This window comes from Fragaria vesca, linkage group LG2 (assembly GCF_000184155.1).
Source record: "Fragaria vesca subsp. vesca linkage group LG2, FraVesHawaii_1.0, whole genome shotgun sequence".
Taxonomy (NCBI): domain Eukaryota; kingdom Viridiplantae; phylum Streptophyta; class Magnoliopsida; order Rosales; family Rosaceae; genus Fragaria; species Fragaria vesca.
In genome coordinates this window covers 7,144,495-7,214,194 of record NC_020492.1, presented here as the reverse complement: position 1 = coordinate 7,214,194, position 69,700 = coordinate 7,144,495, and the positions used below count along the sequence as shown (strand labels likewise).

The following is a 69,700-nucleotide window of genomic DNA, read 5'->3' as shown; positions in this document are numbered from 1 at the left end:
CTATTTTCAGACGACACTCTTTTAAATGTCTGTCGTTACAATATTCGGGACGACAGACTAAACATCTTCTGTCGTCTGAACCCAGTCGTCTGAAGCCAAAAAGGACGTAGTGTGCGGACATCCCTCCGTTCTCCACCATCTAGAACCGACAACGACGCTCCTCCACCCGAGCGGACACCAGGTGGATCCTCGATGAAGATGAAGGCCATGGAGATCGATTTGAAAGTCTGGGCAGCAACCTCCACCCAAAACTTTAGACAAGATCGATCTCGGCTGCAAACTTGTATTCGGTGGACTCGTCGGCAAGAGAAAGTTATCGGGGATGCCTCTGGTGTCCGCTCGGGTGGAGGAGCGCTGTCGTCGGCGTCGGACGGTGGAGAACGGAGGGATGTCCGTACTTTAAAGGCTATGTGGACATCCCCTCCTGATCAGTCATATATCCATATTTATAGAATGACTGCTTCAAGCTCTGCTTTCAATGTATTTAATGTATTGTGCTTACGTGATTGTCTTAATGTATAACAAATGAAGTCTTGAATTTTGAATAAAGATTTTGAAACCGAAAGATTACGGCAGATAAAATTTGTACGACTTGTCAGATGAACTCAAAGGGATAACTTTAATGGCCTTCTTTCATGAAGAGACCATCAAGGTTATTGTTGACTCTAGAAAGTCGAATTAGGGAGCAATCGTAAGAGACCCTCAGTCAAAAACTAAAGATTACAACACAATACAACACAAAAGTGGAATGAAATATCTAAAAAACCACTTGCCATTATGGTGGTCTAAAAAAACCTAGGTATGACTTGAGAACGAGAGTAAAGAAACGGGAACAAAACATTGAGAAGAAAGGAAAATAAGTTGAAGTATCAAAGGCAACACTTTTCATAGTGAAGTAGCTCAAAGAACTCACCAAGCAAAATGAGGTCTACAAGTTTGGAACTATTATTGTCGGACATGATACGATTAAAGGTTTAAAGTTTGGTCATTATAGTGTGTTCAATGTCTCAGTTTATGACAAATTATTTTGAGGTGACGAAAGATGGATAAGAATCTAAAGAAAGTGTGCAAACTTTGCAGGCGTATTCAAAATTTTACAACCAATATGATGAAGGTTGTACCCTTTTTTGGTATATGATGCTAAAAGTGAAGTTATTTCTACCGATGATTTTGTAAACATCTTCAAGAAACAAGGGGACATTATTGTGGCACAAAATGTAGATCACTATCTTACACTCTTACCAACAAACATAGAGTTTTGCTTTCACCGTCTTGTGTTCGTATCCAAAAAGGAAGCTGAAAAAGGTATTAACCTTTCTTGATAATCCTACTTTTCTTAATAATACCAATTATGTTTTATTTTATATCAAAAAAAAACTCTTTTTTATTTTCAACCAATTATATATCCTTACGTCGTTTCCCACAAAACCAAACTAAGTGGCTTTGTTATTCAATGTGTATTTGATTAGCAAAAGTGGAAATAATAAGTAACGTCTTGGAGAGTTGTAAATGAAGAAGCTAAAATATTAAGTCCATATGCTGATGAATGATGTTCAAAATAAACATAAATAATAGATTGAATAAAATATTTACAATCGGGACTTAGGGTGTTTTGTGGTTGCCACTTTTTTGTTTGTCTTGTAGTGGACACGTTTAATTTTTTCTTTTCTATCTCTCAGTCCGTTTTTTCTTTTCTTTTTACCAGAAAACCAAAGAAAAAGAAAGAAGCGAAAGAAAATAGTCTGACTTTCCCTCTTAGTCGTCTCCTTCTCTCCCTCTTCTCTCTATCTCTCCACTCTCTCTCCCTCTCTCTCTTAAAATAAGGCCTCTCTCTCTCCCACTCCCTCCCTCTCTCTCTCTAGAAACTTTCCTTTCCGGAAAGAAAGAAAAGGGGGCATTACCTTACCTGTGTTGTGTGTCGTACTAGTGTGTCAGACGACGTCCTGAAAATTGCGGACGTCACTGGAAATTTAATTTTTCAGGGTTTCTGGGATTAGAGTAGGTTGGGAATGCAACAAGTTGGGTTTTTTTCTTAGGTTAGATTAGTTGGAGGATTATTGTCATGCTATCTAAAAAAACTTACTGAACAAATCATAACAAACAATATGGTAAGCTACTGTACATTAACTCATTAAGGCACTGTGCAAATATAGTAATTTATAAGCTTTGAGTAAAACGACCATCTGGACCAAGTGACAGCCCTGCCTTAATCTAGACTCAATAAATATACAGAGTGAGGGTAACACCCAATGTATTATCTCTAAAGTACTATTAGGTGCTTACGAGGCATTAGTTGCTTACAAGACATGTGGTCTCACATTTACAACTAAATATCTATGTAAGTACATAGTACTAGAGCTGATATGTAAATTTCTTAAGATTATGTTTGCAGTTCAATGCATTGAAATTGCTTCTTACTAACTGAGTTCATGAGCTTATGAAGCGGATTGGTGCATGATGCTAAGTGCCAAACCCCCTAGAGAGTAAACAACTCAGAAGATTGATGTTTATTACAAATAGGATGACATTATGCAGGTACACAACCACGCATTGGGGATCAAATCACATTTCGCTTCAAAACATTTGATTTATACCACAATTGCAAGTTTGTTTGAGACTATAAAACAGCAGGCAATAAGTAACAAATCTTATAACCAGCAAATTTCAACAAATTTCTATGATCCATAGTAAAAATTCTAATTAAAATATGAAACATTAATATTATAGGATGCAGCTTAGATTCAATAAGGGTAAAGATCTCTTACCGTAGCTAATGATGAAATCTAAATTTTTTTTCTCTAGAAGAACTTAGAACCTGTAGATGAGAGTGTTGTTTTAGAGAGAAAAAAAGGTGTGTAGACATTTATATAGTGAATTAGAGCATCTCCAAGCCTTGGTCTAAAACCTATAATAGGTTTAAGATTTGTAAAATCTCATCTCCAACCTACTACCCAAGTTGAGCTAAAATAAGATTTACCTAACATGTGTCCTCCTCTTTTGATTCAACCAAATAGGACCAAACCTATAATTTATGAGGGTGAGTGGGTGTGGGCCACTGTCAGATTTTATTATTAAACAATTAAGTTTCACTTTATGTATGATTAAATGATGATATAAAATGATTAAATATGTTTGGGTTTTGTCTCCATGGGTTGGAGATGCAAAAACCTACATGAATATTATAGGTTTAGGTGACCTAAAATTTGAATATAGGTTTAGGATTTAGACCAATTGTTGGAGATGCCCTTAGAAACTAGTCGTTATGGAAAAATAAAACTAGTTGTTGTGATATCAACCCAATACCACTATTCATGAACAAACTTAGTTCATGATTAAGTAACAACCTCTACATAAAATAGTGAGTGAATGATCTTTTTACATACACGAAACATGTTTCTTATGTTATTTATGTCCCATGTAACATTCCAATTTTATGAAAGACCTAACAAAAAATGAACATGAACAAAAATGTTGGGGCATAATGATTCTCATGAGGTTGTTCGCATAGTACTAACATTTTAGGTTGTTTCAAGTTTCAACGAATGGTGTCATCGAAAAAAAAAAAGTGTTAACGAATGGAAGTGCATTTGCATTTTAGATCTAAACTTCGGCAAATTCTGGACCAAAGACCTAGTCCCATAAATCACTCGGCGTATTTATTTTAGCTAACGAGTAGGTTTGATATACTGCTGAAGCTTAAGATTAGTAGCTAGAAGTACAAACCTCATTATTGTATATATATTATCCCAACTTAACCACCCATGTGATGTTGGATTTTAATCACAAAAAACATCGATATAGTTGTGTATGATCTTACCTACTTGTAAGTAAAATTTTATTTCACTTTTATTATGTATGATTTTTTCTTTCCCTAAGAATATCCATTTCTTGTAATCAAATACTTTATTATAAAGTTTGTGAGTAGTGTCATGTCATAATATCAACTTTTTGTTTTTATGACAAACAGTACCAACCAGAGATAAAGACAGAGACGAGATGAACGAAAATCATGGGGTACTGCTGCGGTTTTTCTAACTTAATCAAAAGCCGTGAAATAAACTAGTGGAGAGCCGTAATCAATGGAGTATTGAGAGCAATTGACCGTTAAGAACAACAAAGAAAAAAAATATCTAAAAAGGATTTGATGGAAAAAATAGTGGAATCTCTACGTGCGGTCCAACTGAGGAGGCAACAGCACTAGAGTGGGCTGGTCTTTTGATAGAGCAAGAGAAGAAAGAAAAAGTGAACAAACTTGTTTGCTTGTTTTGTTAGAGGCTGCTGAAGAGGAGAAATTCCTCCTGAAAAAAGGGAATTTCCAAATGACCTCAGGACATAGATTACAAGCTTGAGCTTTGCAACACATAAATGCTCAGATATAGCAACGCTGGAGACGCTAAGGACACTGTTCGAGGAAAAAATTGGTACAGATTTTGTGGATGTTGCTATAGCTCTTAGACCTAGGTGTCAAGAGCATAAAGAAATGATATCATGGCTATCTACTGAACCAACCCTTACAGAAAAACTGGAAAGAGCAAAGAAAATAGAAAAAAATGAAAATATTAATTGGAGATATTCAGGTGACACTTTTGTATCTGTGTATCCGGATACACAGTCATTTGAAGATGGCAATGACTTCAATTTTCTAGACCCAACCCCCTATGCTCCTCATATACATCCCAACACTCCAGACGATGAGAATGCATGTTAGGCACGCTTTTAACGAGTACAAAGGACTACAACGGAAGACCACTATGAAGGTCTGAGAAGCAACTATTAGACAAGTTATTTATGATTCTAAGACATATATCTAAGACAAGTTATTTTCAAAGTTGATACATACTGTTATTGAGAGTCATGACTGCTATTTGAGAGAAAATTAAGGAAAAAAAAAGATATCACCTTTGTCTCACTTGATGATAGTTTGTTAATCTTCATTTTTTAACAATTAATTCGAATTGATTTTAGTTGGAGAATTGGTAGGATTGATCGTAGAGGTGAGAAATACAAAAATGGATAGAGGAGCAACAACTTGCTTCGGAATCGTTCTGGCAAAATGAAGAAGATAATGGCTTAAAAAAATGTGTATTAAGTAAAATAAAGAGGGCGTAAGAGGAACTTTGGGGAAAAAATTAGACAAAAAAAAAGGATTAAATTCAATTTGCCTCCTCGTACTTTAGGTCAATAATCAGTTTGGTCCCATATTTTTTTTAATAACGTTGGTCTTTGAAGTTCTATTTCACATCAGTTTAGTCCAATTTTTGAATTGCCCTCCTTACCATGACATCATACGTTGAGTTGTCCGCGACACAAGGGCCCAATTTCTAACTTAAAAGGGCAAAATAGTCATTTTATCATATACCAAAATGAAAAGAACAACATACAGTTCATCATCAATCCTTCAACTCCCTCCGTTTCTAGAATTTAAGCAACATAATAACTTAACTCTGTTCCAATGCTACTGTCAAGCTCAACCAAACCCAGAAAATCCCAACTCCTCAATTCTTAATTAAACCACCCTACACAATAATAATTGAACACTACCAAAATCCCAAAACTCCAACTTCTTCAATCTCATCCCAAAATCAAAACTGACTATCTCATACAAATTCAGTATACTAACAAAGCCGGAAACCAATTCCTTCAACCCCCACCGCCGCTATGAACAGCGTCACTCACGGCGGTCTTCCTCTGCCTAAAACCCAAATTCTCCCAAACATCACCAAACTCAATTCCAATTATATATAGAGGTAGAGCTCGAAGAGAAGATCAAGGTTCATACCTCAATTGCCTTCGATGGTGGCCGGAAAACACATAAACTCATCGGAAAACTGCTTGAGCTTCAATTAATCGATTCTCAGTCATGGAGGCTCCTCTGAAGAAATCGAGACCACATACAGAACGGGGATGGCGAGACTAAGCTATCCACACCAGTCACGCTCGCCGCCATGACCGGAATCGGAAACCCGATCGGAGAGGTAGTCACCTTCTCTCCTCCGATTCTCTTTCAGCAGCGCTCCTCCATGAAATCTGACACAAGATAGAAGTCAAGGACAACGAGAAGAAGCCTTGGCCACCGATGGGACGCCGAGAGACGGTCAGACAACAGAAGGGAACGCTGAGCTCCGTCGCATCTCGAGACGGGGTCTGGGACTCAGACCTCTATATACTCCTCGTTATATTGATGAGGGCAATATATGATAAAATGACTATTTTGCCCTTTTAAGTCAGAAATTTGGCCCTTGTGTCACGGACAACTCAGCGCATGACGTCATGGTAAGGAGGACAATTCAAAAATTAGACTAAACTGATGTGAAATAGAACTTCAAGGACCAACGTTATTAAAAAAAAAAGATATGGGACCAAACTGATTATTGACCTAAAGTACGAAGGGGCAAACTGAATTTAATCCAAAAAAATATATGAGGTGTGTATTAAGTATATGAGTGTGTGTGAATAAAATTTCTCATTTCTCCCCCTTTAAAAAAAAAAAATTTGTTTTTATTTCTCCCCCTTAAAAAAAAAATTTGTTTTTATTTTTAGAATGTCATAATACCAACTCTTTTTTTATTTTCAACCGGCTATGATATCCTTACATGGTTTGCGACCAAACCAAACTCAGTGGCTTTGTTATTTAGTGTGCAGTGCAAATTTACAAATGATAAGTCACCTCTTATATATCTAGCTTCTAGTTGTAAAAAGGAATAGCTTAAGGGATATAGTATTGGAGAGTTGTAAATGAAGAAGTTAAAATACTAAGTCGGTAAGTCTATATGCTGATGAGTCATGTTCAAATAGACTGAATAAAATACCTAAAATCGGTTGTAAGAAAATAGTCGTGATATCAACTCAATAACAACTATTCATGATCGAAAATTTATGAAGAACAACTGATTTAGTAACAAGCTCTGCATACTGAGTAACGATCTTCTTACATACATGAAACATGTTTCGTATGTTACCTATGTCCCTATGTAACATTCCAATCTTATGAGAGACCCAGCAAAAAAGAAACATGAACAAAAATGTTGGGGTATAATGATTTTCATGAGGGTATTCACATATAAATAGCATTTAGGTTGTTTCCAGTTTCAACAAATGAAAGTGCATTTTTATTCCATATCTACACTACGGAAAACTCTCGACCAAAGAACCAAAGTCCCATAAATCACTTGGCATATTTGTTTTGGTTAACAAGTAGGTTCGATCAACTGCTGAAGCTAAAGGTTGGTATAGCTAGGAATGATCAAAACGGGAGATGCTCACACGCACATAGTGCACATCCTTTTCCTTTACCATCTATCACTTCCGCATCATCACTAAACTTTCTGTTCCCGCGAGGCATAAACACGAAATATGATTAAAGTTCGACTAACATTACCGATTATCGCTTGTATTAACATGGGCAAAACTAGGGTTGCATTCGGGTCGGTCCGGGCCGAAAAAAATCATAACCGAGCCCGAACCCGAAAGTTTCGGGTTGGGTCGGGCCGGTTTTTTTATCTCTAGAAACCGACCAATTTGGGCCTTTTCGGGCCGGGCCGGGTTGTAAAAAAATGGTATATGCACTCATGTTCAAAAATCAAAACTGAACAGCAGTGCCCAGTTTCTTTCTGTCTGCAAATTCACTTTCATAAACATTGCTAAAACATATCATAAACTCATAAAGACATGCTGCAGACTTGCAAAGTCACAAACTCACAAAGTCTTAAAATACAAAGTCATTACAAAGTTTTAAAAGTTAAAACACAAAGTCATGAAGTTTGAAACACAATTACACAAAGTCTAAAACAATGCAACTGTCAAACTGCAAATCACATACACAAACCGCGAATTACCGTAAACCAAAGTTCATAACAACATCAAGTCATCAATTATTAAAATTTAAAGCTGAATTGCAAGTGAAACTTTCAGTCTTTCACACTTCACATCATGAACTCGAAGTCCATGAAATCCTTTCTCCATGATAATGACACACTGATACACATCACTCCACCCTGCAAATCAAAAGGGAACTCCCTTAATCAATTTAAGCAAACCAAGTGAACTGTAAATGAATAAAATGCAACAATTAAGGTTTCAAGTAAATGAAGCTGTTTAAAAAAAATAGTAAAACAAATAACATACACCAGCATTTACAAAGTAAGAAACTGACCCTGAAATCTCTATTCCTTTTCTTGTCTTCTTTGAAGATCCAACACTCCTAGCAGTAGTCTTCATTTTCTTTTTTGAAGATGTGGCAGATGATCCAATTTTCAGACCAGTCTTGACATTGGTTGTCATTGCTTCAATAATTCCCTTTTGCTTTGTTGCCTGATCTGCTCCTTTGAGTTTCTTCCCTTTCTTGACTTGTTTTTATTCGGCTTTCCAGTGTTGACTATCAGCTGTGTCCTTTAGAGCATCTACGAATGATAAAAAAACACAAAGTAAATTAGTCTATTAAAAAAATTAAAGATAGAAAGGCATTGAACTCATAAATCTATATACCTCTTTCAACTTTTTCATAGAACAAGATGTCTTCAATGGTTGGAAGATATTCTAAGTTCTGAATACTTTCAGACCTCAACCAATTTTGGAAGCAGATTAATGCTTCAACTGTCCTTGGAGACAATGAGCTCCTGAATTGATCAATTACCCTCTTCGATGTGCTGAAGCAACTTTCACTAGCCACTGTACTCACTTGAATGGCTAGCACATCCTTGGCAACCAGTTGAAGATTTGGGTACTTCGAACCATTCAGCTTCCACCAATCGAGAAGCTTCCAATCTTCACCTTCTGGAGGGTCTTCAATAGGATCCAACAAGTATCGGTCCACCTCATGTGAAACAACTGTTTGAGAGGAATCTTCTAGTGCTTGTCTCCAATTAGCCTGCATTGCTGCCCTCTTCCCAGTGAGGCTTGAAGAAGTTTTTGATCCACAGCTACTGCTCTTGGAAGTAGTTGAAGATTTCTCTGCATCCTTGTTACTTGGCTTTGCCTTTTTGGTGGCCATTGAGGTTGCATACAAGTCTGTGAGCTTGAAGACCAAGTCCCTCAACTTATCAGACTTCTGCTTGACTCTAAAACTGTCATAGTGCAGCTCAGTTTCACATATATGCTGAAAGTAGCGCAGCTTATAGCGAGGGTCAAGAACCAGAGCCACCAAAAGCAGTTGATTAATGTCATCGATGCTTCCAAAATATTTCTCAAACTTAGTCTTCATCTTACTTGCCATCTCTAACAAGATCTTCTGTGTTTGGCTGCCAGCTTCAAGGTGTCTCTGATTGAACAGGTCCTCAATCTCTTGCTGAATAATTACAAAATCATGGAATGCTTTCTGAGCTATGGGAGTATTAGTTGCAGAAGCTCGAAGGGTCACATCATGAAATTGCTGCATCAAGTAAAAATATTAGGCAGCAAGTAAACAGTTAGAAAATAATATTAGGCAGCAAATAAATTAATATCAGATTGAGTTAAAAAATACCTGAAGGAAGTTGACAAACACAGTAGATCTCTCCCAATCACTTAGATTTGGTGGCCCTACTCGTTTTTCTCTAACTGTTGGCTTGTTTTGAGCATCTGCTATGTCTGCCTCATCATCAGTAAATTCATCTTCCTCATCAAAATAGCTTCTATACTTTGAATCCTCTTCTTCAGCCATACGATCAAAAGCTTTTCGAAGCTGAAGAGCTGTATCCAACATGAGGAATGTGGAATTCCAACGTGTTGGCACATCCAATATGCAGACCTTCTTGCTGTCCAATTTAAGGATCTCTACACACTGCCTAAACACATCAAGCCTAGCTGGAGAACTCCTAACATAACGGACTGCATTTCTAATCGAAGCCACAGATTTATCCATCATCCTTAAGCCACTTTTCACAATAATGTTAATAATGTGAGCTAAACACCTCACATGTAGCCACTTACCACCTAAAACAGGTGGTTTATCCCAAGTCATCATTTTTTCACGAATGAACTTGATGGCTACCTTGTTAGCTGATGCATTGTCCACTGAAATAGTTAAAATCCTCTCTATTTCCCAATCAAGCAAGCATGTTTCCAAAAGCTTCCCTACGGTGTTCCCTTGATGATTAGGAATTACACAAGTTAATGATCCTTTTGTGTAAATTCCAACCACAATCTATGAAATGTGCCGTAACCACCATATAGTTAATATTTTGAACTGATGTCCATGTATCAGTGGTTATATTCACACAGTGACTAGCAAGCTCTTGCCTAAGTTTTCTTTTTTGATCAGCATACATCTCCCAAAATGTTTTGACAACCAAGCCTCTACCAGGAATCTTGAACCTAGGACATGCAGCTCTACAAAATCTCTTGAACCCTGGTTTCTCTGCTGAGTTAAATGGCATCTCATCTATTACTATCATCTCAACACATGCTTTTAGGATGCTATCCTCATCAAATGTTGTCATTCCTAAGGGTTCACTCAATTTTCCACCAGCAACAAACACTTTCTGGTGTTGTTCTAAATCTGCCCTACCCGGATATCTCTTACACACATTCTCAATATGTCTTTTCAGACTACTTGTACCATTATCATAAGTATTGCAAGCAAGGTCTTTTGAGCAGTACTTACATTTGGCGCGCGGCTCATTACGAACCAAGACCTTCTTCCCATCTTTGTACTCATACACCGGCCGCTCAAACTTCTTGTAATGCTCCCATACCATTGAACGCTCTCTTGACCCTGATGAAGACGCAGCAGACGAACTCTTCCTCGATCTCTTTTGGGGTTTCGGTGGCAAGGATGTCATGGTAGATGGAGATGGAGTTGCTGCAGCTGGTTCTTTTGTTGCAGGGATGAGGGAATTTTCAGCTGGAGCAAATTCAGAATCAACCTCCACATCTTGCTCCTCCGAATCCGAATTCGAATTGGATTCGAGTTCGAAGCTTTCTAATTCTATTTCGATTGTGTTTCCCAAAGCCCAATCCATGGGAAAGACTGAGAGTGATTGACTGATGGATTCATCTGGGTTTGATTCAAAGACTGAGAGAGAGAGGGCTGAGAGGCGAGTGAATGAGAGATTGAGAGTGAGAGAGGCGACGGATTAGGCCATTAGGGTTTTTTTAGGCTTTATACGCTCATTATGCTGCATCAGATTTGCGACACGTAGCCTCAAAAATTTTAAGTTCGGGTTTTCGGTACGGGTCGGGTCGTCGCAAACGAAACCCGGCCCGATCCAAAACTTTCAAAATCGGTCCGGGTTTAGCCCGACCCGCTGTTTTCTGTGTCAAAACCCGACCCGATAGGGTCGGTTTCGGGCCAAACCGGTCCGGGTTTTCGGGTTTCGGTTTTAAAAAAACAGCCCTAGGCAAAACTAGTTTTTTCCAGTGACAAGAACTCAGAATGGGGACTCTATAGTTTGGCTGCTCGAAGTCTCTCCCTTTGATGATTACGAGAGTTCGTCCAGCCAAAACTGATGATAAGTTTAACCAGAAACTAGTGACAAAACAAGTTTGTTCACGGGTCATTCAAAGGCATCATCATCATTCATTATCAACAAATGAAAGATTAGGGAAGGGATAATTTTATAAAAGGGAAGGTGATTGAAAGAGACCCAAATAAGAAAAAAGCCTAACTTCATGACTAAGCCTAGCCAACAACCCCCCTAGAAAAGAGAGGTCCACTTTAACCACGTTACGCACACATAGTAATAGTCTAATACTAAACAGCTCAATCAAAGTGGGGTGGTGCAATATCCTATGTGTAGTATGACCTTTACAGGTTGGCTGATAGGGTATGTTGGGTAAGCTTTGGGCAACAGTGAGCTCAAATACCTGAACAGGCGCACATGATTATGTTCTTTCTGCATATGCAACAATGTAGAGAAAGAGAGCTATTATAACAATCCCTCAGACCTCTGCTTCTTTTTTCGCGACTGGTTCGAGGGATCGACTAGTAAGGGATAAAGCGTTTGAACTTTGAAGAGCAAGTAATGAGAACTGAGAAGTCAATTACAAGCGAGAATCAAGAAAAGAGGCAAATCCTAATCAGCTTGGTTCCATTTTTGTAGAGATCTCAGTGTACTAAACTGCTAAAGTGTTTTTTTCATTAATCATCTCAGACACTGATTTCAATCTCAGGCTCTTGACTCGGCTACACGACTTAAATAAACGAACGATTTTCTTTTAGCCAGAACAGATACAAATCAATAGCCACATAGGTGATGAAGTAAATACGGATACCCAGTAAGGCCAATGACTACAAGGCCATGATTTTGCATCCACAGCCACAGGTGTCTCTTTGAAGTTATGGTAACAAACACCAGGACAGGGATCAGAAAGAGTAGACCTCTCTGCATAAAATGGGAGCAAAGCATATTAGTCAAGTTGAGGTGCAGTATTTGAAATTGTGCAAATGCAATCAGGGAGGCATGTTTAATCAAAGGTATATGACTTTTTCTTTATATAAGAGCGAATGCAACATTAGGAAACATAAAACACATTAGGCCAGTAAATAACATTGACCGAAAACTGAAGCTACAATTACTTGCTAGCTATCATTTGGAAGGCTGCGCATGCAATACAAACAACAAAGCATTCAATAAGTAGACTGATACCTGCATACTTTGTTCCACAGCAGGGAAGGTGGCCACCCACGGGTCAGTTTGCATAACAAATGGTTTTGAAGAAATTGCATCATGAGCCAACCCTCTATGGGTCAGCATCATAGGGTGCATCTGGAGTAAGTGATGGAAGAATCAAAATGAGCCTTTCATTACATTGGATGTCGGCAAGCATAGAATCATAGACCGGCTGATAGTCCCAAGTATTTCCGCTCAAGTCCATACGCTGCAGAGTACCTAATATTTAAGGTTATTTGATTTTTTTGTTCAAACGTAGAAGCAGGCATGCTAGAGTACAGAAAATCTGTTCACTTCCTATTCACTAGCGATCCTTAAGTGGATTATTTTGAATTGAAACAAGACTTTAAAGGCAGCTAATGCAAATACCTTTTGCATTTTTTATGGCAGAGCATATGGCGGTCAACGATTCTACAGGCATAAGATTATATGCAGCATTGACTATAGCAAGTTTGGGAGCCTCTGACATGAGCTTTGACAAAAAATTCGCAGTTTCAATTCCTCCACGGTTTTTGCTACACATAATTTATTGATATCATAAACTTTCTGGAACCAGGTATAGCAAAAATCAGAAGAAAAGTATTAACAATAATATCGAACCTTATGTCGATCTCCACTAGCTTCAACTCTTTTGTAAGTTTTTCTTGTAGTACCTGAAAACCAGATGAACGTAATCCAATACCTCCAGCATTGAGTACTTGAATGGGCGTACACAAAAATTCTCCCAAAACTCCTGCTACTTGACTGCATAATTGTGATTATGGACCCAGTAAATCTCGAGAAAGAAACAAAATTACAGAAGTGCAGCGTCTAAGCCAGTGCTGTGTGTTGATAAGACAAACCTGCCGAGGTCATTATCTGCAATAGACAGAGACTTCAATGGTCTGCTTAGGCTAGAAAGGGTTTTTATAAGTTCAGTCACTCCATGACAGGAAAGCTCACAGTTCTCCAACATTAAATCAACAAAGCGAGTGCATTTTTCGGAAGCTTCCATAAGAAAGGGAATTAAACTCCTGAGACATCAATGATATATAATGTTAGACCAAATATCTTATAGGTTCAATACTTATGTAGAAATTGAAAGTTCCACTGACCTGATTCCATCATCCCCAATAGGATTATCACTCATGTCCAGGACCTCCAAGTTAGGCAAATGAACAAGAGCATATCTAAGGTCATCTGCATCATCTTTGTTGAGATTGTTCCCCCTACAATGGTACATGTAATTAATAGTTTAAAATATGCATTTGTTTTTTTTTTTTATTTAATTTTTTTTTCAACATAAGCTTTGTGTAGCATAATACTATTACAACTAGTGGGAGTAGTGGCATTGTGCTTGTCCCAGGGTAACTACTGTAAAGCACTTGCTGTGCACCATTACGAGTTCAGTGATCCATATATTTTATAAATTCTTATTTCTAGGAATAAATGTTTGCATAGAAATCAGTAGTAACAGTGTAGATTGAAACCTTAAATTGAGCTCCCGTAATGATTGCAAGGACTTCCCAACTCGTAAAGGTGTTCGGGTGTTACTTTTTGATAGCGCAGAGAGTTCAGAAAGCCAGCCTGATATCTGCATGGTTTTGCGTAACACTCATGTTAGTTTGTACAAATGATATAACAGAATAAGAAAACTTATCTCAATGGAAATGCAACATTTACATTGTTTTCTGAAAGGTCAAGGATGGATAGACTGGACGAAGCATTGAGAAGCGTACTAAATAACACTTTTGCAAATTTCTGGCCAAGGTGGTTGTCGGAGAGTTTCAAAGAATACAAGGACCTGGAGCAAAATATGATAAACTGAAGGAGCAAAAAGGAATGCTGTTGGGGAAGCTAAACCATTAATCAAGATGCAAATGAATGACTACAAATGAATATGATTCAAAAGAGAAGATAAAACGTTGTAGTCTTGTAGACCTATAGTAATACACAAGAATCGAGATTTTAACCCTTTGGAAACGGTCGTAGGACAACATTATCAGCAACTTTAATCACCTATGTGTATCTTTCCAACAAGTTTTTAAGTGCCACTAAAAACTCCTGGTCGACAAAATTGAAATGCTAATAACTCCATGACTAAAATCCGGAAAGAAAATATTATGCGTTAAAGTTTATCTTTAAATTGAACAAGCCTCCAAAGATCAGCTATGCAACAGGAAATTCATAGTGAACTCACACAAACAAAACAGAAACAGAAATATATTCATTTATGAGCTTCTGAGCATGCCACTTGAATTAATCAAGAACACACACCAAAAATTTGGATATACTTGATTGGCCGGAGATTGGAAAAATAGACGCACCTTCCTGAAGACAAAAATGACACAAGTTCGACAGGTACAGAAGATGGGTTAGTTTCAAGAAACTTTGTCGTGTTGATTGAGAAGTGCTTTATTCCATGTGCTTGCAAGCTCTTTGGGGATAGAGAACTACAAATTTCGGTGATAGAAGCTGAAGAAAGTGTACAGTGAATGAATTCAAGCGTTTTTAAACTTTCACTGTTCTGGTTGAGAAGCTTACATACTCCAGTAATCTGTAGAAATGTAAATGGCATCAGGCATTTGACCGAACCCGCTCATAGCTAAAACATATTATCTGACCTCTGTAATATTTCTTGAATGTCAGTTGGCTACATGAGTATCACATCTGGAAATATACATGAGGATTGTATGGAATAAACATTTCTATTTTACTTTGTGATTTATTGGGGCATTTAAAAGTAAACATATATTTCCCAATTCCCAGCATGAGAGAGGTATCTTCATCTGCATTTTATATTGTACTTTTTCAAATAGGAATCCTACCAGAATCATCATCTCACCTACTCATGAGAGCAAACAACTTAAGGCTACAGAAATATTCAGAAAACTTGCTTTCTTTCTTGGGGAAGTGTTCTGTCCTTGAGAGAGAAGCTTGCCAACCATAGTCTATTTAATGAACATATAAAGAGAAAGAAAAGAGCTTACATGCTCCTTGGATCTTATCCACCTTAGTTCCAAGCTCTGCAATTTGCTGTTCCTCAATAAGTGCTGCAACAGATGATATTACAGTTGTGAACAAACCAATTCCAGCTTTAGGGGAAGGATACTTCCGGCCAATGAATATCTCCGCCTTTGTTTGTCATTATATTCCTCATAACTTTAATGACGTCTTTTTTTTTCTTTTTTTTGTTTTGACCCACAGAGGGGATGGGGAGGCTAAGGGACATAAATCAGAATTCAAGCATACAAAAATGACATTCAGCACAATATGGTTTGGACAGACAGATTCATAGCATGCCTCACAAAGCTTTCAGAATGGAGGCTTAAGACTTCTATAAAGTAACACAATTTTTTTCAGATGCAGATAAGGTGTTGTCCAGCTCTAATTAGGAAATCTCTGCTGGCATCTATAAATGAAGAGAGTAACTTACACAAATTTCTTCATTGCAGAAAATATTTTGAAGTCTCAGGCATCTGCATAAAGATAAGAACACAATCTAAGAACATAAATTTTGCATAAAAACAAGTAAATTGAAGTCTAGACAATGCATAACGAATTACAATTTCAATATACAGTACAACCATTCCTCCACTCTCTGAAGGTCATAGGATTTTGCTCTCATCAATTTGCAAACTTACCGGGCTAAGTAACCAAAGTGTACACAATGGTGACGTAGTTTAGAATAACCAGAAGTTGAAGTAGCCATGTCACCCTCACAACCTATCAATTCCAATAAAGAGTCTGCATAGAAGAAACACAAATGATCAGATAAAACGCATACAAGATTAGCAAGTATGCTGAATAGACAAAACATAAGTCTTTTAACTTCATAGGAATATAATATTATAAGAGACATATTTCCATTCAGTTCAAAACAACTAGGTGAACATGCCAATCAAGCTCATATATAAGCTTCAACTGATATCATTCACCCGGCTTTCAGCAGAACTTCATATAGGAAGGATTATACTAAAGCAACCATGCTAGCAGTTAGTACCTGAAATCTTGACTTCACCAAGGCACCCATCAAACGAGGGCAGCGAAGCTACCTCTGCTACTTCATCTAGACAACTGTTCTTTAAAATTTCAGAAAACAAAAAGAAACATATCGACCAACCCATTTTCTGTCACTGATAAGGAAAAAAAATCAGAAAAAGAAATGCATACTTTTGCAGATGTGTTTCCCAGTAAATCTGCTGCCACTCAGGCGGTTCAATGACTTCAATCCTACGGCCAATCTCCGGCCACCGCAATATAAACAAATTTCTCCACGCCTTGTCGAAATCCCCTGCCCTGCAACATGACTAAGCATTTCCACAACTGTACTAAACTCAACCAAATCACAAAAACAAACCAAATATGATCACGAAAACACCCAACCTCGAAGACCTCCCGCGCTTTCTACCATTTCCGATGCATTCATCAGAAAACTCATCTTCTCGGTCATCAAATGGCCTGCTTAACAAAGAAATGCAATTACAAAACCACGATAACATTTCAAAATTCCGAACTAAACTTCTGAGCAATCGCAATGTTAGTAGAGCTTTGATTAGGATGAAACCTACATTGCTCGGTGCAGCTTCTGCAAGGCGAACGGCGGCAACCGCGAAACCAGAAGATCAAGCAAGTTCGGAGGAAGCTCATGGAGAATCGGAAGAAGATCATCATCACCTGCAAAAATAGCAATCCAAATTCAAATTCTGAAACGCAGCTGCTAATTTGAATCAGCAGAATCGTAAATTTGAGGAAAACTTACCGCGAAGCAGGTCGGATTTAACTGCGTCTACGCACAGGGAGACCAGAGATGGAATTTCACTCTCGGTCATGGTTGAGATGAAATCAATCTGTGCGTTTTCGAAACGAAGAAGAATTTATAAGAGATTGCCGGAATTGCTATTATGCAGTAACGGAAGAACGGACTTACCGGAAAATTTTTGAGAGCTTATTCTGGCGGAAGAAGAAGGAGCCTCGGACAGAGAGACAGAGGAGTTGACGAGCAAACGTTCCGCAGAATATTCGTCTTTAGTTGGGAACCGGCTTTATAGTCTTCTGCAGCGACGTCGTTTTGGGTTTTAGGGAAAACTAAGATAATTCCAAATGGCTAAATATGGAAAATTGAAATCCCGGGCATCAAAGTGAAAGATGTGTGATTAGTTTAGCTCGATGCGGTGATTAAGTGAACTGCTCTCAACTCTCTCAAGGCTCGAGTTAGAAGAGTTTCTCGTTGAAAGCATATAGTAAACAAACAATAAAGTACTTTTTATGTATAATCAGGTTCGAGTTAAAAGACTTACACCGTATATATCTACATGTATAATTTTACTTTGAGAAATATAATAATTCGATCCAGTGCAACAATAGTACATTACATGAAGTTTGTTTCTTCCCTCCATTTTTATGAAGTTAGACCGAATAAATCTTCCACAAGTGTTTTTGCGTTGTTTCATCAGCACATTTCAACTACGTTTTAGTGAGATCAAGCTAGCATAAGCTGCATCTTACCCATACATCACACCGAAATAAAACATCACACTAAAATAGAATTGCTTATTATCAAGTTTGGAGTCCTAGCTAGATCATGCCATGCCATATTGCCATTGAATCGACAATTTATGGCCAAGGGCCAAAGCATTACGGAAACATCGCAAAGAGAAATACCGACTTCATATATTGTAAAATCTATTAGCTTATGAAATTATGAAACCACAGGAGTCAAATAGAAGAAGCAGGCAGCTGAGCACTACTCTATATATGTGCCTATATATCTAGCTACCAGCCTAGTTCCTGGAGTCCATGGCCATGATGGTGCTCAGGTTCATAGGGTTCATGTACTTGCTAGATCCGGTCATCATTGTCTGCACAATCAGCCGGTTCGCCCTTTCGGATGGATGGAAAGGATCCCAAAATGCATAGACATCACGGTTAGAGCACAGATTCGACAACGGGGTACACAGTCCCACCCCATTGTACGGTCCTTGCCCGCAACATACCACCCTTGATGTAACAAAGCCTACAAAAACGACGTCATTTTGGATACAAACACAATGATCAACGAGAAATGTATTGTTTGCAAGACGTGGTGAATATTTAGTTTACCATATTTCCGGGGGTTGCTGAGGAAGTCCATACTTGCATGAGCATTTGCAGCAACAAAAGCTTCAGTACCAAGCTGTGCGTTGAGTCCCTGAACCATCTGTACAAGCAAGGGATTGAAGATGGCTGCTGCCCTTTGCAGCTCTGGTGCACATTCACCATTCCTACTCCTCTGCGCCATCGCGGCCGGAACACAGCCCAATGGACCTGTACCAGTCACCAACACCCTTCTCCCTCCTAATTCATATAGCCTCTGCATATTACAGATTAAACTACTTAATTTACTTTGATTAGGTTTCCATTTTAGGCAAGTTTTCTACTTGTCCCAAAAGAGTAAAAGGTAAGAATGAAGATAATAAAATGCATGCATTCAATCCTTTCTCATCAAACAAGCTCTTTGTCATAATTTTATGGGGAAAATTCAGAAAGAACAGGAAGCTAGAAATAAGAAAACTTATTAACATGTAAAATTGTTTATTTTTGAGGTAATTATTGGATAATTACCAGAAGAATTTTGCGGTACTCGGAGATGAGGTACTGGGAGTACTGAGAAATAGAGTACTGGCGGGATCTTGCAGAGAAGGGTACCAAAAAATAGTTGTTAACGAAGTCATTGCCGCCAAGAGTTACAAGGACAAGAGCATCGTTTACTAGCCTCTTGGCTTGAGCTCCTCCGATTAGGGCACTCACTCGTTGTTGGTATTGCTGGAACAGCTCAAACTGCTTGAAGATCCTTATTATGTTGACCTAAAACGAATTAGTGAAATTCATTTGATTAGGTCTTATATCTAGGTAGATATGGCTCCTACTTAAACTTACAAATGTGTATTTTTTTTTTTTTCTAATCGAAAAAAAAACACTTACAAATTGAACCCCAGTATCATTGAGGATTCCAATTCCAGCAGAAGCAAAGTTGGCACCAGTAAGCAGCTTTTGTCCGGTAAGCTCACTGCTTAAGTATGGCAAGAGTAGCTCTGATCCCATTTGTTCACCTAAAACATATTAACATGGAAATGATGAACTTAATTAGTATGTGAAACTGAAACTATACAATAACTAAAACTAGCTAGGAACGATCATGATTGATGAGTACTTACTGACCAGGTCAGGGAGGTTCAAACCGTTGGAGAAGTGGCCGGTGGGGCGGTGGGTCGGGAAATCAATTCCGTAGGGAGGAGAATCGGCACGTGCAGTGGTGGCCAAGTAGTTGTTGTTGCCATTGTCCACAAGTGAGTCTCCAAACACAAAGAAAGCGCGAGCTGCCTCGGCTTGAGGAGGTCCAGGCAGTATCACCATTAATACTAGGGCAACAGCCATGGTGACACTGGAACAAACCCTAGGAGGTGTTGACATGAGAGCGTTAGCTGGAGGATTTTGGAGATTAAAGTATATAAAGCTGTTAGCATTGGTAGAGCCTCTGAGAATGTAGAGGGTTTTGTTTAGAGTTCAAGTGAAAGTGACGGGCATGGGAAATACGAAGTGCTTCTTTAAACAGAATAGAGCAAAAGCTAGCAAAGCTTTGGAGAGTAGTCGAAGTCATGTATATAAATGTGTGGTTTAAACTGGGGCGTTTTGAAATCGAAGGTACTCTTGAACCAAGGGACAGATCGTTGGAATGAATCTAGCAGTAAGTATGGTAGGAAGAAGTCATTATCATCGATCAATAAACAATGCAGTTTTAGGATCACTGCAAAAAAACCAGCAGAGAGCGTGGGTGCCCTAGCTTGGAAAGTGAAATAGTTTTTGCTGTGCTACTGCAGTTAAGCCATGTGAGTAAAATCAATGAGCATGGCTTTGAGTTGCTCAGATTATACCTATGACTCTGTTACTGTATTCAATATCTGCACCATATGTGGAAAACTTGATCGATCAGTTCAGTAAGGAAATGAGCAAAATTTTCTCGATTAATCCAATCTCTTTCTGTCGCATATATTTACACCTAATTTTGGACTTGAAAACCAGCTGATCACACTGAACCAAAATATATGTGGGAAACTTTTTAATTCGATCTGAAACATAATTTTCTCCCATTCGGCAAATAATTTGAATTACACTATGAACGTTATTACAAAAGACTTGTTTGGTGAGGAAGGTAGCAAAGCTCTCTTCATCCTCGTCTTCACAGTTCACACAGTACACATTGAATATTATGTTTGAAATTTGAAGATATAGCTATCAAATATGGAACCATATATACGAGAAGGGGCATCTTTTGAAACCGAGAAGGGGCATCTATTATACGGAAAATTCTGTTGTGCAGATAGGCATAGCATGCATGCTTGTTTCGTAGACAAATTTTCTTCAAAATTCCCACCCCTACCACTGTTGTTATGGACGTGCAGCCTCATCTAAGTTATATATATGTGATGTTTGCACCACTGACAACCCGTATTATACATGTATATAAATTCATAGGGTACTTGATCCAATAGCCGATCATTACATGCAATTATGAATCATGCCATGCATACAATATATCACTCCTTCAGGCTAATTTTGTTCACACGAGGGACGATTAATATAAGATTGTGCATTGGTTTTCAGCAGTCAGATTCATTTGTTTCTCATAATAACTGTCCTTTAGGCTTTAGCTGAGCACACATTTTTGGAATAGTAAATCAGAAAGTTAATGAATTGAGCCTAACTTACTGGGTGGTAAACCTGCATAGATTATTGGGCTTTAAGTCATGATACTTCTTCTAATAAGCCCAACCCAAACACAATAGTTTTTAACAGTTGGCGCCATCGCCTTCGACAGTTGTCAAATTCCGTTCCAATTTACCGCTATAAACAAACAAAAAAGAAGAAGTTTCCGACAGTTGGTCTCTGATTTCTTACCGTCGGTGAAATTCGCTCTCCTCAATTTGGGGCCTCCCAGGGCCCCCCCCCCCAACTCATATTTCACACAAATCCTTTTCCAAATTTCAATTCCTAAAACCTAATCACAGCTCTCGATTAGGGTTAGGGTTAGGGTTTTTCCCAAAATGCGGCGGAATTGCTGCCATGTGTCCCTAGCCTTCGTGCTCAAATTCCTCAACTTCCTTCAAGCCTTCGTTGGCGTCTCGATCTTACTCTACTCGGCGTGGATGCTTGATCAGTGGAACCATCACATTCCGGTGTTCCCTCCGTCCTCCGCGCCTTCCCCGGACCCTCCTTTCTCACTCTCGCTGAGCTCCGGCGCCGGCGCAGTTTCCGATCAGGTCAATTTTGGAGTCCAGTTGGTGTCTGGGTTGGATGAAGGCATGGGGTTTCAATTGAATGCCCTGAACCTCCCTGCTCCTTGGTAATTTTAACTTCTTTGAATTTTGCTGATTTTCTGTTTTGGTTCGAATTTGGGGATTTTAGGGATTTGATTGCAAGTTTTGTGGTTTGAATTGGAATTAGTTGGAAGTTTCCGGATTTGATATTTATATGTGTTTTTGTTGGTGGCAGGTTCATATACTCTTTTATGGGAGTGGGGGCTTTGCTCCTCTGCATTACTTTCATAGGTTGTATCGCAGCTGAATCGATCAACCGTTGCTGCTTGTGTTTCGTATCCTTTAACGATACATTGAATTTGTATACTGTTATCTCATTAATGCGTTGCTGTAACTTCTGTAGCTTAGATTGATGTTTCTAGAGCATTGAATTGGTATGTGTTCTAATTTGCAAATTCTAGTTTGGCATCTTAATGAGTGAAACGCGTAGGTTAGAAGCTTGGCATTCCCTCCTTTCCCTTAGTTGTAAGATTTTTCTATTTAGAAACTTGATGAACTTGCCAAAAAAGTACTTGTTCTGTATATTCATCCACCTCCTATTTTCCGACTGCACATTCTACAGTCTCAGGACAATTTTCACGAGTTCTGAACTGAATGTTGTTGAGGCATTGAACTTTAGTTAAAGTTTTAGGGTGAATTATATCATGCAAGTTGGATTGTATTGAATTCTCGTTCCACAGTTTCTGTGCTGGATTCTTTATCCTACATTTCCCTTAACTCTTTGCAAACATTAGTACAGTCTACTCATAACTGTACTAGCTCTAGCAGAAGCAGCTCTGGTAGCTTTCATAGCAATTGATCACCATTGGGACAAGGTATTACTTTTGTTAACAATATTGAACATTATTCAGTAATATCTGCAAGGGTTTTCACCCTGCTTGTTTACCAAATAAAGTTAACAACGGTTTATTATGCTTGTACAGGATCTTCCAGTTGACCCAACTGGTGAACTTGAGAGTTTTCAATCTTTCATTGAAAAAAACATTGACATATGTAGGTGGGTTGGGATAGCAGTTGTTGGAATACAGGTATGCTGCAGTTGTAGTTGTGACTTTGTTGCTCTATTTATTGCATAGTATTATGATCTGTTGCCCTCTTCATTCACACAAGCTGTGATACAAGTATTCAATTCCAGCGTCTTCTATTCTGTCCTTTTTCAAAATTACATGGTTGCCTTTTAGCATATGAGAGCATATCTGTTTATGATTATAAAGTTTGTTGATTGTTTTCTAAAATACATCATTCTTGAAATGGCAGGCTTTATCTCTGCTACTAGCAATAATTCTACGAGGCATGATATCTACCCATAAAGCTGACTATGATGTTGAAGATGAGTATGATGCTAGGGGTAGAACTCAGGAACCACTGCTAAATCAACATTTAAGCCAAGCATCTGGATCAACTAAGGTGGATGGCAGAGGGACTCACTCTGACATTTGGAGCTCACGTATAAGAGATAAGGTATTTCTGTTTTGTAATGTCCATAACACACTTTGATCCCCTATTTTTCAGTAGCAAAACTTGAGTTTTTAGTCTCTGTCTCCCTTTATCTGTGTGTGAGTAATGTTGAAGAAGATAGGAAAGCATAATAGGTCAGACCCCATTAGAAAATATTAGGAAAGAAGACATATTATGCTACCTATAAACCTGCTTTCTTATCTCTGCTACCTTTACATTTTGAATTGAATTAGAGGAGCACAGTCTTGGTCAAACAGTTGCTGTTCTGCTGTACATTTTCAATTTCAGCAAGCCGGATGTTTTCCAAGTCGTAACGAGTTTTTAGCTTGATTTATATCATTGACCCTACCCCTGAATTATCCATATATATGAAATTTGGAGTATCAAATATAAATGGTCAAGTTTATGGGTTGCCTGTCACCAATAATCTCTGAAGTAAGTATAAATTAAGTGGTCCAACTTGAATCTGTAGGGGGCACCTATATTTTATCTCCTTGACTAATTTTTGCTCAATCTTCTGGTCATGTCATAGCGATCACCAGGCTCTTTGCCTGAACATTTATGTTATTGTTCAATGTTCATTATCCTCAATTGCTCATAGTAGATAAATTTCGCTGTTATGACACCCGTGGTGCATGTAACCATAGATTTAAAATATTAAAAAAATATCTGAACTTTTACTGCCTTCAGTTCACTCTTCACAGTTACATTGCCTGTGCCCTTAGTCTGTGTTATTGACCATGTGAAATCCGTGAACCAATGCTTCTACCAGGATCATCCTATGTATTGCCGTTCAAACCTTGTCATCTCTAACCACAACCTTATTTCTTCTATTGTGCAGTATGGACTGAGCTCTGGTGATAAATACAATTCCGTAAATCAGAATGCATCATTGAGTATGAAATCCAGGCAGTGAAGGCATAAAGGTTTTTCATTGATATTTGACTGTATATCATCATTCTCTCGTTTCCAATGCCTTCTGCTCTAGTTTCTAGAATGTTTTTTCTAATACTTGGACAAAACACTGATGTGTGTCTATATACAAGTCTTCAAAAGTGTGTTTATATCTATTGCTTGCTTTGCCCTGTATCAATTGGCAACTGTGTCCAGTAAGATGTTAGTCACTAAGGGTAAAAATGGTAGAAAACTTGTGATATATGTACAATGTTTGTGATCATCATCGTACTTGGTTTATTGTAAAGTTACGAAATAACAGAGATCATATCAAAGCAACACATGGCTTTTGTGTTTGTTATGCAGAACTGTACCTGGTAGAAAACTAAAAAAAAAAAAAAAAACCACTGCTGTTCACATAAAGATATACATCAAGTATCATGCCACATGTACCAAATGATCTCCGCCCTTTTCAGTTTTCATCGCCAGAAACGAAAAGCTAAAAACAAATCAAATGATAGATAGTTTCTCCCATTGGATCCAAAGCTGTCTACCTTGTCCGTAGTTTTCCTCTGACAATCATGAGTCTGGTCGTAGTTTTCCAGTTGATCTATATAAGACTGCGATATCAGCTATGCTTATAATGGAATGCTGTATCGGTGGGTTTCTTTTATCCACGGTAATTTTGGGATGGATCCTTTTATGATCAACAGTAATGCTAATGGTGATTATTATAAACTTCGTTCCATGGGATTTGATGTTAGGTTAGGTCGCTATGGCACTACTAACTGCCTTGGTGTGTGTGGAGGGGGTCTACGTATCTGTTACTACAGGGTGGAAAACGATGCACTATATTTGGGACTGGAATGAAGAACAAGATTGTGATCAGAATGGAGCTGGCAGCAGTGAATTGTGTTGGAAACCTTGGAAACAGCCGGAGTTTATTCACTGGGATTGAGTTTGCCTACTACAGGGTATCCGTTGGCTTTTGATCCAAATAATGATGATATTTTGTATCTTGATGTTGACGAAGAACTTTGCCTGTGCAACATTCGAACAAGAGATTTGATGAAGCTCGTTGGTAAGGACGACGTTGATGTTGATGGCTGCTTCTTTCCATTAGTGCTTCCATGGTGGCCGACACCAGTTCCTAGACTACAAAAGCCTTCATGCATGGCTCGCAAAGTTGACGATAGTGGCTAACTGTTGTTCAGATGGCTCGGTAAAGTAGAGGCCGGACCTGAATTGGTGCATGTTATCAGTGCTGCACTGCTGTAACTTCTGTAACTAAGATGAATATATCTAGACCCTTAAAATAGTGAGTCCATAACTGGAAATCGCTCAGTTAACTTGGCTGCTCATTAAATCTACTAAACTAACACAAGAAAGAAATTTGTAGTCATCAAGGTATAAGTTCCCAGAAAACAAATGGCCTTGTCATTCGACTCATTCCCAGTTTCCCACCCCAATTTCAGTTGGAAAATTTGGACTGTTGTACTAGATGAAATACCAAAGAATTTAAGTTCCCAAAGCTGAAAGTGCTGGTATATAAATTTTAGGATCCTATTATTCCTATACTATAGTATATGATTTTAGCATGTAAAAATTATGTAAAACAATGTTCCTTACATTTTTATATCAATATGAATATTTTCTTCTCCAATCAGTGTTCTTGTCCTTTTGATGCAGTATGAAGTCCGGTCATTACTACAGTCCTGTAAATGAGAATGCATAGATCTGTAGGAAATCCACGGCTCCAGGCACTGAAAAAATATCGCTTATCAGAAAAGGTTTCCTTTGATATTCAAATGTATATCATTGTTCACTTGCGTCTATTGTTTTCTATCGTGTCAAATATATTATTATATCATGTATTCATGTTGTGTGTATATACCTCAAACTACTGTAAATTGCTTTGTTGCCCTGCTTTACCAGTTTGCCTTGTACCTACTGGGGGAGATGTGTCTTTCTGGTAAGGTGATATATGTCACTAACTGCAAAACAAAGTGCTCCGGAACATCTGATAATGGGTGGAGCACATACTAAACTTTCATTGTTGGTATGGAGCACAATGCAACCTTACTCAATTCAATCTGAGATTTTTTTCTTCTTCTTTGACTCTACGTGCTTATGTGGTAGTATCATACAAGTTCGAATTTCAGTTGGCTCACCTGAATACAGTAGCTTGATCCTTGTACATGATGCTCCTATTAGAATCTTCTTATGGTAGTGCTGGTGTGAAACCTTGTCTTCTCTGAACTTCTTCTCCTATAGTAGGCCGGACTGAGTTCTGGTGATAAATACAATTACATAATCAGAATGGATCAATGAGTATGAAATCCAGGCAGCGAAGACTGAAGATGTTAAGATTTTATTTTATTATAATTGACTGTATTCTCTCGTTTCTAATGCTTTCTGCGTTCATTTCTAAAGTCTAATATTTTTCCCAAACATTAATGTCTGTGTATCCAATTGCCTTGTATCAATTGGAAATGTGTTCAGTAAGATATGTTGATCACTAATGGTAATAGACTAATAGTAGAAAGCTTATATATATGTACAGTGTTTGTGACCATCATCATACTTGGTTTATTGTGAACTTAAGAAATAACAGAGATTATATCAAAGCAATACATGGCTTATGTGTTATTCATGCAGAACTGTACCTGAAAGAACTGAAAATAAAAAAAGAAACCACTGATGTTAATAGAAAGAAATATAATAAGTAGTATGCCCCATGACAAGCTTTGTAACCATCATCATACTTGGCATACTAAATTATCCCCGCCCTTTTCAGCTTTCATCACCAAAAACGAAAACTAAAAACAAACCAAAAGATAGATAATTTCTCCGAGTTGATCCAAAGCTGTCTAATTGTCCGTAGTCTTCCTCTGAAGAATAATAAGACTTTATGTGCAAGAATTTTGCTGATGCATATTCTGGCTAGCTAGTTCTCTCCGAGTTAAGTTTCTGCCTCTTGAAAGGTGATGCTGTTGAATCCAATGAATATTGATGATCTGCCTGGCGTGGTATTGGTTGAGATCCTTTCTCGACTTCCTTGCTATAAACTTGTTTTTCAATCCAAGTGTGTCTCCAAGCGTTGGTGCGCTCTCATCTCAGATCCTTACTTCATTGGCCGCTTTCTATACCATCTCCAAAGTACTGCTATGGAAGCGCCACTACTAATCCGTACTTTGATAAACCCCAAAGGGGTGGAACTGTCATGCTCACCATCCTGCTGGTCGTCCAATTTGCTAGCACCGGTATTCAGAAAACTCATGAGTTTCCATGGATTGAAACATGAGCCTATTGTGAAAGCTACTTATAACGACTTAGTTTTGTGCTGCGAAGATGAGATGGAGTTCTACTACATTTGCAATCCATACACACTGGAATTTGTTGCTCTTCCTCCCTCTCCTCGGTCCTATGCTTGGCCCCCAAGGAAAGCACCAGCAGCAATCATCTGTGATCACAACTACTATGATTACACGAAGGAAGGAACAGGACACAACACCATCCTGCTTAAGGCTGATTATAGGTGCAAGATTGTCAGAATACTTCCATTTGTAGTAGGGGAAGATCCTTATCAATCTTCCAAGTTTACAGTAGAGATATTTTCTTCTGAGACTGGTGAGTGGAAAGAGTCGATCATAGCCTCCCCTATACCTTTGTATTTGAACACAAGCCATATTAGCTTTGCTTACAATGGAATGTTGTATTGGTGGGATTCTTTTACCAACCGTCATGTTGGGATGGATCCTTTTATGATCAACAGTTATGGTAACAGTGATCATTATAAACTTCGTTTCATGGAATTTGATGGTGAAGTTTTAGATCACCGCGACACCATTAACTGCTTTGGGGTGTGCCGAGCGGGTCTGCGTATGTGTTACTACCAGGAGGAAGAAGATATTTTGTATGTTTGGGACTGGAGAGAAGAAGGATATGGTGATCAGAATGGAGCTGGCATCAGTGAATTGTGTTGGAAACAGACTGGAGTTTATTCACCGGGATTAGAACCTGATAGTGTTTTGGAATTGTTAGCGTTTGATCCAAATAATGATGACATGTTGTATCTTCTTGATGTTCATGAAGAAATTTGTCTATGCAACATTCGAACAGGAGATTTGTCAAGGCTCGTTGGAAAGGATCATGTGAATGTTTTCCACTTCTTTCCATTAGTTCTTCCATGGTGGCCAACACCAGTTCCTAGACTACCAAAGCCTTCATGGCTCTCAAAGTTTATGAAGAAGTTGAGGCTAGTAGCCTACTGTATAGTTTCCATTTGCTCTGAGTGATTGTGTTGGTTTGACTACCTAAGAGTTACGGCTGGATCTCAAGTGGTGCATTATTTCCTTCCAAAGTTTCTTCCGATGCTGGAACTTTTGTAACTAAGATTGATACATGTTGAGTCCAATAATTTGAAAATGCTGAATTAACTTGGCTGCTCACTAGAACTACTAAACTATCACAAGGAAGAAATTTCTACCCAGAGAACAAATGGATTTGTAATTGCCACAATGCCACCCCAGTTTCTTTAGTTGGAAGAGTTTGCATTGGAGCACTAGATGAAATACCAAAGAAGTAAATTCGAAATAATTTTTAGTTTTCAAAGCTGAAGTGCTGATAAACATAGTGTGTGATATTGGCAATGTAAATTAATGTGAAACAATGTTACTGACTGTCTCGTATCAAAATGAATATTTTCTGCATGTCCTTTTGATGCAGGAGGTTAAAGCCCTGCTGAGAACCATAGTTCTGTGAATCAGAATGCATAGAGGTATGGCAAATCCAGGCAGTGAATCTCGCTGATCCATTTTTTGTCTTATCGGCTTCCTTGATTTTCAAATGCATTCACTTGTTCTAGTGTTCTCTGATATGCATTTTGTGCTGATGAAATAATTGAAATACTATCACTTTGCATTTTGCGTCTTAAGTATACCTCAAAGTAGTGGTGATTGTTTTTTTTTATTTTTTATTTTATTAATACAGTCCGTGAACTCTGAAGAACATGATTTAAGCTACAAATAAAATTCTGGCAAAGAAAATCTGCCCAGTATATTTTTCAGATTGTACAAGTTTTCAAATTAGCAACATAGCTATCACTATGAGGAAGCGGCCCAAACGTGCTGTAGATAGAGAGTGAACTCTTTCTCACGGCCAAGGAGCACAGAAGAATGATCAGCATTTTTTATGATGTTAATTTGTGCCTCAGGAACAGCCATCCAAATGTTGTGGCTGCACTCTACTGGCACAACCTGGTCTCTATCTCCATGGATTACAAACACTTTAACCCCGGCTTTGCTTATAACTTCCAAGTAGCTTTCCATTAACTTTGCACCCCCACAAATCACATTGTGCATGGTGTGCCAAGCTGAATGATGGGTGTGCCTACTTAAGTCCATTGTCATAAAATGGAGGTCCTTTCTCCAAGTGATTAACTTTACGATCCTCTCCCATATCCTGTGGTTGCGGCATACAAGGAAACAGACACATCGACCCAGATGCTCATACCATGACATAAATGATGTTCCAAACATGAAAAGTGGCCATAGTTTCCTTTCAGCAAGCCTATGAAGCACTCTCAAACTATCTCCATCTTTAGAAGGGAAGTAAGGCTACAAATAAAGTTCACATAAAAATTAATGAAGTTTCTGAAGATGACGCAACAGGAAGAAAGAAGAGATTGTAAGCTCAGGTGAACTTACAGGTGCTACAAGAGTGATTGATTTTACCAAGTGCGAGTGCTTAGCAGCTAAAGCAATTGCAATCAGACAACCCATGGAGTGTGCAACCAAATGGAAAGAAGTTAACTGGAAGGGACATATGACAGATTTCTCAATCATTTCCAAGTGATCCTTCAAAGTATACAAACAGTCCCTTGGCTTTGGGCTTGAACCAAATCCCAATAGATCTATGGCAAACAACTTATAATGCCGACTAACAGGATCCGAAATGTTTGGAAACACAGTTTCTGCCCAAAATGAGGAAGAAGAAAGAAACCCGTGAAGGAATATCACATTCTCACTTGCTTGTTGTACTCCCAAATCCTCAGTGATGGCTGTGAATCATAACAAAGCAACAACATCAATGAGGTCAGACAGAGCGGACAAACTTTCTTCAACTCCAGGGACAATTATGGTTTCTCATTTTTGAATCTTAAATATTATGGTCATATTGCGAATATGCATTGAAACATTACATTGTGTCCCCATGATTTTCTCATACAATCAAGTCTGCAAGTAACAAACAATGAGGAAACTAAATTGAAAAAATTATATATGCACTTGCTGCAGCACATTTCCATGAATTAAAGATTATAAAAGATGAGGCATAAATGAAGTCAAGAGAGAATATATATACATACCTAGTGAAGAGGGCTGCTTAACAACAAGATGTAGGTTGTGCTCCTCAGTATTCAGCCATGAAACACAAGAGTGACATCCACAGTCAGACCACCTGGCAACTCTGCCACCACTTGTTTTGTGGTAGCTTTTAGCAACACGAACAAGACGACCCAATTCCTTGAAAATGTTTTTCCTCCGGTATAAAGTCTCTGAAAGCTGTTGGTGATCATCTTCATTATTCCTGACCTGCTCAATTTCCCAGCTGCGACCACAAAAACAAGAGCCCGGCCGCCCTTCAAACAAGTAGTCAATATATCTGAACAGGATGCAGAGAATGGCGTCAAGAAGGTCAAAAACGAGGAAAACTATGAAGGCCAAGCCAGAATTGAGAGCTGTTGCCGCCTTTTCCAGCCACTGATGAGCAGACATGGTAACCCTGGTGGTTGCTTGTTGCTATGAAGCACAATATGTAACCTTACCCCCCTTCAATATGACATTTTGTTGTTACTTCCTTGTCGTGATGCTTCAGTTTTTCAACCATCGAATTTTGTGACAAAAAAAAAACAGATGTAATGGTTGAAAAATCCGGAGCATCGATCTCATTTGTATTTATGAGAGATAAAAAAAAAAATTAAAAAAAACAGGGATTAATTACAAAAGACCCCCCGAGCTATGGGGTCCTTTTCGTTTTGGTACCTAACTACTAAAATCTTGCGTTCACATACCCGAAATTCTCTCCGTTTGACAACTTAGTACCTCCGTCTACCTCCGTCGATTTGAAACTTTGTCTACTGACATGGCACTGCTGGGACCCACAACAGTCAGTTTATTATTATATTGAAGGGATATGTTCGTCTAATTCTATTCAGCTCTCTCTTTTTCCAGAACTACACCGATCTTTCTGACAATAATGCGATTTCATTCAAAGGCAAAGCAACAACCCAGCAAAATCATTAATCAACAAAACTTGAGGCTACTGAAATTTGACTGAATCAGTATTTGGAATAGGATAGGAAAACCATTCACAGACCCAATAATGACAACGACACCCTATAATGACTAGTTGACAACTCCTACACCCAATGGTAAAAAATGGGTACAACCGTACAAGCACAATGCCAATGCATCATTGAGTACATTACCTCCATTTCGACCTCCTTCTGAAACATCAAATTTTCAATTGAATCAATGCAATCACTACAATGTGTTTAATGGGTTTTGCCGGTAAATAAAGACGATCCAAAAAACTATACAAGAAGAAAGATATATATACCATATCATTGGCTTCATTAATTTGCTTCTGATTGTTCTAAGAACATTGGCTCTGGCAGCCTGGTTTTCAGATGACTTGCATTCCTTATCTATGAATATACAATCTCAAAAACTATCCGAGGGTTTCTTAATTTCCTGTTCATATGAATCACACCACCCATTAGATAAGATAAAACAGAATTTCTCATCTGTTTGGTACTCTACACCAATGCATTAAAATTCAAGTATCTTCCTCTACGAAAATCGAATTAATCAAATCCAATCCAAAATCAATACAGCAGAGAAGATAAAGAATGAGATATGCCTTTCCGGGAACAAAGCAGGCAATGGTACAGAGAGACATGCAGCCATCACAGGTCCTCTGCTTGTCCTTGGAAGGAGCAGTAGTCTTTTACCCTAGCTTTCAGCGACTGAGCGCCACTTTGCGCGGTGGATTTGGCGTCCTTCTCCTCTCATTTCAGCAGATGATGTGGTACTTGTAGAGGTTGGGTTTTGGGCCGGCGAGCGCGAGTTGGAGAATTTGGGGAGGGATCAGAGCTTGGTTTGGACCGTCTGGAAGATGTGGTCAAAGATCGGTGTAGTTCTGGGAAAAGACAGAGCATAATATATCCCTTCAGTCTAATTAAAAACTGACTGTTGTGGGTCCCAGAAGTACCACGTCAGCAGAAAAGTCCCAATCTGACAGAGGTAGACGGAGGTATTCAGTTGTTAAACGGAGAGAACTTTGGGTATGTAAACGCAAGATAATTTTAGTAGTTAGGTATAAAACGAAAGTGCCTCCATAGTTCGGGAGGTTTTTGTAATTAATCCAAAAAACAGTAATGAAAAAACAAATAAAGGGCCATGGACATTTATGTCATGCATGCAAAACTGTAAGTGATGTATATTATTCTCTTTGCTAATGGTCCTGTTATCCTGTACATCTCTGGCCTCATTCAGCCTTCAAGAACTCCATGACTACCATAATGGTGTCATTTGATTCCATGGATGACCATGATGCTCCAGTCACGAGATTCCATATGCCAGAGCCAGTACTCGTAGAACTCTGCGGCACATTTTCTCCTTTCTTCTTTAAGAAATGGCGCCAAACTTCTCAGAGTAGTTGGAATCTGAAAATTGGTAACATAGATATAAAACTAGATCTCCATGATCATGGTCATGATATTGGCCCTTCTGCAACTCTTTCATGGCAAAATCTTTGTCACTGGTCCTTTATATTACTCTACTGTATTTCTATGGCCCTGCAGAGCAGTTGGCCTCAGCATGTTACGGATCTAGCAGAGAGTCTGAAGTTATTTATTGACACTTTGATTTCTGACTTATGAGCAATTTGAGCAAGTATATATGTGATTTCTGGTTTCTGCCAGCTACAGATAGATATGTAGCTCATTTTTTTAACTCCACTTGAGAAATGACATTATTTTGGTACTAATTTGTCTGATCTTGAGAAATTGAACACGTACATATATGGTCCCTAAACCCTGAGTTTGGATTGGTTTTCTATTATGCTGTCTTATGAACTAAACATCTAACTTCACTATTCTTTGATTGGATTTTGTCGATGACCCTTTACCATTTCGATAACTAACGTTTTGATTAACAAATTTGGTGTTCTTCATGGATTGTGTTGGGACAGATAGGTACACTGTTATAATTTATAAACATGAGAAAGTTTTGCAGAAAGTAAAGGAGGATGCTAGGAAGATTTGTGTGTCAATATGGGTAAAATTGGTCGAGAGGACAATTAGTAGCAACCCGAAAGGATACAAATGCACAAAAATTTGACGGTTCGAAGTAACAGTTGCACTTTTTAGAGAAAGCTCAAATTAAACATCTAATCAAATGACGCACGTTAGAAAACTGGTTAAAATTTGAGGAGTCATTTTTATTTATCCTAGTTGTTACGGTGTTTCTTTGGTGCATCCATTTGGTGTCTATACTTGAAATTCTAAAGTGAAGTTCTTGGTGCCTTAACCACCCAAAAAGAAAAGCTGCTTAGCCATCAACCATACCTACTCACAACACCTCCCATTGATATTTGATATCCAACTCTTATCCAATCAGAGTTGCTATATACTCATTCATCAATTTCCTACCAAACAGTTAAAGGTCTGCAGCAACTAGCAAGATAGAACTACAACATCACATTAATACTTTTGGGACCGCAGTTAGTTTTTAGGAATGACAGTTCATGTGTCTACAACTCTACATGAAGAATATTATACCAAGATGGAAGCATTTGCCAACAAAATACTGAAAGCCAGATATAAATGTTTCCATTCTCTCTTTGATGCTTTCATTAACTAGTGGGGACTGCTTTGGACCAGAATGACCAAACAGAATATTTTTGATGCTTTGTCCTGGACTTCCTTCTGTTTCTGTATATGCCACCCTAATTCCAGATTAGCTTTCATGAATTTGCATTAGAATAAGTTTTCGATGATTAGGAATACAATCAGCATTATATTTTCAAGAAATATTTCGCTCAAAGTCTCAAACTATAAACATGAGAAAGAATATTTCAGCTGCACAGACATTGTTGTCAACAGTTAAATCTGCATAATAACAATTAGATGATCAAACATTTACGATTTTCGATTTACTTGAGCAGTAAACCACAATGTCCAAAGATAACGATCAAAGAAAAGCAACAGTACAACCACACTAACACGGCAATTTGACACATAGTAGTCGTTGTCAATTTCTATTAAACATTCTACAGTACACAGTACAAACAAGAGTAACGATCGGAATGTGAGACAAAGTCAGCTAAGGAAGTAACATTATTATACACTTGTATATTAACATAACGGACACAAATTATCAAATAATGATTAAAGTGTTTGTGGCATTAAACAACTGAGGTGGGTAGAGGGGCCATAATTGTTGAAAATCAAATGCACAAATAATAGAGTTACAATGAAATTTTAATAAGAGGAAAAAAATAACTAAAGCCCCCCATATCATGCAATGGTTGGATTCATGTCCTCCCTGTCAAATCAACCACAGCCTCCTCCACAAGCTCTTGCAGCAACTTCCCCTCTATTTCCTTCCCTACAATGTCAATTTCACATCTCATTTGCTCAGGCCACCCTCTACCTACAACCTCCTTCTTCACCACCCTCTCCACCACCAGGCTGTTAATGTCCCCACCGTCCTCCGAAACACACCTCACGTCACTCAAAAACCATTCCTTCACCCGGGACCATACACGGTCTGCCAATAGGAGGGAATCGCCCTCTAAGAACCTGTCGTGGGCCCCGCTGCACGAAACGATCCTTACACTACTGCTGTCTGATGACCCGTAACCAGTGATGTCCACTAGGGCTGCATTAACACAGTCGAATACAAGCTTCCGACTTGATCGCCATTTCCTTCTTTTTGCCTCGTGCAAAGGCTCCTTGTCATTTGGGTTGGCGTATTTATCTCGGAGAGATGGGTCCAAAGGACTTTCAAGTGAATGCCATTTACCAAAAAATGAGTCGCACTGTAACTCACCATCAAGGCCGGCTGCTGATAAAAGAGTTTGGACAACGGCATGCCAGTCTTGTTCTTCTTCCTCAGTGCTTGTGGAAACTGAAGGTGATTTTACTAGATACGGACCATATGGTGTGGCAGGCTCAGCGCAAGATTCACCCCATGACAGGGTCCGAGCAATCGATCCTATCGGCGGTGATTTGTCAATCAAGTTAGACTTAAGATTTCTTCCTGTTATAACATAACAAGGATGCTCAATAAGATCGAACAAAGAAGGAAATAAATAGCAAAAAAAGTTAATAAAAATAAAGAGAGAGAGATTACCTAGGTGGTCTGGCTTTAAAAATCTAGAAAATTCCTGAATAGTATTGTCATCCTCTACAAATGGTGGTTCTAGAACAGATATTGGACTTGGCTGGTCTTGATTCTCACCAGCATTTCCAGGTGCCACAGGCTTTGCCAAAGACAATCCTGCCTGCAGATTCAAGTAACTGATATTCAATGATATTGTCATAAACTTCTTAAGGTATGGAGAAAAGGGAAGGAAAAAACAAACAAAACGCAAAAAGGAAATCAATTTTGCACTGCCAAGTCAAATGCATACAGTCAACAACAGCCATGTCAACAACAGCCATTTACAGAAGACTGAATCACAAACCATCATTGACATGCATATGGACTTCCCATGTTAGTAATTTCATTGCGTACCCTAAACCCTAAAAGTGTGAATTATTTTACTTGGATATTGCTACACTTGAGCCCATTTCTAGTAACACTAACCCCCTTCTAACAACTGAACAAAAAGAAATTAAAAGTACCACAAAACATGTGGTAACATATTAAATGCTCATAGGTGAGTGGTTAAACAACAAATGAATAGCATATCATGGTAGTATTTCCTCCGCTAAATACTATGGTTTCATAAGAACGAGTTCTGTGAAGCAAAGGAGCAACCAGAGGCCGGTTTTAACACACATCCTCACAACAAATTCCTTCTTTAGTTTCTTTTCCTCTAGTAGGTAGTAATAGAAGAATAGAGAGTACTAAATTACCTCCCATGGAGCTGCCCCTTGTCTTTGTTCAATGTTTGTAACGACCGGAGAATCTTTTCCTGAAGCACCACAAAGAGCAGGAGAGAAACACCCTTCGAATCCACCATCATTGGAACACTGAGATGCATCATCACTAATCATACTGGGACGAACCAGAGAATTTAATTGTTCAGAAAAGGAAGATTGAGATTCCTTGTTTGCTTGAGATGCCTCAGATTTCTCTTTATTTGATTTCTTATTTCTAGAGAAAAATAAACTTGAGACTTTCCCTTTCAATGATGACTTCATGCTCTTTGCCTTATTCAGCTCTTTGGGAACATCTATCTTCCCATGATCTGAACCTTCAATGCTAACTTGGTTGCTAAATACTGCAGAAGATACAGGGAGAGACTTTGACCTCACAAGACTAGCAGAATAAACCAGCTCTTCCTTACTGGAATCACTAATTAAGCATGAAACTGATTCCCTTCGTTCTTGTTCCTTGTGACTACTTTCATCCTCAGATGTTGTTGACTTCTTAACCTCTGATAGTGCGAGCATCTCACCTAATGTACTTGAGCTCCTGCGGGCATGTCTTTGCTCCTGAGAATTTCCATTCAAGGCCATCATGGCCCATCTTTCAGAAAGTCGCTTCTTGGCTTCTCTGCAAACAGATGACTCTGGAGAACATGACATGCGGCTGAAGGAAGAAGAAGAGAAAGGGCTGCCAAACCTATTGATGTAATCCCACGAATGCCTAGGAGACGGTGACATGACTTCTGAGTCACTGAGAATTCCAGCTGCATATTCAATTTCTGATTTGTGAAACGAACTCTCATCCCCAGTATAACCATTGGAAAAGACAGAGGAAAGCAAAGTTTCATTTCTCTGGTGGCCCATCGAATTATCACGCGTTGTCTGTGTGATCTCCTCTTCAGCTTCTATTGATTCTTGCACCTCATCATCTACATGCTTCTCATAGAAGTTTTCACCCTGTAATCTTGGTGATGAGGTAGGGGAAGAAACCACGGCCTTACTGTCTTCAGTCTTCCCAGGGGTAGGCCTCAACACCACTATCCGAGTTGGTGGAGGAGAGTATTCATCAACTTTCTGATCAGCAATGGTAGCAGGGTATACATGGTGGCTTTCCCACACTGCTTGACATACCTGAGATGACTTATTTGTCTGTTTATCACTCTTATTCCCTGATCCCACAAAATTGTCATTTGAAACCATCTTTGTAGGTCTAAGAACAGTGATCCGCTTTGTCTCTGTAGGTGGAGGAAGAGATTGTAATTCATATAGATGTTGAGAAAACAAGGAATTTGGTTCTTGCAGAAACTTGAGAAACAAATCTTTATTGGAACTTAATACTTCTAGTGCATCTTCGAATTCTTTGGATTGGCGAAGTCTCTCATCTGTAGCCAATCGTTTGGCTTCCATGAACTTCTGACGAACAAGATCCATCTGCTTCTCATTAATCTTTCCATTATACCTTCCCTTCTGTGGTGATTTATTTCTTCCATAACTTGTCTTCGGAGGTTGCTGCCAGACTTCATAAACATCTTTGTAATCATTCTGCTCCGGACACTGATGATATTCATGCTGCATTCTCTTGTCCAAAAATTCATCTTCATGCTGCCAACATCCCGATGGTACACTGGAACGAGTATTAGTACATTGTGAATAATTGCTTGCATTACTTCTTTGTACAGCTGCATCAGGCTGTTGTCGTGGAAAAGCATCAAGACCCATCAACTTGGCAACTACATTAGGTGGATTTTTCTTAGTTTCCACCTCTTTTGACATTTCTTGGTCTAAAAGCATCTTTATCGGTGTTCCATTTGCTTTATTGTTTGATGAACTTCTCCTCAACTCTGAAACAATCTAAACACACCATACAAATCCAGGTAAGCAAAAACCACCCATTCAATTTCAATCCAACACAAATCTAGAGACTGAAGTGTATTATAACCTAATGAGAATTAACTACATGAAAAGTGTTCCGCCAGTGATTTCATTCGACGAAGGAAAATCCTGCAAAACTTACCACTTTATCCTCTATTTGATCCCCAAAGGGGGAACCCAGCATTGTTACCACATCTGATTGACTCCTTGAGAGCGAAGAACCTACCAAAATTAATGTCTCAGTACTATATTTGACTACTCACATCAAAAGAAAGTAAACACGGGAGTTCTAATGATGACAAATGCTACACCAAAAATTGGAAAAATAAAAATTTGACCATTGAACGTTTCAAAATCTTGTATGATGATGAGGTAAGCAATGGTGAAAAGAGAAGCAACCATCTAAAATTTCTGTCAACGTAAAGTTCATGATTGTGTCCTCAAAATCCAAACGAAAAAGAACAACTCAGTCTTTCTCTCCTAAATTTTTGACATTCAATAACTAAATAATGACCAAATTATCAAAGAAATTACCATCATGGTGGGGTTTATCAGTGAGCAGCTTGTTTCTAGAAACCCCTGTACTCATATCAAACAAGTTGACCATTCTTCCCAGGCATCCCGGGATCGGCTTCTCGGCGCTGTGCGCCTTGCTGCTATGCACCCCCTTCATTTCAGCACCTGTGTCATCACATACCTCAATACATTAATCCCAGTACTCCATCACTCTCAATTTCTTTGATTTGTTAAACCAATAAAAGAAATCTGCAGTAGTCAAAGAGGTAGCTAAACCATTGACAAAAACGACAGCTTCCACCGAATCAAATCACAAACAAACAAAAAACAATTCCAAGCTACCATATTCATCATGCTTAATAATTCTACACAGAAATGGAAGAGGGTTTTCTTCTTTCTTTCTTTTTTGTGTGTTTCACCCAAAAACCAGCACAAACCTCTCAAAGCTTGAAACTTGAATCTCAATTAGGAAACCCAGACAGTTTTGTGAGCTGCAGATTCCAAAAACACAAAGACAAAAAAAAAACAAAAGAACTGGGTTTTGAGAGGTGTTGGTAACAGAGAGAATAGAGACAAATGAGAAAGAGAGTGAAATATCACATCAAATTCTGGGAACATATCCAAAATCAAAACCACTGATCACTCACTTTACTGTGATAAGTTCCAATCACCCCAAAAAAGCAACACTCCCAAAAAAGTTTTGATTTTTATTTTTTGGGTTAAGATCGAAAAAAATTAGGAAAGGAAGACCCAACTAGAACGAAATTATTGAGCTTAAGTTAACGAAAAAGGAGAGAAAATATGGGTTGGAAAAGAATTAGATTCGTTGCAGAGAGAGAGCTTTGAGAAGTGTGAGATCGGAAAGTGAGAGAGAGACATAAAGTAAGAGTCTTTTTCAAGCTGCATTCTTTTTCAGAGAGAGAGAGAGAGAGAGTACCTGGTGAGGTGGTTGGAAGCTCTCATTGCGGTGAGAACGTGGCCGGAGATTCCGCCGGCGTCTGAGTAGATCGGCAAAGCGTGTTGGGTTGGGGTTGAGGCAGCTTCTTCTTCTTGGGTCTGGGTCTGGGTGTCGCTCCACCGACTCTAGAAGCTTAGGTAGCTCTGTGTGTTGTCTGGACTTGAAAAAAGGAAATGGGGGTTTGTTTAGTTGTCATTGATTTAGGAGAAAGTGAGAGGAAGAAGCAGCAGCAGATATGAGAGACAGAGAGAGAGAGAGAGAGAGCGTGTGAAAACTGTGGAAAGATTTGTAGATAAATCAGACAATAGTAAAATTTTACAGGGTGGTCTTGTATTGTTCTGTTTATGTCCTTGTAGTCTTCCGTATTTTCACTCCTGGCCCAATTTATTTGTGTTTGATTTGATCCCTGAGATCATGAGAGATGTGCTCTAAAATCTAAATGACGCTAAATTAAGAAGAAAGATAGTCGCTGGCCTAAGTTTTTGTAGTGATTGCTTACAAAATATTTGTAAATGGTGAATCATTAAGAAGACATGTTTTCATAGTTTTCAGTTGGTTCATAACCTATACGAACTGAAATTTGATAAATATCAGTTTTGTTAATTTGCTTTTGTTTTGTTGGCCTAGATAGAAAGATGAAGGAATTGTACTTTATGGGAAGAGTATCCAACTTTTGGCCAAATGATGTTACTGATCATTACAGGTTTTGATACGATTTGCCACACTTTATTGGGCAATTATCAATATGCAGATATCCTTTTGTTACTTCTGGATTCTGTCTTTTACGTTACAACTACTAATGACAAATCTGGTTTTATAGCAATTTCTAGTATTGATTTGTTCTTATTAATCTCATTCTTTTCTTCTTTTTTTTTTTTTTTTTCTTTTTTTTGGGTTTACAGAATGGGTCTAAAAGACCAAACAGAAAAAAAAAAAAAAAAAAAACTAAAGCACTAGTCCTAGAGCATCTAGCTCTAGAAACAGCATAAATGTCATCGAAACATTTGAGTATAAACTCACATTTTTCTTTACAGTTGAACACAAGAAAAATGAAAAGGATTACGACAACATCTTATAACTACAAATTATCAAATTACAACAATATTTAACGCAGGGCCCTTCCAATGAGGGATCCCTTTTTTTGACATATATGAGGGATGGGGGATTACACCAACTTTTTTATCACAAAATCACATCTCCACCGTTCAATATGTAGTTATATATGAGTAGATCACTTCTGCAAATTTTTAGAAATTTTGGTGATCGTTAAGGCATTCAAAACTACGATTTTTAATTATAAGCATGAACGGTTCAGGTCTTGCAGATTTGGTTCGTTCATTGATTTAATCTTGTTCGACATCTTAACGATCACCAAATTGGCTGAAAATTTGCAGAATTGATCTATATATAAGGACCAACAAACTGAACGGTAGAGATTCAAAAATATAATCGAAAAGTTGGTGTAATCTCCCATCCCTCATATATGTCAAAAAAAGGGATCCCTCATTGGAAGGGCCCTGATATTTAATGATGTAAATCATCAACAACGTCGGTTGAGATTTTCAAGTTAACACTTCATACTTACAAAGATGTTGTGCCGATTAAATTTGATCAACATCTTTATTTGGGGTGTATTTGATCAATGATTCAGACCTCGGAAATTTTTACGTGTGAATGAGTCTTCAAGTATTATTACATAAACAATACTCATGCTCATGCATGCCCTTCATTTTAAGGTTTACCTCCTTTTGATAATTAGGTCCAGCAATATTTTCAAAAATTTAATATAAAGTCCTTGAGTCCCAAGACATGCACACTGACCTACCTACTAATCATAATTGAGGATTGAAATATGAAACTGGTATTTTCCCTTATGATTAAATTATGAACTTGTAGGCTAGCTAGCATATACCAGAAATGGAATGGTCAATTATCTAATGACATGCAATTTTTTAATTGCGTATCATATTATTCAAATATATGCTATCAGAAAAATAACTCTAAATTAGTTCTGCCAAGTTCAGGAAATAAGAAAAGAAGAAGAAGATTCTTTATTAATTTACTGGGATAATTTTTGTTTGATAGCAATGGTTAAGACAGAAAAGATCCAGCCCTAGCCTCCTATACATAATTAGAGCAAATTACGAGTGAATAATCTAATCTAATAGGGTTTAACTAAACAACAAAGTACAATTGTCTTGATGCACTGTTAAATTACCATGTTTAGATGACAAATTTGTTTTTCTCTGTTACCAACTAGGCCATTTTCTATGTGAAAAACATGTTGTGTTTTGATTATTCAAGAACACCTTGTATAAAAATATTAAGCATTGAGCTTTTTTGTTAAAGAAATCTTATTCATTTTGTTGGTGATGCTTGTACAACTCATAACATTATTATTGTTGTGGATTAAGAGTGATACTGACAAAATATTACATTATTTTTAATACATTGTATGTATATCCGTTTGATGATTATTTCTATTTATATAAACGTATATGCTCAGTACCGTAATAATATGTTTTGTAATGTAAATACTAAATACAATTTGTTATGAGTAAGTAGTCACTGATCTAGATTGTGTAGTGAGTCCAATCTACTATATCAAGTTATTTCTTAACTCAAAGACATTTGTAGTTGTTATTTTGAGGTTTTAGTAACTCTGATCGCAGGCAATGCAAGAGCATGCAAAGAGAAATTTACTCAGCTAGCCCGAACAAAATTAAAGAACCTCTATTCTTCATGTCTTTCCAAACAATGTTTACTGTTTACATGTGAAATAACTACTGTTTGGTTCGAAATCTGGGTTTCAAAGTTCAAACAACTTCAAAAGCAGATCTGTAACAACTCCAACATGATCATTCGTTTTCATCATATATATACTAGAGTGGAACTTTTACCATGAAACCGATGATGAACGTGACCATACATCAATTGAAGCAGGTAAAGAAGAAAGCATAGGGTAAAACATACTACAGGCCAGCAAATGTTGACTATTTGGTCCATCGATCACCAAGTTTGAAATCCCAACGGTAACAGATTTGACAAAACAAAATAACATCTTTGAAATCCCAAGGTTTACTCAACAAATATGTACTACAAAATAAAATTAAAGGACCTACCACAGACCCTCTATGAAGAACTTGCAAGACAAAAAATCTTCTTTGCCCATAAATTGAGAGGACACTAGTGAGAGAGATTTGATATTTCTTTTCTCACTCTGCATAATTTAAACTCATATCTTTGATTCAGACAATCAATGTGATGGTTCTCCAATTTTGGGACCAAAGACAATAATGCAACACCATATGTTTGCATTCATCAAGTCACATTGTAAGCATATTGATTATTGCAAAAGGTAGTAAAGGCTTAGCTATTTCGATATATATAGGAGAAACAAACTATACTGGCCTTATGAACCCTCTAACTATATCGTCTAGAAGACAGATCATTTGACAGAAAGTAGCAATGGCACACAAACAGCCGCTAAGCTTCAGTACTTGTTCACAACAACCAATTTCCTATTCACAACAGGCTACTAAGACGTACGGTTTTCTTATGTACTGTACAACATTTTCTTATTTTCCCTTATCTTTATTGGCTGAACTCATTGAATTTTCATCTAATTAACAAGTTGACAGTTTACGTATATGTATAAGAATTGTATTAGGTGTAATCATTTTCTGTCACAAGACTCTTAATTTATTTCATGTTATTTTTAGTTTTGGATATAACTATGGAATTTGTCTATAGTGCAGACATGTATGACATACATACAAATAAAAAGAGACAGCATGGGGTGATGCGTTGAAGAAAATTTGTCTATAGTGCAGACATGTATGACATACGTATATGTCTATAGTGCATGTCTATGAAATTTGTCTATAATGCAGACATGTATGACATGCATACAACTAAAAAGAAACAGCATGGGGTGATGGGTCGAAGAAAATTTGCCTCGAAAGGCAGGCATATTTGCACAGCAGAATTCTTCATAACTATGAGCACAGTTGTCCAAACTTTGCCTAGTAAAATAGGAGTTTCTCGATCAAAAAGTTTGTAACTTATTCCGGCAGAAAATCTGCAGAGGGACCTCAAATCTTTGAGTTTTGTCAATGGTGAAGCATATAGGGTGCACATGCAAATGAAAATGACTCTTCAGTTTGTTTCCATTTGATCAAGTCCTCTTCATCAATTAACATAATATTATGATTCACGTATGCTGCTAATTATAATTACGTGTCTAATTGAGTGTTGGGATTACATGTAATGTAAATATAAATATATATATATATATATATTTATATTATGAGTGATCGAAGGAAAAACATCACCTCCATCTTCGATTTCATGGTTCTTCATTTCACATTAATTTGGCGCCCACCACCATTATGCTTTTCAATTTGAGCAGAAGAAGGCTTTTGAGTTTTAACTACAATTAGTTCTTATTAATGTGTATAATGCTACTTTTAAAAGAAACGAAATATCTTAATAGAAAGTACTTGCTACCACTTCTCTTCAGGATGCGAAATCAATTGCACAACAGTCACTAACTCTCTACAACATTTTTTTTATCAAGTAAACAACTCAATTATTTCAACTTTATGAATCGAACTCACAACCTCTCATTAATTAAGAGGAGACTATGCCGCTAAACCAAATAGTATTAGGCATCCTCTACTACATTTGAATCTCATGAAGAGTGAGGCTCACCTGACCACCTAATTAAGAACAACTCTTGTACAAATGATAGTGCAAGTACACATTGCAATCTTAACTATTTAAACCATTTAATCATAATCATTCATTCATATGTACTAATATTAGTCACTCACATGATCAAGGATTAAAATCTTTACGATATATCAGATATATATCCCATGATATCTTCTTTTTTTGAAGGACCGATATATCTAAAAGAGTAAATCTTATCTTCCACCGTATCTTTAATATTTCTCCGATACTGTAATACCCTGGAAATTTGATATTAGTTTCTAATATTATTTGGAAATTTTTGAGTTAGAAGTTAGTGTGTTTTTTAGGTTCGAAGAAAGGGCGGAAGTGTTCAGACGCATAAATTACCGAAACGATTCTTTATTCTTTAAGGGTCATAGAGTTGACTTTTTATTCGTTGGGTTTCTCGAGAAACTTCCTTCATGAAAGTTGTAGAGCACGACGATACGAGTTCGTAGACACGTGGCACGCGTAAAACGGACTTCGTATGAGAAATTTATGGTCAGAGGAAGTTAGTTTCCGGGTATGGAAAGTGTATAAATAGAAAGAGGGAACCCTAGAATTCAGAAAAGCCTCCATTTTCTCTCTCCTCTCTCCCCCAGCTGCACTCAAAGCTGGACCTTCGCCGACATAGAACTCGGCCGTCCGGCCACCAAACTAGACGTCGCCGGTCCCGTTCGGTTCGCACGGGTGTCCTCTCCATTCATGGACCACTGTTGCTCGCCGTCGCTCCGCCTGACGCCGTCACGAGGTGGAGGAGCTGCTGCATTTCGTCGGAGCAGAGGTCGGTCGTCCGGCCATCGTTTTGGCCGCTACCGATTCCATTCGATTGGTCTCGTCCTCACCTACCCAACCGTGTTGGTCTTTGACGCTGGTGACCGGCGTATAAGGCGCAGCCTAGCCCGAAAGCCACTGCCGCCGTGCCGTTGATCGGAGCCGCCGTTTGCGGCGGCGATGAGGAGCAACCTTAGGTGAGTTTTGATCCTCTCTTCCTTCTGGTTGTGGCTAGGCATAGTTTGAAGCAAGATATTGAGGTTTTGAGCGCCAAAATTGCATATTGAAGCTTGAGGCCGTGTTGGAGTTTTGGGGTGTTTTCCGGCCGAATTGGTTAAAACCTCAGGTATTAAAGTTGTTCACCATGTTTCAATCTACAAGTTTCATGTTTTGAGTTTGCCTAAATTCTGAAGTTTTGGGGTGGTGCATGGGGCCCACTAGCTGCCGTCGGTTGTGGCGCGTGGCGGTGCGTCCGGGAGGGGATTGGGAGGTCAGTAGTCTTTGTTAGGTTGTGCTCGTCGATACAAGCACGTGAGCATGTTGAGTGTAGTTTTCAGAGTTGTTTGAGCATGTTAGGGTTTTGTGAAGTTCTTAGGGGGCGCGTGGGGCCCACACGCCGCTGCCCGTGGCGGCACGTTTGAAAGTGTTAGTGTTGTTGGTTGTCATGTTGAGCTTATGAAAACAAGTGTAAAAGTCGTATTTGTCAGTTACTAAGGTTAACTTTTTTGTTAATAGGGTGACTTGTGGAGTTTAGTTTTGAGCTAGACGCTCGTGTTTGTGTGAAAACGCAGCGGGAGTAAGGCCATCTCCAGTGATAGAGGTTATAGAGCCAAATCCTAAATTTTGGCCTTATTTTGATCTCCAATAAGAACTCAAAAGAGGGCCAAAGGGCCATCAAAAGGGCCAAACATAGCCCTTTGGCTAGCCCAGGCCAAACCAAATTGTGGTCCCAAATGAAATTAAAAAAACTAAAAGTATGCATGTTGGTTGATTGATGAATACTCAAATTATAACAATTGTCAACTTTCTATTGGATTATTTCATTCTCATCTCATTACAACCGGTAAATTCTCTCAATCCAAAATTCATATGGCTACTATCTTATTTTATTAATATAATAGTTAATTTAAATATTAGTAATTTGGTCCAAATTCAAATAATGTTATAATAAAATAAATCTATAAGTGAAAAATTATATGATACCTACTCGTATGTGCTACAGTGTGACAATATATTTGTATTTAAAGTGAAAAATATTAAAAAGTATAAAGTGAAATCATAAAATATTCAAAAGAGCTCAAATTTGGCCCTCTCTTATTAGAGATCATTTTGAAGTCTATAAATAAAAAATAATATTTTTGAGAGCTAAATTATAGCCCTGGCCCCAATATAACCCTCTCCTGCTGGAGATGGCCTAAAGGTGAGTAAAATCTCACCAAGGTCCAATTTGTGACCTATTTATTTTGATGATGATTATGATGATGATTGTGATGTTGAGTTTAATGATGATTATGATGGTGATTTTGATGATGATTATGATAATTATTATGACGATGATGTTGATGATAATGATTTTGGTGATGATGATATTATTATATTGTGAGTAAATCTCACATGGGTTCGTAAAAGAACCGAGTTTACTTTATAGTTTATTATAGCTAATTGTGAAGTTGTCCTTGAAGGAAAATGATTTTGTTTTTAAGTATAAATGAGCTTGATCGTCAACGGCTCATGGTAAGTGAAAACAAGTTTTTTGTTAATAATAATCTTTCAAAAGTGAGTCATAATTTGAGTTGGTAGATTATTCATGTTTTAAATATTTATATTCACGTGTATATGTGTGAAAGGCACGTCATGATTATGTGATATCATGATGTTGAAATATGTGTGCCTTAGTGGTGATTGTGTGCATTAGATTAGGAGCTTTCGTGGTGGACCAGGAACCAAGCCTTGACCGGGTGATTGGTTATGGTCAGTATAGAGCTCTAGTCTGTCGGTACTTCATAGGGGATGAGTATGTGTTGACGAACCCATGAGTACGTGTTTGTCTAGTTACTTATGGGGGATGACTTTGCGTTGACGAACCCATAAGTAAGAGTAGAGAAATGATTGTGTGATTTTTTATATGATGTCATTTAATTTCTTTGTTTCGAGTATTTCTTGAACTATGCTTGTCCGCAGGAGATTCTCTAATTTTAATTGTGTGATTTTAATGGAATTCCTGAACTATACTTTTTGCAGGATTTCATTTATGATTTTGAATGATTGTGAATTGTTGTGTTTTCTTAATTTCTTTTTTTGATTTCTCTTGCTTGTAAGTGTTTTCCTGAATTTATTTTTAAGGTATGAACTCTTGGTGTTTACCTTATGTGTTGTTGGGTTGAGTCTGTTGTTAGAGTTTTACTCATACGAGCTTTTAAAACTACTCGGGTTTGTTGTTTACAACCCGGTGCACCAATCCTTGGTGTAGAGGTTGTTTTTGCAGGTCAGGATTAGCAGAGTTGAGGCTGCGACAGTTAGGCTTGTTCCTTGTGTTTACTTTCTAGTTTTTTGTGAGTATTGAGGGAGGTTTTATCTTGTTCAAATTATTCTTTCACAAGTTGTAAAACTAAAATGTTGTAAAGTTTGTTTTTCTTTTAAATTATCATGCCTTGAAATTGGAATTTTTATTCATCTAAAATTTGGGGTGTGACAAATACCGTCAAATATCTCCGATATTTCTCCGATATATATGAAATATTTCCGATATTTAGGATATTTATGATATATCTTCAATATATTAAAGATATATCTAGTAAAAAAAATACACATAAAGAAAAATCACGTTCCAACAAATATTCGAGAGATGAGTAATTCCCCCTAGTATATCTCAATGAATATGTACATTCTTCTACAGTGGGAGGATTGAACAATTTTTCATATGAAAAAAATTAAGATCATGCCTCCTAAGATCATGATCATCACTTTAGAAGTACTAGGTATGGAGCCCAAGAGGATACCATGTATAGAAGGAGCAGAGGCGGAGCCATGGTTTCTTTTAGGGGGGGACCAGCTAATATATAGTCAAATCATCGATCTAATCCTTACCGATATATTTTACTAAGCACAATTGTCAATGTATATTAACATTACCCGTTTGCTATTAAAATTACTCGTTTGCTCTTATTTTTCCCGTAAATTCTCCTCCATTTAAATAGGTAGTGATCTAAAAAGCTTTTTTTTATCGGTCATCGGTCATGATATACATCGCGTTACTTGGTTATTACGTTTATTTAAAAAAAAATTTGAGTAATTAAATTGAATTATGTATCAAAATGAACCTTTATTTGGTCTTTTAATTTTTCAGTGCTACTGTAGCACCATATGGCATTGCCCCTAGTGGTGCTGCGCTCCTTTACCATTTTAACGTCAGTGCATCGTTACTTAAAAAAACAAGCCTATCATCTCTAAAAAAAAAAAAACGAACCCAGAACAAACCAAGATTTGTGCCTTATGATCAAAGCTCTCACGGTCATGGATTTGTGCCATCATCTTAGTTCAACCCAAATCAATAAAGTGGAAACTCAATTCATAGAGAAACACGTTCTCTCCCAAATCTCAAATTTTCCCAAATCCTACAAGTACAGAATTGAAACATCTAATTATCTGAAGATTTTGGTGAGCAGCACCAAGCATCGACCTCCTCTGTTCAGACCAGCAACAAACACCGGCCAATCTTTGTTGTTCCTATCAGACCGGCATCATTCAGCCTAGTTCCCAGACCGACGCACTGGCGTCGTCCAACCTCATTCAGGAAAAAAATAAAAAAACTTCCGCCATCATTGCCGATAGGTATGTGGCAAGGATTAAAGATCTTCTCAATATTGATTGATGGGTACCATAGATTAGTACCAAATCATTCTACTATTTCTATGTGAATTTCAAAAGGTGGGATTTATTGAGATTTGCTTGTGTTCTGGGTTTTAGGGTGCACCATCCTCATAATAATGGTTTCGAGTTTGACTTGCGAGATTGATGTTGAATGGATTTTAATTTGAATTTCTTGTTTTGAATGATCAATTACATGATTGATGTTCTCCGTCTTGATATTGAAATTGATAATCCTAGTTTTTTTTTTTTGGATACAAATTGATAATCTTAGTTCTTAAAACGGATACTGAGTAATTAGAAGAAGATGAGGAGAAGAAAAGAAGAACAGCAAATCCAAAATTCTTTCTTTCTTCATGACGACAAACCCAGAAACTACAAAACTCTTAACTTATGGAGTCTGTTATCTTCATTTTTCATTCCATCTATTGATCATGACGGCAAGACAGTTTTTGACAAACGGAGAAAAGTTTGAGATTATTTGCTGGTTTTTGGCGTTTAATAATAATACACATGTCGATATCTCATTAGAGCGTAGCACCACTGGGCAATGTCACGTGATGCTACGGTAGAATTGAAAAATTTCTCCAAACTGTTCTTGCATTTTATTTTTTATCGATCTATGTCATTGCATTTTATTTGCACAAACTGATAAACAAATATATTAAACTTTTACAACTTGAATTTTAGTTTTTTTAGTTATGAAATTAGAAATAGATTACAGATTGAAATTAATTCTTGTATTTTATTCATTTAAGAAAGTAAGAAGCCAAGAATTAAGTGCAAAGTTTGCCACGTCCCATTTGTGTTTCTTGCATGAGTAGTTTCCATATTTTTTTTAGGGGTGCCATGAAACATTATCAACTATAAGTTTTTCTTAAATCAATAGCTTCCTAATTAGTAATCACTTATCAACCAAAGAGTTAAGGGGTGTCATGGCACTCTTTGGTCCTAACTTAGCTTCACCCCTGGGGAGGAGGACTAAAGATGCAAATGATGATTAAGATGTTACTTCAGTTGCGCTAAGTTTTGAGTCTATTAGTTTAGTTAGTGGGACTGAAACCTCAAATGAATTCTAAGAAGGCAAGAAGGCAACAATCAATATGGCTATAATGTTTATGGCCATAATCAATGCGCAGAAGTCAGTGATCAGTCATTCAGTTGGATTCATCCTTACTATCCACTTATAGGAGAAACAGTTGGCTGCTCTAAAGAGATATATTATTATTATATTAAACACTACAATTTATACTATATGAGTCATATGTCTTGGTCTGATTATTGTACTTTTGTTTTGTGGACCAGCGTGCATCTTATCAACAACTTAGATTCTCATTCTAGATATATATGAAATTGATGTTCGTAATATTTATATGTAAATTCAATAATTTAAATATTTTAGAAAAAAAAATCTTCCTAAAATCCTGATATTTTTTCCCGGATATATCCCTAATATATCCAATATCTTTTTTTTCTTCAAAATACCGATAGATACACTGATACTGATATTTTAATCCTTACAAATGATATATGTAGATACAAGACCGTATATAAAAAACACCTCATTCCTAACAATAAAGGACAATGAACAAAATATGATATCAAGCGACAAAGATTACACATTGACATTTCACTTTTTATGAGGTGTATAGAGTGAGGCATAAGTAATTTCACATATTCTTCAGCCATACTGTTTTAAATGAGAGTATGTTATAGTACCGATAATTAGAAAATCAGAGACATACGATGATACGAGTGTATCACTTCCCGGGGCTCCGAGTATTATTTGAGTAATATCACTAATATGACTATATCCAATATATTCCTTTTTGTTTCCAGAATAAATTTTTTGGCAACCACTAGTGAGTAGTGATTGTCACTCGTGTTGTTATAGATTTTCACAGTCGAGACGATTTTGATCTAATAACACATCATTTTCACTTGTAACCTCACAAGTACGGCACCAAGGACTAGTATGCCAAATCCAGGGGTCCTCCACAACGGCATTCATTTCTTTGGAGTTTTCAGTTTACTTGACATGTCAAAGAAAACAACTGCTGCCCTCGCGGCCTCGCCTCAACTACTTTGAAATTCCGCATAATCTACCCAATACCTAACATCCTTTAATTCAAGTTTGACAGTCAGATGCAGCCATGGTAAGAGGAAGCAACATGAACAACTCTCATTTACTTTTGTTGGATGATTTTAGCAACACATATATGCCTTGTTTCCGAAGAAACCATGAAAGCCGAATAGTTTGAAACGATATGTAACCTCATAATATGGTACAGATAGTTTTGAGTATCTGTACCATAATATGGCTGGACATACAGCGGGGGAAATTTTCAAGTTGCACTCTTTCTGTTAAAGCAAACATAGCAATTAGCAAGCACCTGCTCAAAATAATAATATGGCTGGACATGTCTACAGCACTAAAACAAAGCATTCAATTGATTCATGGATGTAGCAATCGGTACCTGAACTGCAATCCTGAAAACTAACCTCTGCCCCAATATTCAAAGTTTCCAATGTAGCCATTACACTTTACAATTTAATATAATTGACATCAAAATCACCAAACCTCATCTCCATTTCATTCCCATTCCAGGTTGCCTCGTCAATTTCAATCCTCAAGGGCCATGCCTTCTGTCTGTTGAGCGATATCTGGAGGCAAAGGGCTGAGCTGTTGTGGATGTTAAAATTATCTTCGATGAAATGAGAAAGAACTCTTTTATGAGTTGAGTCATTCAGGTATCTGATGTCCATATCATCGTAAGTAATAAGCTGGGAAGATACACCTTTCTCTCTGGGAAATTGTAGAGCATGACAACGAGATGAATAGTGCTCCCCCGAGGAACCACTTAGCTGAAGGAGAGATTCTGCATTAGGATAAGGATGTCCCTCATTGATAAACTTCTGCTTAAACCAATGGTCATCTTGGAGAGAAGAGAAGAGTGTGCCACCTTCCCATATTCTGCTATCAGTGCAACCCCTGGCTTCATTTAGATAGGTGGGTATGCATGATAGGGAGGGGAGCTCAATTTGATGAAAATCTGATTGTAGGTTGTATTTGCCTTCAAGACACTGTCTTTCAACATCATGGTTGTGATAACTGGTTATGCAAGAAGATGTGTGTTCAGCTGTATGATGTCCCAATAGGTTAGATGAGTTTCTTTCTTCATTTGCGGAGTCAAAATCCCAACCCAGCATCAGAGTGCAAGGCTCTTTTCCAACGAAATATTCGCTTGGCTGACACAAAACATCCATCTCTTCAACATGGCTTGAAGCCCTCAATCGATATTCATTAAATGGAACCACAGAATCTGCATCACCCATAGAGCATGATACTGCACTACCTCCCAGTAATTCACAATCAGCTCTATATCCTGATAAGCTATATGCGTTTCTTTCTTCGTTTGTGCTATCAAAATCCCAGCCCAGCATAGGAGCACATCGCGCTTTCTGAACCATATATTCATTCGGCTGACAGAATATATCCAGCTCTTTAACGCTAGGTTCCCTCGATCCATAGTCCTTGAATGGAAGAACATAATCTGAATCAATCATAGGACATGGCATTGTACTACATCCTAGTAGTTCAGAGTCAGCTCTGTGTCTGGACAAGCCAGATAATTTTCTTTTGTCCATCCTCTCAAAATCCCAACCCAGCATAGGAGCGCATGGCTCTCTTCCATACATATATTCATGTGGCTGACAGAATGTATCCAATCCTTTGACGTAGCCAGATGTCACCAATCCATAATCTTCCAATGGGAGAATATAATTTGAATCATTTTTCGGACATGAAATTGCACTTCCTCCTAGTAATGCAAAGTCAGGTTCGCACACTGTGTAATCAAGATGGTTCTTGTAAGCATCATTAATTGGAGAATAGGAGCAGGAAACCATCTCTCTTGATTTCTTTGACAAACAAGATACTGTAGCATCACCCAAAAAAGGGTCACACCCAAGATCCATTAAGCTTCCAGTAGGTGGCAATTGAAGTTCCTTGAAATGAATTTCTGACTCAAAGGATGGAAGGGGCATAGACTTGTCATCAGGCACCACTTTCATCAACTTTGGATTCTTAACATTCTGCAATACCAAATACTCTTTCAGTAATTAAAAGCCATGAAAAAGAACAAGTTACGGCACACAAGTTAAGAGAGGATACAATGTTCCCATTGCTCTTGGGGAACAGCCGACTGAGGAGGACAGAAACCAAACTGGACCTGAGAAAATACATCTTGAATCATTAACAAAAGGCATAAAGCAAGTGAAAGAACATAGTGAAGGTCATATTTCTTACCCATTTGAACAGAGATCATCAATTTCAGGAAAGGAGGTTTCTCTGACCCAGTGAAGTAATTTCTGTCTCTTCTTATCAAAAACGTCTGCATGCCTGTCTTGAGTTTCTGCCTCTTCAAAGAGATCTAATCCTTTTCCTAAATGATTCAAAATTACTTAACAGTGTCATCAGAACAGCATATACAAAACTGACAAACTGATCAATAATCTAGGCTTCATTGCATCAGAAACAGAACCATGGGAAGCAAACTTGGAAAGCCAACCGGAGCATAGTAAAGAAAGTAGAGGATAGACATGCAAATTACCTTTAGGTTTCAGGGTGTGTTCAGTTTCCTCTACCATACATTTCTGTTTCCTGTGTAGATCCTCCACAGTTGGACGAGCTCTAGTCCTCTTTAATCCTATAGACATATGACAGAAGTAGTAAACCAATGAAAACAAACTCTCACAATTTCTGGATACTTAGAGCCACAGGAGTAACATCACTAATACAAAACACAATCATAAAAGCAATTTCATAGAGCAAACAAAACACTTATTGGCTAGTCAAAACTAAACTCAACAGAATCTTTAGCGCATTCAATATATAACTATACCCCAATTGAATACCTGTGTTTCTTGATGCACTACCAGGTAGTGCTTCAGACGACACAAATTCATCCGGCGTGGCACCTTTGTTGAGCTCCGATGACCTGACCCCGTCGCTCTTATTCCGGACAATATTAGCCCTCTCTGCACAGTGAAGCATTTCGTCATACACCTGGTGGGCACACTTAAATGGCCTATAAACTTGTATCAGATAATTACCTCTGGAACTGTCTCTCGGCTTCGAATCGTTTCTTCGATAGGCCTCTTTGCTCTTAGAACAGGACTGATGCTTGTGGCTTGCATCTTCCTTCAATTTCTTGAAGAAAGCATACTCGGAAGTCTTCGCATTATCTGGATTTCGCATCAGATCAATAGCCACACAAAATAATTTGAATCAAGAACAATCCAAAGCTCATGAATCTATGAAAAATGTGAGAGCATCAAGAAATTACCGGATTCAATTCTTGGGGGTCTGCGATTGTCCGCATCGAGATTCGCGAATGCGACTCTTTTCTTGCAACTGGTATCTAAAAATTGAGCATCAATTTCAGTTCGGGAGAGTGATTGGATTATCGATTTGAAATCAATTCTAGGGTTTGGGAGCGGAACCTGAGTTTTTTGGGGGCGGTGTTATGGGGAACCGGGAATCGGAGCTCCGACGAAGGTCTTGACCTCGATGTGAAGGAGAATGGATCTGCCTTAGAGCTTTGGGGATGCGCTCCAAAACCTTGCGCTTCATTTTTGGTAGATTGAGAGGTGTGATGGGCTAAACCCTAGCTTTGATTTTGGAAACTTGCAGAGAGAGAGAGAGAGTGAGAGGCACATTTAGGCGCCAAACGGCACGTGATAGGGAGCGTGCGGGTGGGGATTTTAAATATTATTTGAAAAGAGATTTTCATATAAAATAAATAAAATTAGGGCTGATTATACATTTTTTTCACTTGCATTTTATCTCATTTCTTTCCAATTCTAGACATATTTCAAGCTATAAATTGTTGGGATCCCAAATTGTTTCAAAATCATAACTATGTTACATCAATAGCTTTGACTGTTCCAGAGAATTAGGTAGTAAGATTTTTATTTTCTACTTCGGGCTGTCTATGAGCCTATATGTAATCAGTAAATGTATTTGTCTTAATGCTTGTAAGCCTCTCTTAACATATTCTGTGAAAGACGACATTTTGATGTACATGCCTCTTGGCCATTGACTAAACAATATAAGTTAGAGAAATTTTAAATACACACCCCTAATATCTTAATACACATCTCTTACTTAATACACTACCTATCAAGTTTTTAATTTCAGTATTATATTTAATACACATCCCAAACTACCTAAAATGCCCTTAATTTATGAAATATTCTGTTATTTAATATAATTAATATATATTTACTATTTGGTATCTCTTTTTATATATTATTTCGTCTAATTTTTGGTAGAAATTTTTGGTTATCATCGTTCAATCTATAATCAAATGGTTATTGTTATTTATAATCAAATGATTATTGTTATATCCCAACTCTAAATCACCAATACAAATTTTTAAAATTCACAAGCTAGTACAACTGTAAAATGATTATTGTTATTTATAATCAAATAATTATTGTTATATCCCAACTCCAAATCACCAATACAAGTTTTCAAAATTCCCAAGATAGTACAACTGTAGAAGTACATTAGCTATTAAACATAGATATCTAGTTATTCGATAAAATTATCATGATAAAGATACATTAGCTATTAAACATAGATATCTAGTTATTCGATAAAATTATCATGATAAAGATGCAGTATTTAACAATATGATATCCAAGATCAAACTAAACTAAAGCTGATAAAGATACAGTACTTGACAATATGATCTGTAAGATCAAACTAAAGCTGATATAGATACAACAACAACAACAACAACAACAACAACAAAAAACAACCCAAATGAATTGTGGAGAAGAATTGGGGTTAGGGGAGAAGACATGTTTTCGACGATTTTAGGGTAGAAGACGTTAGAAAGAATACTTCTAGCGTGTATTTTTTTAATAATAAATGTATGTTTTGGTCATTTAGCTTACCTATAAAATCTCAATAGAAACATAAAATAATAAGGATGTGTATTAAGAAATTAAGGGTGTGTATTTAAAATTTCTCTATAAGTTATCTTTTAAAAAAAAAAAAAAAAAAACCTAATCATTCATTGATAACAAAACAACACTTGTTATACTTAATTACTCATTTGTCAAAAACCACAAATGTGTGGATTCAATTGATATGTTATAAGCATCTAAGCAACTTTACTAGTTATATGATCATCTATGTAAAAAGTCATTGAATTAAATAAAATACTCATAATAAACGTATAGTCAGATGAAGAATGTTCACACGAAGTGATATAAACTAAACACTTCATTTAAAATTATACGATTTAATGGAACGACGTCCTTTATTAAAAAAAAAGAAACTATACGATTTAATAATGTACTCGAGATAAATTTGGACGATCGATAGTCCTCAAAATGTCTCTTTTTTATTGATTTCTTCACCGTGCAAGTAAACTTCACTTTCATTACAAAGATTTTCACTTGGAAAAAAAAACAGAACGAACAGGTTGACTCAGTGAGTCGACTCGTGCTGGTCGACGTTGAAGAAAGAGATGACTTGTAATCACATTATCCAAACAAGAAGGATATGGTGCACAGGTGTCACGACTCTAGTGGCAGCAACGGATTTATTCCTCATGTTGAAGGATCAGATAATTTGTTCCCAGACGCACAGAAACACTTGGGATAATTCATTCAAAGCCTCTCAATCTTATTTCCCTTGTCCTTTCTTTAATCTAATTTCCCCCCACCACTTAAGTTCATCACACACAAAGAAAGAGACCAACCTTGACACATTTGAGCAAACAATGGCTAGCTGCAGCATGGCATCAGCTGCCTCAGGCTTTGTGGTCACACCTAATGTTGCAACCAGCAACACTGCCTCGGCTAGCCGGACTAGCATGTTGTTTTTCTCTTCCAAGAGCAACATCAATGCCAGAACTAGCAGCGGCAGGTTTGTGATCAGGGCAGCCGAGGAAGGAGCAGCGCCACCCGCCGCAGCCACCAAGGCCCCCGAAGCAAAGCCTAAGCCACCACCAATTGGACCCAAGAGAGGCACTAAGGTTAGTTTTACTGTTCTCAGGTCGTATATGTTTTCGACTATGCTTAAGCTTTTAGAGCTCGGAAGCTGTCGACATAGTATTAGAGCATCTCAGAAGGTGCTAAAGTTCAACCAGATCACTAACATGGTATCACATAGTAACAGCTTAAGTTTCTGGTTCTGATGAATACCTAATAGTAGGAATTAATGAATCAACTAAACTAATTTTTTTATTTTTTTTTTTTTTTTTTTTGAACTCATAAAAGGAGAAATCAGAAAGCACTGAACTTTTTGTAGAAGCATTGGTTCATCCTCTGAGTATATAACAGTTCGTTTATACTAGCCAGAAAATACATGTTCATGATCAGAGCAACAAAACACTTGATCTAGTTTTAATTGCATCTGCAGCAACTAAGTCCCTAATGATTGCAAGAGATATCTAGTTTGAGTATTTCATTTACATACTCACACTTCATCACAACTTTAGATTAACTTCGTAAACTTTTCTCTCACAGGTGAAGATTCTTAGAAGGGAGTCCTACTGGTTCAAAGGCATTGGATCTGTTGTAGCTGTGGATCAGGTATAACCTTCTCTAGCACCTCTCTGTCATTCCAAATGATACTGAAAAGGAAAAGGGTTTGCTTTTGTTTCTAATTTCTCTGTTGCTATGCACTATGCAGGACCCCAACACCCGCTACCCAGTCGTGGTTCGATTCAACAAAGTTAACTACGCAAATGTGTCCACAAATAACTATGCATTGGACGAGATTGAAGAAGTTAAATGAGCTTATGCTAGCATTAATGTAAATTGTTATCTTAATTCTCTTTCTATCAATTATTTTCTTGTTTCTTCCTCTATTGTGTATCATACTCTGTGATTTCTTCCACCTCTCAATTATCTTTAAACTACAAGTTTGGTAAAGATCCAAATGAATAGAGTTCATAGAGTGTGTTCGTTATTGTACTTTCTGGCTATTTCTTGAAAACAAGCATGAGGGAACTAAGGGAAGTAACCAACTCATTCAAATCAAAGCTACTTTTAACTCCATAATTAGCACTAAATTGCCCATGAAAGTCGACTGTGACTGACCCCAGAATGGAATCTAACACCCACGAGGCTTGAATTAATTCCAGGATATCGGTCTATTGATCCTAATGTAACGATTAGCCGCAGCTAGTTCTATACATACAAATATAAATAAGAACTTTCCTTAAGTTCCTAGTTGGTTGCTTCGTTCATCATCCTTTTATCTATGTTACAATCTGAAAAGAACACAGAATGCCAACAATAATAGGCAGTTGTGTCACTAGAAAGTTTTACCAGAGTCTGAATCTGCATTTCGCATGAAGAGATGTATTAGGTGCTTATGAATGTTTCGTTGGATGGTAAGTGCTATCCAGGTTGTGTTTCAAAAACGCTCTGTCTTGACCACTCATTATGCTTGAAATATTATTTTGAAAAGAAAAACCAGGTAATTTAGCACCCAATAATACGCGGCAGTTGACAGAGAACCTAAAAGATGAATATGATATTCCTTTCCTGACTTGGTCATCAATGCCTATGAAATGGCACAGCCGCTTCACAATACTCAGCAATTTCCAGTCATTGCAAGTAATATTACACTGACATTGTTTCAGCTAAGAAATTTTTGCAGAAGATAAATATACCTTGTACTACCATCACATCCTAAGTTCCTATCATAAGTATGTAAGGTGATAATGACACAAGTGAATCATACTGAGCAAGTGAACTATGATGCCTACTGTTTCCACTGTTTCGATCCTTCACTTGTATCAAAATAAACTCATAATTATTTGCAGCTACAATATCCAATGTTTTCGTTCTCGACAGCTTTATGAAAAGGGAACTTTTATTACAGTTAGAAAATGCATTATCATGCCTTCACCTAAAAAAACCATACAAATCCCTATGTGTGCACATTTCCAGGGGTGAAAGGAAAACAGAATTTTTATATTTATAAGCATCAAATTTGACAAGATGTTGTTGTAATCAAGAACATATCTACTGTAATTCATAGTATAACAATTGATTTCAAGTAATCTAGAACTAGAAACTAACCTATAGAAACAGTTTTTGTTTGCTTAAACTCTTCCATCAAAACCATCCAGAAGACCTGACCACATTCCCTTAACAGGCGGTAACTGAGCAACAAAAGCATTCCAAGGTGGGTAACCTCTGCCACTGCCACGAACACGACCATCGAGGCGTAGAGATATATACCTACAAGTATATATCAAAAAATGATTTGGACTTTATCAGGGAACGGTTCCTTAAGAGCATAATTCATTAATAACAGCATGTATTGCACCATTTATACAGTTGATAACAAGAGTTCATGGACCTAAAGTGACCTATCTTACCAAGTTAAAATTGGAACATCTAACCAAAGAAATTGGAATGTGGAAATGCAAAATCGAATAACCTTTAAACTACTGAATCTAAAGACAGTTAGCATGAGGAAATCACTTACACAGGTGAGTCAGAGGAGACACCAGCCAGCTTCTTTTGTTCATCTAACCAACTAAAATTCACAAGAAAAAAGAGTTTGTGTGAGTGTGACAACTTGATGAATTGACCAAACCAACATTTCTTTTCTTCTTCTTTAACATGGTTTACTTACTTGGTCCATTCACTAACAATAACAGGAGTCAGCTGCCAGAGTCTCTTTCTCTTTGAAGTAAAATCCTTAGACTCTTCACTTTCATCAAACTCAAAACTTGGTGAATTACCATCCGTAGCAAAGGGCACCACCAATACTCCTCTTTCCACAAGCCCTTCGGTGAAAGGCTCGCTGAACTTAAACGACTCGGTGATGAATGATGCAGGGCCAGCACATATCACAAGCCGAGCAAACCCTCTGAAAGAGCTGACAGGAACGACCCTCTTTTCATCCAACCGGAGCTTAAGATTTGAAAGGTTCTCCTCTCTTGACAACCTAGCAATCTGTGCATTCTTGGCAGTGTTCTCCCTATAATACAAGAATGCAAAGAGAGACACTGCTCCAATATCTATTCCAAGACCCTTTGCAATTTCAGGGGCATCAAGTGCTCTTGATGGGTTTGTTAGTGCTGCAATCAACTGTGTGGTTGCTATCAAAGCTCCCAAACCACCACTTGCAATGAAAGCAAGATAGAAAAACATCCGAACGGAGCGAAATGGAGTCAGAACTTCACTCCTGATCCTGGCCGTGGAACTGAAGAACAAACAATAAAAAACACCTATTATCATCACAAACAAGCCTCATTTCTAAAACAAATACTGATCATAGCACAGTGCATTGGTTCACAAAGAACCCAACTCACCAAAGAAGCAGTAAATTTGAAACCAACCCATTACTGCTATAAAGCAAGTTCCTTTATTTGTGATATCTAAATCTAAGACATCATTAAGATTGAAACTGTGAAACAAACACCAATTATGATCACAAAGAAGCCTCATTTATAAAACAGAAGCTGATCATAGCACAATGCATTGGTTTACAAAGAAGCCAACTCATATAAGAACCTCCAAACTTGAACCCAACTCATTACTACCATAAAGCAAGTTCCTTTACTTGTCTATGTCAAAATCTAAGACAGCATTAAGATATGGGTAAGCTTAAACACATCATACGAAGCAATAAATACTTGAAATTTGAGAACTGAATTATGAATGTGGAAGTGAAAGAGCAAAGTGTAACCTGCCTAGTATCAGTAGAACTTTGTTTCTCAGAAGCAAAGCAGATGATGGATGAAGATCTTTGCTTTGAGCTCTGAGGAGTGAGGAATGGTTCATTGATGGTAGAACGAAACGGCGTCGTAACAATACAACTGCCGAAGCGGAGTTTGTGACGAGGAAGATTGAGAGGTTTAAGAAGGTTTAAGGGGGCGTTTACCACAGAAGCCATTGGCCAAACAAAGCTCCAAATTGAGATGGTTTGCTAAGGTTTGACACTGTTTTCTGGGGAGGACATATTTGGATGATCACAATACTGCCACATCTCACAACCCAACTAGTAAATCACAGGTTCACAGCCATTCTTATATCTTTTGCTTGCACTCCAATATGGCCTTAACGACGCCGTTGCAGGCATAAGTTTGGTACCACATGTTTCATGTTTATTTGCTAAGAGTAAGCTGAACCCCTATCGGTTGTAATCTGTACTCGCTTGTATTTTATGTAGGGATACGAGTTGGGATTTTGTTCACCACCGATATTTCTCAGGATCAGTAATTTTGGATTGGAGACTTATATTTATATATCTAAAATTGGCACTTCAACCTCTCTTTTTGTCCACGTGTTTCTTAACTTTTTCAACTTATATCAAATTATCAATAAAGACACATAAACAAATTATTCTTACTTCGATGGACACAATAGACATTTAAAGCTATAAATCATTTGCATTGCATTCCGCGATGACTCAATCACTTGTTGACGCGAAAATGGAACCTTCCGCCTAAACCAAAAAACCATATAAATAATAGTGGAAAACAAGCGACTCTTTGAGGTTCGCATGAATAGAGCCTTTAAGATAACAAGCGACTCGAAAGGGTTTCGATGATTATGAAGGTCATACATCAAAATTAAGTACGTTCGCTTACATATATTGTGACATATTTTTGTATTCCTTGTTGTAACACGATTATGATTGTATTGCAATGAGAGGGATCAGGCTATATCAAAAAAGTATCTTTGTGACTATTTGAACCCCATCGACCAATAGCAATCTCTTGGCAATTAAGCAGCGGCGATTTTGATGTGGATGATCCAGCAACAGCAGTACAGTGCATGAGCCTCATTCAATCTATATTGGCATTGCGTATCGGCACATAGGACATACAGGATATATAGCGTGAAAAAAAATCACATAAATATACTTACAGAATATACGTTGCAGACATCACAGTAATTAGTAGCCATGACTACTACGGGTGGATAGTTCTATCTGTGTATCACTGGTGTGTCTGTGTATATATATTGAATATGTACGTGGGATAAATTTGTGTCCAGATTGAAAAATAATAGGTTTACCTTTTTCAAATGGGAAAGGAACAAAGATGTTATTATTTTTTTTTTACAAGCAAAGATGTTGAGTTCTAAATATATATACTTCCCAAACATATGGTATTTGTTCCGAACCAAAAAATTTATATAATCCAAACTAAATTTCTGCAAATAATTAAGGCGTAGGGTTAACGAAGATCGATCTTTTGCTTCTCTACGAAGGAATTTAGGAACCCTAAAGCCGACAATCCAAGCCTAGCTACCATTCCTAGTTTCCTATTAGCCTTTTGATTGATTTTGCTTCTCCAAAAACTAAGCTTCAAGGTTTACAATATATTATTGATCTCGATCTTAATAACCTGGCAAAGACAGATCGACTTCAATGGCTGCACCCCACGATCACTTCATCAAGCTCCTCCTCCTCGGCGACAGTGGCGTTGGCAAGACCAGTCTCCTTCTCCGGTTATCGGATAAACCCTTCAACGCTAGCTTCATGACTACTATAGGAATAGACTTCAGCGTCAAAACCATCGAGCTCGACGGCGAAAGGGTGAAGCTGCAGATCTGGGACACAGCCGGCCAGGAGCGATTCAGAACAATCACAAGAGGCTACTACAAGGCAGCCAAGGGCATTCTTTTGGTGTACGATATCACAAGTGAGTCGTCGTTCAACCACATTAGGGATTGGATTCGTGACATGGAGGAAAAGCATCCTCCTACTGTGAATGTGAAGAAGATACTGGTGGGAAACAAGGGTGACATGGGTGAGAGCCAAAGGGCTGTGTCGAAATCTAGAGGTCAGGCTCTTGCTGATGAGTATTGGATCAAGTTCTTCGAAACCAGTGCGAGGACGAAGATGAATGTGGAAGAGGTTTTCTTTGCGTTGGCCAGGGTTATCAGGCCAGAGTTGAACGTTCAACAGTGTCTGCCGCTTGAGTTTAACCGATTAGCAGCACAGAGGTCATCTTGCTGCCGCTAAATAGTGTACCCAAAGGAATTTTTTTTACTTGGGTATTGAAGCACTTTTTTCTTTTCTTCAATGGCGTTTGCTTCTGTTAATTATTTTTGTGATCCGGATCGATGCCAATTTATATTTGTTGTTTGCAAGAAAACAGTGATCATGAGTTCATAAGGAGAAGATCAGGCTGGTTTAAGGTTAAGTCTAACCCCGGCTACAAGCATCTTTCTCTCCTAAAACTACTCTTACCCTCCCCTATCATTCTTTATTTCTTTGCTATATTGGCCAAATCAGATAGTGCATGTACTAGAGAACAGATCAAAGAACATTAAAGTGGTTAATTAGTGAGTAAAGAAATTTAAGTGTCACGAGCCCACGAACACACTTCTCTAGCACGTACTGCATCGATCATATTGAACAGTGTCAAACCTAGCTCCATTGTTATCAGCAATTCCGCAAAGTATCTATGGTCATTCTCTCTGCCCACAGATTTTGTATTCTCTACATTCCATACCACACTCTACGTTCAAGTTTCTGGTATATTGAGCTTACTGATTGGTCTTGCCGGACGAGTCAATTCCACCATCGCAAAACCACTCCGGCCAGACTGATGTATCCCATTTCTTGTATTTACGTATTTTTACATCTTCAACACTAATTAACAATCTACGTCAAACAAAAAAATGTATATTTGTAAAGTTAGAAGAATTATATGACAGAAGCGATAGACAGATGGAAATCAAAAGATTAGCAACACACATTTACATAATGTATTAACATTGACTCACCAAAGAAGAGCTAGGTTAAAACACACTGTTTCCTAATTTTTGGGCCTCTGAAATTGCAATAAAAGGCCCAAATGTTTAAGAAAAAGTAGTCAAATTGGTCCAGAACCGAGAGAGGCGTCTCATCTGAAAACAAAAGCGAAGTGTCTCTGTGGCCACACCTCTTCTCCGCCGTGGCTTCTCTACTTTAAAACCCACCACCATTCTCTTTGAATCCCAATAATCCTCGGCAGCACAGAGAAAATGGCCACCAAGTTGCAGATATTTACAGGATTGACCATGGCTTCAACTCCCGCCTCCTCTTCTTCCTCCTCCACCAGCCTCTCCATGGTCCGGAGACCTCTCACGACGTCGTTTTTCAACGGCGGAGGTACTTTCTCTTTCTCTCTCTGTTTTTTTTGTTCCGTTTAAAGTTCAATCAGTTGTGCTAAGCTTAGTAGACTTTGAGTTCGATTGGTTCGAAACGTGGCAGTGTTATAGTAATTGGTTCATTGATAACAATGATCGCCATTATTCAATTGGAAGGTGAAGGAATCTAGTCAGGTATAAGTACTACCTCGGATAGCTGCGAGAGTTGTGTAGTTGATACTTTTTCTTAGTTCCTCTTAGTGGCATTATGATTTTTCACTATTGGCTGAAGAGCATTGTGCTGTGTTTGTGGAATTGAAGAGAATTCGGCTTAATTGGTGTGTTTTTTTCCCTAAATCTCTGTTTGTTATGTCCATGTAAGATACATGAATTGCATATTCTAACTTATAGATGTTGACAAATCATATGTATAGAGTGACAAGTGAGAACATACAAGTGATAATGACAATTGATTGATTGAAGTGATCAGTTTCATCTGAAGCTACCCTATCTAACTCATCTCTGTAGGACTATCAAAATTTAGGTTTTGATGTTGTTCTCATCCTAGTTGAATATACATTCTGGTCATAACTTGGCATATCTAAACAAGAGTTTATTCGTTGTGAGCTATGGAAATTGTGTAAATACCACCTACAAATGGGTATCATCTCCTGTCTTACATTTACTTCTCTTTCAGTGGGCGTGCTAAAAGTTGAATTCATTAGGGTTGCTCCTTCCAGTAAGCGACATTATTCGAGACAACGTGGAGGTGCTCTTGGTGCTCGTATGAACCTTTTTGACCGGTTTTCTAGAGTTGTCAAGGTGACCATCTTGAAATTGATAGCCTAACCTGTATCTGCATAATGATAACAATGTGAAGTTCTTATTATAACTAGTACCTTACACAAGTTTTACTGATTACAGTCATATGCAAATGCAATCATAAGTTCCTTTGAAGATCCTGAGAAAATCTTGGAGCAAGCAGTTCTTGAAATGAATGATGACTTGACAAAGATGCGTCAGGCCACAGCACAAGTAATGATATTGTTTCTTTGTTTTTTAAACAAGTATTTGGATTTCTGGCAATTTCCTTGTGTTTGTTACTCTTATATGTTCTACAATTTTCTCACATTCATGGTAGATTTCCCATCTTCATTCGTATCAATTATTTCTTTTTACTTTCTATCTTCTATCTATCAACCTTTTATATTACTTTATTTCTGTTACTTTGTTATTCTATGTTATTTTAAGATTACTTACCCATAACCATTAGAGGTTATTATAGTGAACGTCAGGTATTTTATAATGGTCTTGCAGTTTTCAACTGATATGGTTTATATGGTTTATGTTTATTTTGAATTGATCAAAATTATCTTTGTTTTTCCTATGAAGGTATTGGCTTCTCAAAAACGTTTGGAAAATAAGTATAAAGCTGCGCAACAAGCTTCTGAGGACTGGTAATATAGATGGGAAGATTGTCTAAAGTTGCTAGTATTGCCAAGTGATTTGTAAATTCAGTTTTTATTTGATATAGGTATCGAAAAGCACAATTAGCTCTTCAGAAAGGAGAGGAGGATCTTGCACGTGAAGCTCTGAAGAGGCGTAAATCTTTTGAGGTATGTCTAATTAGTAGTAGAAGTTTTTATGTGTTTACATGTTTCTTGCTTACTTATTGTTTCATGATATTTTGAGATCTTTCTGCTTTTCAACCTATTTACTGAACAAGTACATGGTTTAAGTTGACAATCAGCATGGATCCAATGTTTCGTTTCCCCTCAGACTAATTGCCTCACCTTCAGGCTGCAAACTGTTATTCAAAATATTTACTCTTTCTCTATTTAAATTTCAGGATAATGCTAATTCTATGAGAACTCAACTTGATCAACAAAAAAGTGTTGTTGATAATCTTGTGGCTAATACAAAGGTAAGCTAATTTTTATTAATTTTTTTTCTTATCATTGACTGCTCGGTGATTTATATTTAGTATTGTTTGTGTTACTCATGTTTTGTGATAGATAGAATTGCTGACTGGTATCTGCATTTCCTGTCTTTATGCATGTAATGACTGTGAAGCTATGCATCTGATGGCATGTCGGAGAGTCAAGTAGCAAATATACTATCTATTTTTGGCTGAAAAGAAGTGCTAGTTAATATGTGTTTAAGAGCTGTTATGAAGTTATGAAACATAGATTATAGAGAAAACCAAAAAGAGATTAGAGAAAAAAATTTCCTAATACAAGTTGAAGAGAGAAGCTTTTTGATTGAAGAAAAGGTTTAGAACTTAGAAGTATCTTTGATCCTATGATTATTTTAAGAGGCTTTATCTGTTACTACTTAGGAATGACAAAATTTTATAGTTAGAAGAAAATTAGCAAATTTTTCTTTCTTTTGTTGATACTTTGATAGAAACCGAAAGAGTAAGCATCGACTCATTGAGGTTTGTTCAGTTTTTATCAAAATTACCTTTTCTTAGCATATATAATTACAACTATTAGTAATGCTTGCTATTCTGTAAAAATTCATGCAAGTATTACTATTATTTGCATTTTTTGTAGCTTTTAGAGAGCAAGATACAAGAGGCAAGGTCGAAAAAAGATACCCTCAAAGCACGCGCTCAGTCTGCAAAGTTTGTTACCAATTCTCACTTTCCTTTTCTACAGAGTCTGTCATCTCCATTTTCTTAAGAAAGCAAATAAAAAAAAATTGGGTTAATTGAGTTGGTTATCTTCTTAAACTTTGCTGTTAATTGTCACTATGCTGTTTGTTCAGGACTGCTACTAAAGTGAGTGAGATGGTGGGGAATGTCAATACAAGTAGTGCCCTTTCTGCTTTTGACAAGATGGAAGAGAAAGGTAAGGAAGTTATCTACTAGGAAATACTTATGACTTAGTCAAGTTCCTCTTTTATTAGATTCTTTGTTTTACTTATAGTTTTAGTGAAAGTTCTTTTGAAGAAATAAAATTAATCATTTGAGGGGGAGTTTGCTTTATATAATAAGATTGAATGGGTAACAATGTCTTACTCTCGTGGCTTTAGATTATAAGTGAAGTTACTTCTATTATGCCTGTGCTGTATACTACTTCTGTTTGCACAATTTATTGACTCTAACCACAAGGTTATGTGCGTTGCATGTTGCTTGTCTATTATTGATTGGTGAAACAGTACTATATTACATTGAATATTTATGTTAAACATATGGACACATATGTGGAGGCATATTAATTTTTAAATTCCTTTTTCTTTTTATAGTCTTAGCAATGGAATCCCAAGCAGAAGCTCTTGGCCAGTTAACTACAGATGATTTGGAAGGAAAGGTGAGGGCTCATTCTCTTGGCTACCCATTCCATATTTGATCTGGTGTGTATTATTCAATATTATATTCTGATTGGTAAGACCCATTGGAAAGTGGGAAGAGAAATCAGATCACACATGGTGAGAACACCAACATGGAAACTGTCAAAGAGGAAGCTTAATAATCTGTTGAAAATGGTGGCATAGTTACAGCTGTATAATGCAGACATATATAAATACATACATACTATTAGTGAGTAGGAACATAGAGGTATAGTAATACATATTATCTTGTGTTTGGATAATATTTTCTGTCTCGTGTTTCAAAAATTTATTCCAAACCTCAAATGCACTTTGATTATTTATAATGAGCTTCATAGGCAAAGAAAACTGTTGAATTCAAACAACCGTATAAAATTATTACGATTTACGCAATTTTTAGCTGCCTAGTTGGTAGCAGTAGGTTGGTTTACCAATTAACCTACTTATGATTGTTTCTGCTCAAACTGGATTTCTCATTATTTCAAATCTGTACCAAAATTGCAGTTTGCAATGCTAGAGAGCTCTTCTGTTGATGATGATCTTGCAAAGTTGAAGAAAGAACTGTCTGGTAGTTCAAAGGTATGCCTTATCATGCAGGACAAATATATATCCTGAAAAGTGCAATCAATGTTAGGTTCTTAAACTTTTTCATTAATGCTTATTAACAACCGGGGTCATTGAACTTTTTTCTTTGTTTTGTTCCTCTCCAAACAGAAAGGAGATCTTCCACCTGGAAGAACTGTTACTCCCAGTTCGAACAAGGCATATCCATTCAAGGATTCTGAAATTGAAATGGAGCTTAATGAATTGAGAAGGAAAGCACAAGACTTCTAAGTGTTACCCGGCAGGCACACATTTCAATTCTTTTGAACACAAACATGAAGCTGGTTTCATCAAAGTACCGGCTAGCATTTGTATAGTAGAAGGCCTAATTAACGTTGTATAGCTAGAGGCTAAAGTTGAAGTAAAGTTCCTATTCGTCAAAGGAGACTAATCGTAACTCTGCAACAAGCTGGTTTCGTTTTGTTTTGAATTACATATAAGATTGAGCTGAAGAGGACGTTGTCAGTGGTCTGACTGCTCCATTTCCTCGAAAATTCAGATTTTGGATTAAAACTTTAATTATTATTGTGGGTGCAGTAATTTCCAAGTTCTGGGTTACCTTAATTGATTTGCTTCTCTTCTGAACCCTCGCTCTAAAGCTCTTTGCAGTTTTGCTAGCCAAACACATTGGACTTACAAGGCAGCCTCACATCTACAAAAACTGAAAACTGAAGAGTGATGGACAAAAAGAGTCAAGAAAACAAGGTTCAAAAGCTAACAAGGGGGACTTCCCTCTTTGACGATATGATCCAGTGTAGTTGTAAGGCCAAATTTGGCTACAGCCTTGATAGCATCTCTAAACCCTTGGCCATAAGCAATGCTCTTACTGCGTTCCATCTTATGTGCTAGATGGTCTTTCAAGTCTCTTGTATTTTGAGCTTCCTTGCTGGTTTTGTAAGATGAATCAAAACCATTAGAACAAAACCACTCCATCCACATGTATGCCATCACTTCGCAAATGCCTTCTTTAACCCTTTCTTCCAAATCAAATGAACGACCTCGGCCTGTTGGTGAAAATATGTCAGTGTAAATATAGAATCATACGGCTGATCGCGTAACAATTCTACTTTTCTAGCTAGGAGAGAAGATCAGAAGATAAGTGTTTACACTTGAGGTGCAGCCATGCATGCATCATCTCGTGTGCCAATGTTGCACCTGTGTCCACATCCGGTTTCCCAAACAAAACTAACACCACTACTATGCCTGAAATTGTTCGCCGAGCCACTGCAGATGGCTTCTTGGGAACATATATTCTTCTGAGACAAGCTAGCGTACCCATCAATACCTAATACATTTTTTATTTATTTGCTCATTTAGATTCTGACACGTGGTATCTTTATTTTTTTTATTTTACAAATTTAAAAACACAATTACACAAAAATAAATAAATTCGTTCAGAACAAGTAAATTTGGCTCAGATTTCGTAATTACAACATATAGACATTTATTATAAAAGTTTCAACCAAATGTCCTT

The 69,700-nt window shown here is 37.5% G+C and overlaps 9 protein-coding genes across 10 annotated transcripts; 4 read left to right on the top strand and 5 right to left on the bottom strand.

Moving 5' to 3' along the window:
• Positions 1–11,921: 11,921 nt before the first annotated feature.
• On the bottom strand, positions 11,922–17,581 carry LOC101313464. Its single transcript, XM_004289977.1, has 18 exons — positions 17,497–17,581; positions 17,329–17,416; positions 17,138–17,243; positions 16,953–17,027; positions 16,740–16,865; positions 16,570–16,643; positions 16,211–16,313; positions 16,003–16,045; positions 15,557–15,619; positions 14,894–15,123; positions 14,250–14,370; positions 14,057–14,160; positions 13,682–13,795; positions 13,430–13,600; positions 13,188–13,331; positions 12,957–13,102; positions 12,564–12,806; positions 11,922–12,299 (listed from the first exon to the last, which is right to left on the bottom strand). The coding sequence occupies exons 2-17, from the start codon at positions 17,396–17,398 to the stop codon at positions 12,658–12,660; spliced, it is 1,839 nt and encodes a 612-aa protein (XP_004290025.1). The 5' UTR covers positions 17,399–17,416; positions 17,497–17,581; the 3' UTR covers positions 11,922–12,299; positions 12,564–12,657.
• Positions 17,582–18,349: 768 nt separating this feature from the next.
• Positions 18,350–19,982, bottom strand: LOC101294729 (GDSL esterase/lipase At4g28780-like). The gene is made up of 5 exons (XM_004292214.1): positions 19,763–19,982; positions 19,530–19,657; positions 19,170–19,412; positions 18,669–18,918; positions 18,350–18,582 (listed from the first exon to the last, which is right to left on the bottom strand). The coding sequence occupies exons 1-5, from the start codon at positions 19,980–19,982 to the stop codon at positions 18,350–18,352; spliced, it is 1,074 nt and encodes a 357-aa protein (XP_004292262.1).
• Positions 19,983–21,513: 1,531 nt separating this feature from the next.
• LOC101313753 (tetraspanin-18-like) lies at positions 21,514–24,921 on the top strand. The gene is made up of 6 exons (XM_004289978.1): positions 21,514–21,948; positions 22,098–22,197; positions 22,657–22,737; positions 22,846–22,950; positions 23,180–23,383; positions 24,222–24,921. The coding sequence occupies exons 1-6, from the start codon at positions 21,650–21,652 to the stop codon at positions 24,294–24,296; spliced, it is 864 nt and encodes a 287-aa protein (XP_004290026.1). The 5' UTR covers positions 21,514–21,649; the 3' UTR covers positions 24,297–24,921.
• Positions 24,922–29,346: 4,425 nt separating this feature from the next.
• On the bottom strand, positions 29,347–31,175 carry LOC101312979 (monoacylglycerol lipase abhd6-B-like). Of its 2 annotated transcripts, none has more exons than XM_004289975.1 (3): positions 30,642–31,175; positions 29,983–30,335; positions 29,347–29,892 (listed from the first exon to the last, which is right to left on the bottom strand). In XM_004289975.1, exons 1-3 carry the CDS (start codon positions 31,048–31,050, stop codon positions 29,380–29,382), a joined length of 1,275 nt encoding a protein of 424 aa, XP_004290023.1. In that variant the 5' UTR covers positions 31,051–31,175; the 3' UTR covers positions 29,347–29,379. The 2 variants fall into 2 exon arrangements, with proteins under 2 accessions (XP_004290023.1, XP_004290024.1); XM_004289976.1 differs by having other exon boundaries at positions 30,010–30,335.
• A 3,547-nt stretch (positions 31,176–34,722) lies between these two features.
• LOC101294433 lies at positions 34,723–40,023 on the bottom strand. The gene is made up of 6 exons (XM_004292213.1): positions 39,763–40,023; positions 38,844–38,990; positions 38,452–38,531; positions 36,423–38,288; positions 35,695–35,845; positions 34,723–35,601 (listed from the first exon to the last, which is right to left on the bottom strand). The coding sequence occupies exons 2-6, from the start codon at positions 38,980–38,982 to the stop codon at positions 34,874–34,876; spliced, it is 2,964 nt and encodes a 987-aa protein (XP_004292261.1). The 5' UTR covers positions 38,983–38,990; positions 39,763–40,023; the 3' UTR covers positions 34,723–34,873.
• Positions 40,024–56,824: 16,801 nt separating this feature from the next.
• LOC101312685 (photosystem I reaction center subunit IV A, chloroplastic-like) lies at positions 56,825–58,049 on the top strand. The gene is made up of 3 exons (XM_004289974.1): positions 56,825–57,212; positions 57,706–57,771; positions 57,872–58,049. Exons 1-3 carry the CDS (start codon positions 56,958–56,960, stop codon positions 57,974–57,976), a joined length of 426 nt encoding a protein of 141 aa, XP_004290022.1. The 5' UTR covers positions 56,825–56,957; the 3' UTR covers positions 57,977–58,049.
• Positions 58,050–59,294: 1,245 nt separating this feature from the next.
• Positions 59,295–61,206, bottom strand: LOC101294142. Its single transcript, XM_004292212.1, has 4 exons — positions 60,897–61,206; positions 59,834–60,406; positions 59,684–59,734; positions 59,295–59,433 (listed from the first exon to the last, which is right to left on the bottom strand). The coding sequence occupies exons 1-4, from the start codon at positions 61,097–61,099 to the stop codon at positions 59,295–59,297; spliced, it is 966 nt and encodes a 321-aa protein (XP_004292260.1). The 5' UTR covers positions 61,100–61,206.
• Positions 61,207–62,581: 1,375 nt separating this feature from the next.
• Positions 62,582–63,178, top strand: LOC101293849 (ras-related protein RABE1a-like). Its single transcript, XM_004292211.1, has one exon. The coding sequence runs from the start codon at positions 62,582–62,584 to the stop codon at positions 63,176–63,178; it is 597 nt and encodes a 198-aa protein (XP_004292259.1).
• Positions 63,179–64,068: 890 nt separating this feature from the next.
• LOC101312399 (membrane-associated 30 kDa protein, chloroplastic-like) lies at positions 64,069–68,720 on the top strand. The gene is made up of 11 exons (XM_004289973.1): positions 64,069–64,312; positions 64,988–65,112; positions 65,215–65,325; positions 65,683–65,747; positions 65,825–65,906; positions 66,140–66,214; positions 66,846–66,916; positions 67,060–67,142; positions 67,540–67,604; positions 68,128–68,202; positions 68,338–68,720. The coding sequence occupies exons 1-11, from the start codon at positions 64,186–64,188 to the stop codon at positions 68,455–68,457; spliced, it is 999 nt and encodes a 332-aa protein (XP_004290021.1). The 5' UTR covers positions 64,069–64,185; the 3' UTR covers positions 68,458–68,720.
• The last annotated feature ends 980 nt before the right edge of the window (positions 68,721–69,700 follow it).

Coding starts and splice junctions, on each gene's coding strand:
- LOC101313464 (XM_004289977.1), bottom strand. CDS start 17,398: ATGACCGAGAGTGAAATTCCATCTCTGGTCTCCCTGTGCGTAGACGCA. Junction 15,620..16,002: donor TCTGCAATGAAGAAATTTGT/GTAAGTTACTCT, acceptor CATCTGTTGCAG/CACTTATTGAGGAACAGCAA. Junction 14,371..14,893: donor TCATTTTTGTCTTCAGGAAG/GTGCGTCTATTT, acceptor ATTTTGCTCCAG/GTCCTTGTATTCTTTGAAAC.
- LOC101294729 (XM_004292214.1), bottom strand. CDS start 19,982: ATGGCTGTTGCCCTAGTATTAATGGTGATACTGCCTGGACCTCCTCAA. Junction 19,413..19,529: donor ATGATACTGGGGTTCAATTT/GTAAGTGTTTTT, acceptor AATTCGTTTTAG/GTCAACATAATAAGGATCTT. Junction 18,919..19,169: donor AGTACCGCAAAATTCTTCTG/GTAATTATCCAA, acceptor TGTAATATGCAG/AGGCTATATGAATTAGGAGG.
- LOC101313753 (XM_004289978.1), top strand. CDS start 21,650: ATGCGGCGGAATTGCTGCCATGTGTCCCTAGCCTTCGTGCTCAAATTC. Junction 21,949..22,097: donor CTGAACCTCCCTGCTCCTTG/GTAATTTTAACT, acceptor TGTTGGTGGCAG/GTTCATATACTCTTTTATGG. Junction 22,198..22,656: donor ACCGTTGCTGCTTGTGTTTC/GTATCCTTTAAC, acceptor TGCAAACATTAG/TACAGTCTACTCATAACTGT.
- LOC101312979 (XM_004289975.1), bottom strand. CDS start 31,050: ATGTCTGCTCATCAGTGGCTGGAAAAGGCGGCAACAGCTCTCAATTCT. Junction 30,336..30,641: donor TAAGCAGCCCTCTTCACTAG/GTATGTATATAT, acceptor TATGATTCACAG/CCATCACTGAGGATTTGGGA. Junction 29,893..29,982: donor CAATCACTCTTGTAGCACCT/GTAAGTTCACCT, acceptor CTTTATTTGTAG/CCTTACTTCCCTTCTAAAGA.
- LOC101294433 (XM_004292213.1), bottom strand. CDS start 38,982: ATGAAGGGGGTGCATAGCAGCAAGGCGCACAGCGCCGAGAAGCCGATC. Junction 38,532..38,843: donor TGATAAACCCCACCATGATG/GTAATTTCTTTG, acceptor TAATTTTGGTAG/GTTCTTCGCTCTCAAGGAGT. Junction 35,602..35,694: donor TTTAAAGCCAGACCACCTAG/GTAATCTCTCTC, acceptor ATGTTATAACAG/GAAGAAATCTTAAGTCTAAC.
- LOC101312685 (XM_004289974.1), top strand. CDS start 56,958: ATGGCTAGCTGCAGCATGGCATCAGCTGCCTCAGGCTTTGTGGTCACA. Junction 57,213..57,705: donor GACCCAAGAGAGGCACTAAG/GTTAGTTTTACT, acceptor TTTCTCTCACAG/GTGAAGATTCTTAGAAGGGA. Junction 57,772..57,871: donor CTGTTGTAGCTGTGGATCAG/GTATAACCTTCT, acceptor TGCACTATGCAG/GACCCCAACACCCGCTACCC.
- LOC101294142 (XM_004292212.1), bottom strand. CDS start 61,099: ATGGCTTCTGTGGTAAACGCCCCCTTAAACCTTCTTAAACCTCTCAAT. Junction 59,735..59,833: donor ATTGTTAGTGAATGGACCAA/GTAAGTAAACCA, acceptor TGTGAATTTTAG/TTGGTTAGATGAACAAAAGA. Junction 59,434..59,683: donor GTCTCCTCTGACTCACCTGT/GTAAGTGATTTC, acceptor ATATACTTGTAG/GTATATATCTCTACGCCTCG.
- LOC101293849 (XM_004292211.1), top strand. CDS start 62,582: ATGGCTGCACCCCACGATCACTTCATCAAGCTCCTCCTCCTCGGCGAC.
- LOC101312399 (XM_004289973.1), top strand. CDS start 64,186: ATGGCCACCAAGTTGCAGATATTTACAGGATTGACCATGGCTTCAACT. Junction 65,113..65,214: donor GGTTTTCTAGAGTTGTCAAG/GTGACCATCTTG, acceptor TACTGATTACAG/TCATATGCAAATGCAATCAT. Junction 66,215..66,845: donor ATCTTGTGGCTAATACAAAG/GTAAGCTAATTT, acceptor CATTTTTTGTAG/CTTTTAGAGAGCAAGATACA.